The sequence below is a fragment of the Sceloporus undulatus genome, chromosome 1, assembly GCF_019175285.1.
Source record: "Sceloporus undulatus isolate JIND9_A2432 ecotype Alabama chromosome 1, SceUnd_v1.1, whole genome shotgun sequence".
Classification (NCBI taxonomy): Eukaryota; Metazoa; Chordata; class Lepidosauria; order Squamata; family Phrynosomatidae; genus Sceloporus; species Sceloporus undulatus.
Window position 1 is genome coordinate 335123958 of NC_056522.1, and position 63784 is coordinate 335187741.

Here is a 63784-nt window from a genome sequence, read left to right on the forward strand (position 1 = left end):
ATTATGCCCCCAATTCTGTTATCCAAGTCATTGATAAAGATGAATAGCACTGGGCCCAGGACAGAGCCCTGTGGGACCCCACTGGTCACTTCTCTCCAGGATGAAAAGGAGCCATTGTTGAGCACCCTTTGGGTTCGGCCAGTCAACCAATTACAAATTGGTTACAATTACAATCCATGTAACAGTTACTTTGTCTAGCCCACATTTTACAAGCTTGTTTGCAAGAATGTCATGGGGAACCCTGTCAAAGGCCTTATTGAAATCAAGATATACTGTACTATATCCACAGCATTCCCTTCATCTACCATGCTGGTAATTTTATCAAAAAGAGATTACATTTGTCTGGCATGACTTGTTATTCTGAAACCCATGTTGACTTTTTGTGATTATGGAATTGCCTTCTAGATGTTCACAGACTCTCTGTTTAATCATCTGCTCCAGAATCTTTCCTGGTCTAGATGTCAGACTAACTGGACGATAATTGTTGGGATCCTCTTTTTTCCCCTTTTTGAAGATGGGGACAACATTTGCCCTCCTCCTGTCTGCTGGGACTTCTCCTCTCCAGGAGTTATCAAAGATTATTGACAATGGCTCCAATATTACATTTGCCAGTGCTTTTAGTACCCTTGGATGTAGTTTATCTGGTCCTGGAGACTTATATTCATTTAGATTAACCAGATATTCTTGTACTATCTCTTTACTCATTCTGTGTTAAATTTCCCCTATTCTGTCCTCTGCTCCATTTTCCTCAGGTTGAGGACCCTTTGCCTTTTCTGAGAACACTGAGGCAAAGAAGGTGTTAAGTAATTCTGCCTTTTCTCTGTCCTCTGTTAGCATTTTGCCATCTTCTCCACGCAGTGGCCCTACCATTTTCTTCTTCTTCTTTTTGCTGTGGACATATCCAAAAAAGCCATTTTTGTTGTTCTTAACCTCTCTAGCAAGCCTGAGTTCATTCTGCACTTTAGCTTTTCTGACTTTACCCCTACACATGCTAGCTGTTTGATTGAATTCCTTTTTGGTGATTTCCTCCCTTTTTCATTTCTTATACATGTTCCGAGCACATTTCGGTATTTGCTCCTCACCTATTCCCACACCCAGGCATTTTGCTCTGGAAATGGGTTTTGAAATTTCCTGCTTTAAAAATAGTTTGTGAAATATTTTGTGGTTCTATTATGTTAACTACTTTGAAAGGTTGCACCTGAAGAGCAGAAGAGAAATGTTTTAAAAGTAATTTGCTCAGTGATAAAGCCACTTTAGATCTTACTTTGGGAGAAAGGCCAGATATAAATATAATATATAAATAAAATAAATCAAAAACAGGTAACCACCATCCAGCTACAATCAATGTGGCTGGATCCACAGGTGTTTTTCAATCATCAAATGGGCTTCTCCTGATATAGCACATAGAATCATAGAGTTGGAAGAGACCACTAGGGCCCTCCAGTCCAACCCCCTGCCATGCAGGAAATCCAAATCAAAGCATCCCCGACAGATGGCCATCCAGCCTCTTTTTAAAGACATGTTTCTTTTGTGAGAAAACAGAACTGAAATCCAGAGATATACTGCAGGTAGCCTCAGGCATTGTGCAATTTCCTGTTCAACATCTCATACGGAATACTAGCACAAGGCACTGTATCTTGCATAATGTTCTCAAGAGCCTATTAGCACATGGTACTGACATTTCATGCACATCTCAAGATGTATGCTGGTACAAATCCTTGAACAGTGTCTGAAGAGTACAATAGCACAAGGCAATTTGCAATCTACTGCACAAGGTCTCATGAACAAAGATGCATGCTTTGTACAAAGTCTTCCAATAGCTCCTCCACACAGTTTACAGAACAACAACAACACCAGAACTGCCCTCTGGTTTCTACCCAATAAGCTGCTTCTTTAAAACTCAAAATTGAAATGTTAGTATTGAAATCATAGTACAAGGAACAAACTGTGGAGTTTTTTATCTACACATACAAAACAATGCAAATAGATAAATAAACTTGTTTATTTATGGTCAATCATCCACCATTTGAATAAGATTATTATTATTATCATCATCATCATCATCATCATCTTTTATTTATAAAGCGCTGTAAATTTACACAGCCCTGTACATACAGTATTTTTAATTAGACGGTTCCCTGCCCTCAGGCTTACAATCTAAAAAGACACCACACAAAAGGAAAAGGGAGTGGTGGTGGGGAAGGGGATGAGGTCCAGTAGTTCCTCTCTACCTCCAAGGCCTGGACCAAGGCAGGTGGACTGGAGGGAGGGCTTGGCTTCATAATGGATGGTTAATCTTCATCCAGGGAGGCAAGCGACAATTAAGCAAGGCCTGGGAACGCTTCTCTGAACAGGATGGTCTTCAACTCCGTTTTGAAGCTGGTTAAAGAAGGGATGGCTCTTGTTCGCGGGGGAAGAGGGTTCCAGGAGTGAGGGGCAGCGAGTGAAAAGGGGCAAATCCGAGATGGGGCAGAGGAAATCCTGGGCTGGAACAGCAGACTTTGACTACCAGAACAGAGGGCCCGAGTGGGAAGGTGAGGAGAATGAAGGTCCGATAAGTAAGGAGCAGGAGCTTATACTGAATGCGGAAAGGGAGGGGGAGCCAGTGAAGGAATGCCAACACAGGAGAGATACGGTCAGAGCGGTGGGCAGATGTGATAATGCGTGCAGCTGAATGCTGGACAGAGATTAAAGGACGGAGGTGAGAAAGAGGAAGCCCTGCCAGAAGGATGTTACAATAATCAAATCGTGAGATCACTAAGGCATGGACCAGGATAGGAGAAGTAACAATACAAAATAAACCTTAACATTAAGAATTAAATTTTTAACATCCCCAAATGTGACTTAGGCATGTTACAGACCGCCCAAAACGGGCGGTCTCATGCCGCTGCCAGTTGCAGCGCTGAGGAGCCCCAGCATCCAAACCGTGCGGCTCCTCCCCGCCGCAAATAAGAAGTGCCAAAATGGCGCTTCTCTTTGCGGCACAGTGTGGGATGGGCTCCGCCATTTTGTACGGACTAGGTCTGTATTAGGGTTAGGGGCGTCTGGAAGGGACGCCCCTTTCTAACCCTAGTACGGACCCAGTCCGTACTTTATGCCCGTCTGTAACGGGCCATAGAAAGCAGATATTTGTTAGAATCGATGAAATACAGCAATCACATTGTAGCCAGAAGGTAGAGGACCATTTCCAACTCCTTCAAGCCTCTGAACACTGTCGGGTTTTTTTTAATAATAGGAAGGGGTGTTGCCACTCCTGGGGCCTTCAGAACCAGCCATGTTGTGCTTCAAGTGCTCAGATGAGGGTTCAAATCTGGCCCTGATATTCCAAACCAGAATACATCTGCAGTCACTTCTGGTATCTCTGCTGCATTTTTTCTATGGTTTGTAAAGTCTACTGCAGGTGCTGAAGGTGCAATTTGACACCCAAAAGTTTCACGATTGCCAAACCTTAGATTCACTTTGGATTCATGAGGACAACATTTTGTTTCATAAAGACCCTTTGTAAATCTACCATCCAAGATTTCTGAAAGCAGGCAATTAAATTAGCTAGTGATATGATATATTTGTTGTTGTCATGTGCCTTCAAACTGAACTTATCAAGGGATTTTCTTGGCAACATGTGTTAAGAGAGGATTTGCTTTTGCCTTCCTCTGAGGCTGGGAGAGGGTGTGACTAACCCATGGTCACCCAGTGACTTTCCATGGCGGAGCAGGGATTCAAACCCTCGTCCTCAATCATAGTCCAATGCTCAAAACACTATTCCACCATGCTGGATATACCATGATCCAGTACAGTGGTTTGAGCTTTGGACTACAACTCTGGAAATCAGTGTTCGATTCTTGATAAACTATGCAAATCTACTGAGTGACCTTGGATGAGTCACACACTCTCAGCCCCTGAAAACCCTATGATATGTTCACCTTAGGGTTGTCATAAGTCAAAAATGACTTGAAGGCACAAAAGAAACACAGCAACATGATAAAAGCAGATATTATAATACTGAATGGATAAATTATACTGTCACAGTCCTTTTCAATGTATTTCTTATGTTTTTAGACATAAAAAGATATAAAGATGAAGTTGACTGGCGTGCACAAAAATGAATGCTATAAATTTCTTTTTTTCAATTAGTCTCAAAGATTATTATTATTATTAACCTTTATTTATAAAGCGCTGTAAATTTACACAGCGCTGTACATAAATTTTTTAGTTAGACGGTTCCCTGCCCTCAGGCTTACAATCTAAAAAGATGCCACAGGATTCCTTTCCATATTTGACCCTCCATATCCACAGATTCCTTATCCACCAAATCAACCATCCACAGCTTGAAAATATTAAAAAATGTATACATTCCAAAAAGTAAATCTTGATCTTGCCATTTTCTACAAGGGACATAATTTTACTACATCACTTTATTTAATGGGATTTGAGCATCTACAGTTTTTGGTAACCACAGGAAGTCCTGGAACCAAACCCCAGTGGATACCAAGGGGCCACTGTATATTTTTAGCCTGAATCATGAAAACAAGACTGTATCTTTGAATAGTTTATGGATATAGTTTAAGATTTTGTTAATGATAAGGAAACAATGTACTGTACAAGCTGTTGTAGAAGCCCTACATGGCTTAGTTAGTACCTCAATACGTGAAGTATGCAGACTACATCCAGTAATAATAATAATAAAATAATAAAATTTTATTTCTATACCACTATTCCAGCGATCACAGCGGTGTACATCAAAGAGTAGGACAATCAAAACATCAGCATGACAATAATACAAAGTTAACAATTAAGAACAGTAAAAACTAACAACACCCTATACAAGTGGCTGTGTAGAATGGAATACACAAAAACATTGCCAAGGGGAAGAGAATGACCACAAGGCTCACAGGGGGAAAGCCTGGTGGAACAAAAAAGTCTTCAAGTTCTTCTTGAAAGCATCGAGGGAGGTGGAAGTACGGAGCTCATTGGGACAACAATTCCCAGTCAGCATGGACCGTGATCAAAATATGGAATTGTATCCTGAACTATCTGGATGGAACCAAATCAGAGAAGACTGACCTAAAAGAAGACTACTTCCTATATATACTTATTCATGTCTAAAGTTCAGTAGGAGAAGTGCTTTTCCTAGTGCTCCTTAAACCTGAACTCCAAAGCGTAGCCAAAGGACCATTTCAGTAGCACAGCACTGTGGAATGCTCTCCTAGAACAGACTTAGTGCCAGAACAGACTGGCAGGAAGGGACGGCTTAAAGCCACTCCCCGCTGAAGATGCCTTGCAACTGCAGCAAACACACGTCACGGTCCCAAAGGTGCCCTCTGCCGCCAGCCCAAATAGGAGTGGGAAAGATCTGGTCCCATTTGAGCCAGGTTTGGGTCACCTTAAGCAGCCCTGGCATAACTTCCAGGCACTCCGACAGTATGTGGGTTAAAACGCCATGACCCCGACAGCATCTGGAAGCCTCTCCCATGTAATTGGCTGGGTGTCTTCAGGGCATGTGGCATTAAAACACCACACCACCGAAGCCACACAGAAGATGACTTTTGCGGCTGGTCTGTTTCAGCCCATACCTAGTACACATTCAACCAACTAAGACATTTGAACTAATTCTTCCAGACCTTTTAAATATTTCATTAATCATTTAAGATGGTTACTGCCAGTTTGTTTTGTTTGAGCTCATTTATGTAATTGGCTTTCACTGGCCCTAACATTTGTTTTAGTCTTTTGTGTTAGGAGTTTATCATGTTGTTAATTTTTTTTAAATGTCGTATTTTTATGTCTCTTACAGATTATTTTATAAAATGATGTTCAAATGTAACAAATAAAGGTTGTATATGCAATTTTCATGACATCAATTTTGTTTGCACACATGTACATTTTATAGATAGAATTTATGCTGACAGTATGTCAATCAGGTCTGTTTGGTTTTTTTCATGTCATCATAAAATGTTGTACCACAGTACCCTCACCAGAGATTTTGACCTCTGCAAAATAAGTGTTTTTAACTTTTATATTAAAACATGTGGCACAATACACTTATTAACATGAGAATAACTATCAGGTATACAGAAAAGGCAAAATACACAAACTTCTATGAACAATCTAAGAGTCAAACAGTTCAGAAAAAGGGGCGGTAGCAATGGTAATGTTTTATTACAAAACTGCATTCAGCATTCATATTAGGAGTGATTTAAATGGTTTAATTACCTGTTAATTTAAAGATAAGGCCACATAATTTACCCATTAAATGAGTTCCTTAAGCAGGACACACAGATAACAACTACCATCATAAATGTAATTGAAATATATTTGTGAAAATTTGCAGATTATGCCACCAATGACATAAAATAAGGGGAAAGCAAAGACAAGTACCAGCAAAGCTAATTTTAGGAACTGGGGAAAATACATTGACAAATATTCTATCTCCAAATGAACTCAGAATGAAGTAGCACTGAACATTACATTCACTAATAACAAAGGAATTATTTCAGTGAAGTACATTTAGAAAGCATCCTTAATCTGACTATATGGAAATCTGTACTTGGATACCTTTCATGGACAGTTATGGAATCTTATTTAACAATAAGAAAGAAAAGAAAACATTACTGTATTGACACAACATTGTAGGGAATGGCTGTAGCTGAGTGGCAGAAAATATGTTCTACGTACAAAATCTTCTACTATCTCCAGATAGGCCTAGGAAAGACTAGTGTCAGAATCCCTGGGAGAGGCACTGCTTGTCTGTGTAAACAATACTGAACTATATGTACCCAGTGATATGGAGCAGAAAATTTTCAGGCAACCTTCTAATGCTTGGGTTTTTTAGTGGAAAATTTTGTTTTCTATAAAATACTGCTTCATAAAATTTATTAGGAACAATGAATTGATGCTTACATAAAGTCATTATACAGTCATGCAACTAATTCTAAAGACAGTACCAGTGAAAACAGGAGTGCCTCAATGGAAAAAGCTAAACCGTGTTGTAAGTGGATGAGAGGACAACCAAAGCATATCATGCACTGATTATTGGGTATGTTCAAATTAGCATCAGCAGTTTTCACTGTCTTTCCCTCTCATATTAATAAATGAACACAGGTTGATCCAAAAAATTAAAGAGAAATATTCTAATAAAAACAATGTCCACATAAAGGTTTCAAATTATCTGAATATGACAAACTACATGGGGGAGCACATGCAATGAATACTTCAGTATTTATGAGCCATGACAACATACAAGTTTTGCTCAGCAAATGTAAGCCAAATGAATATTCTAATCTCGACCACGCACCATTTTTAGAGCAGTGGAAATTTTTCTATTTCAGAATTTCCTGAAAAACCATATAACTGGATATACCAAAGGTATATCAGAATATATGCTACAGATGCATAACTCCTTACCTCAAGGCAGAGACTCAGACTAGATAATTCACACATACATACACACTTGTTTGGCTCTGTAATATACAGAATTTATTACAATGTGTCTCCAATTCCCCTTCTTGCAAAATACTGTGGCAATTTAAAGATTAATGCATTCATTAAGGTGTAAGATTTAATAGCAATGTGAACTCTAGTCCAAGAAGGCTCATACCATAACAAATGCCTTTAAGGTGCCATAAACCTCTATAAATGTTGTTACAAAAAACTAATACTCTTCTAAACAAGGTTATTAACACATACTTTAAAAAAAATGGACTATGAAAACAGAGTGGGGAGAGCAAAGGAGTTAACACTGAAATATAATCTCGCTGAAAGGACCTATCCTAGTGGCCACTTTCTAGTCTTTACTTAGTGGGTGGTAAAATGTACAAGCAGAAATGCAACTCATTTCCCAGGAGCAGACTCTCCCTGAGACACTCTTGAGGTCAGGACAAGAAAACAAACTGCAGAGATGGCATGTTTTCTCTTGTGTTTGTGAAACATTACACCAAACTATGCAAAACAGGGCCTTCAATGCCATGCCCAAAACATGAACCAAAAATACATGAACCAAATATCCTTCCCAACAGGAATCCATGCTTAGGTTTATCTAAAGTCAATAGTCCCTTAAATGTCCCTTAGTGATCCCCCTGCCCTATGGAAACAATGGTTTCCTGGCACATCTCACACATTATAACACTACCTAACCTCCCAACCTCACACAGGCTCTGTTGGCCAGTTCATCACATCATCTCTTTGGTTCCCACACTACATCCCAATAATCATTCATATGGTTATCTACTAACCTTGACTTTAAGCAACTTTTATTGTTGGTATCTGCCTTCAAGTCGATCTCAACTCATGGCAACCCTGTGCGTGAGATACCTCCAAGACTACCTGTCCTCCACTGTTCTGCTTAGGCCCTGAAAACTCATACCTGTCACCTCCTTAATAGAGTCCATCCATCTCTTTCTTGGGAGGTTTTTAAAGAGGCTGGATGGCCATCTGTTGGGGGTACTTTGATTGTGTATTCCTGTATGGCAAGGGTTTCGACCTGATGGCCCTTGAGGTCTCTTCCAACTCGATGATTCTATGATCTAGCACATGGCCTTCCTCTCCTTCTGCATCCCTCCACCTTTCCTAGCATTACTGTCTTTTCCAACAAGTCGCAGCTTCTCATGATTAGGCAACGTCTTTGTCCCCCAACACCATCCTTGACAATGCCACACTGTCCACAGCCACAAAGTTTTGCATACCTATGGCCATTCCCACACACAGACTGCTATATAGATCTACTCCTGGGCTTCCCATCCCAACCCATACATTTGAGAAATTAGGCTCAAGTCCAGGAAAGCTCATGCTACCAGTTACTTTCTTTTAGTTAGTCTCTGGACCCTCCATGCACCTGAAGTAGGTTGCTCAAATCTAGGAAAGCCAGGGTGACCAGATATTATAACCACAAAGAAGGACAAGGCACCATCAAGTATAGTACACATTCAAGAAAAATGTAGGGCACTGCAAAACAAAAGTTGATATCACTAATGCAAATGTAAACTCATGCTTCCTAGCAATGCTCAAAGTGGAGGACATTTTGAAATCCCTCCAGGACAAAATGCTGAAATGTAGGATATGTCCTGCAAAAGGAGGATTTCTGGTCAGCTTAAGAAAAGCTCATGCTACAAGCTTCTCTCTTTCAGTGAGCTTCTGGATGTTCCACCTCAGCCCATGCATCTGAGGAAGTAGGGTTGAGTCCAGGAAAGCTCATGCCACCAATGTGAAGTTGAAGGCTTTCATGGCCGGCATTCATAGTTTTTGTGGGTTTTTTGGGCTATGTGTCCATGTTCTAGAAGAGTTTATTCCTGGCGATTCACCACCAGCTGTGGCAGGCATCTTCTAGAACATGGCCTCACAGCCCGAAAAACCCACAAAAAAAAACATGCTACCAACTTCTTTCTTCCAGTGAGTCTCTGGACCCTTTACTCCAAATATCCATCTGAGGAAGTAGACTCAAGTCTAGGAAAGCTCAGGCTACCACCTTGTATCTTTTAGTCAGTCTCAAAGGTGCTGTGCAATCCCTTTGCGTAATGAATTTGTTGAAACATTTTTTAAAGTAGGGATGCACACCTTTGGTGAGCATGTGACGCACTTTAATCCCCTTGGGACTCTTTGCATGCTCCTTCCCACAGCGGTAGATTTAAAAGATATAGCCGTGTTAGTCTGCAGAATCAGTGTGTGGAGAGATCTTGTCTACTTCTCAGGCCTGTTACAGACAGGCCAAAATAAAGCTGCTTCAAGTCACTTTGGAGGTATGGTATTTCAATGATGCATAACTCCTACAAGTCCAAAAGCCACACTAAAGCTGCACTCCAGTCCTTAGGACTGGAGCGTGGCTTTGGTGTGGCTTTTGGACTCTTAGAACGCATGCATCATTGAAATACCATACCTCCAAAGTGACTCGAAGCAGCTTTATTTTGGCCTGTCTGTAACAGGCCTCAGCTGCATTTGGATGGAGAGGAAGCAGACATGTAAGTCTAGAAAAGCCCATGCTGCCAACTTCTTTCTTTCAGTGAGTCTCAAAGGTGTTCCAAGACCTCTTTGCACACATTCTCCTCTCTCTAAACTCTGCTTTGCTTTGCCTTCTTGCCTTTCTTGTTTCTATACAATCTATTTCAAAAGATATTGGTAAATCAATACAAGCTTCATAGATTTTTTTTCTCTGGGCTAAACATGCAGCAGCCTTTTAAATGGTGTGCAGCCCCTACTGACTTACCTCCAAAGAATGAATGATCTGGAGAGATCTTGCAGCACCTTTGAGACTAACTGAGAGAAAGAAAGCTGGCAGCATGAGCTTTGTCCAGAGGAGGAGAGCCAAGTGCTTCCCTGGAAGGCTCCTCCACCGCCCTGCTTTCTTAAAACTGTTAAAGGAGGCCATAGAGTTGTGCTGGAGGACCTAGATATTCCTAGGGAGGACATGCCATGTATACTTGACTATAAGTCGACCTCACGTATAAGTCGGGGGGAGTTTGGGGCCAACATTGTGGACCTTTATATGTGGATAAGCAGAGGGTAAAACTTAGGGGCAGGTTCAAGGGATGTAAATGAGGAAGCAAAGGAAACGATGCCAAAGAACATACAAAATTCTAGAGACATAACTCTGTGCTCACTTTAAAGGCTGGATGGAGGAGGGACGCTTCCAGGACAAACGGCTCTCTTGCTTTCGCCAGGGACCTTCCCTTTTGCTAAGGAAGAGCGCCTGCATTGACCCACGGAGGAGAAAGGAGGCGACTCAGGTTTTGGGGGTCAATTTTCTGACCTAAGCTTCTAGACTTACAGATGAGTAAAACCAGTGAATTATCAGATGCCAGAGCCTCAGATGCGGAGAAGCTCCCTCCCTCCCTCCCTCCCTCCCTCCCTCCTCGGAAGGAAGAGAGAGAGAGAGAGGGCCCTTTCCCCTCCACGGGCCTCCCTCCCTTCCCCTCTCACCGATGACGACGCGGAGGTGCTTGAGGCGGGTGAGCGGGTCCTTGCGGGTGTCCAGCACCTTCTGCGTGGATTTCCGCACATCGCCGTGGGGCTTCTTGGAGAACATCCCGCCCGCGGGGCCCCGGGCTGCTCCCGCCTCCTCCTCCTCCTCCGGCGGCGGGCTGCCAAGGAAGGAGGGCTCCCTACATAGCCAGCGGCGCCCTCGCAAGCCACCCCCAGAAGCAGCAGCAGAAGCAGCCGCCGCCTTCGCTCCTTTCCCCACAGCGCTGCTTCTCCTCCTCTTTCTTTCCCTCCCTTCCTCCCGCTCTGGCTCGGCTGTTTCACGACAGCCGTCAAGCGCGGATGCCTCGGTCGCCGTGGCAACCGCCGTCGCTGCGACGTCATCGCTCTGCGACTCGGGAGAAGGAGGGCGGGGCCAGCGGGCTCTTGCTCTCTTTGGTCCCAAACACACTAATCTCCGGCTTTTGGACCCCTGTAACGGCCCTGGCTCAAGGCTAGGGGAGCCTGGCTGGGGAGGACGCAGTTCTGTGAGGCCTTTCGCCTTCTCTGCCAGAGAGAGAGCTCTAGTGCCGCAGGGAACTACAGCTCCCAGGATTCCCCAGCACTGAGCCAGGGCAGTTAAAGCGGTCTCAGACTGGATTATTTCTGCAGTGTGTTTTGGAGCTTTCTGACTGAGGGAGGTTTTTTGCAACCGCACTGCAGAAATAATCCGGTTTGACACCACTTTAACTGCCATGGCTCCATGGGTTCTGGGAATGGTAGTTTGCGGTGGCCCCAGAGCTCTCTGACAGAGAAGGCTGCATCTCTCACAAAACTACAGTTCCCAGAATTCCCTAGCATTCAGCCAAGGCAGTTAAAGCGGTCTCAAACTGCATTATTTCTTGCAGTGTGTTTCGGACCTTAGTCTGGAAAATGAGAATGTGAAGGGATCTTGTTGCATCTTGGAGGCGATGATACCATCAGCCTTGGAAGCCTGGGTTCCTTCTGCAGTGTGGCTGCAGCCTCAGTCCTGGTTGTTGTGGGTGTGTTTCTAAAGCGCAGAGGAAAGTGACACCTGGACCGAGATGAAATGTTGATTAAGCAAAGGGTGGGAATTATAAGGAGTCAGTGTTAACTCCTTGAAAGTAGAACTTCAAAGACATATAGCAATGGGAAATAGTGTGTCTACTAAAGGGATCTTTTAGCACCTTGGATTCTAACTGAAAGAAAGAAGGCGGTAGCCTCAGTTTCGGTAGACTTGAGGCTGCATCCACGCAGAAGCAATGATCCAGTCTGGCACCACTTCAGCTGCTATGGCTCAGTACTATAGTTTGTCATGGCACTGGAGCTCTCTGACAGATGGTTAACTATCTCACAAAACTACAATGCTATGTTCTTTCCGTTAGCCTCGAAGGCGCTACAAAATTCCTTTGCATCCATGAAAGTAAAACACTTTTGTGAAGAGATTAATTGTGTCCTGTCATGGCCCCTTAAAACCTAACAAGTTTTATTTGTCAGACACTTTCCTCCGCAAGACTCTTGTTTTAGTACGATTCATGGAGTACAGCTTGTAGAAATGCATCCTGGGGTTTGAAAAACAAAAAGATATTCCTTATGATGCCTGTAATCAGAAATTGTAGGGATTTTGAAGCAGAACGATTGTCAGGCTAAGGTCATGAACAGGAAACATTTGAGTTATTGAGTCACTATGTCACTGCTGGGGGTCTGTAGGATTGGGGAGAAAGGGCAAATTAGCATTGTGTCTTAAGGATGTGGTTACAATTTAGAGGTAGTTTGTGCAGTTGCTACCACCTCTACATTTCCTTTCTGTACACCCATCCCTACATGCATGCTTTTTTACTTAGATTCTCATTCCATTATATTTATAAAGAAGCTTGCAGGCACGGTGCTTCTGGATGGAGGGCCCTTAACACTATTGATTAGAAGATATTACATATACCTTCCCCCTCCCTCTATATTGGATTTTCCATGGAAACAAAAAAAGAACTAGTAGCGTAAAAACACAGGAGGGCTCAAAATGGACCTCACTGTATTCTGCACAACTGCAACAACATTGTATTTGTCAGACTTACGGACAATTGGCACACAACTAAGAGAAACATAACTGCTTTTATTTCATTTTTATTTTGTTTTCACTGAAATGTAGTGCTTTTTTAGCAGTCGGAGTGTATGCTCTACCCAGAGTGCCTTTTATTTTTCTCTTAGCTTATCTAGCACTGTAATTCAGCTCCTGCAAGAACAAACAAACAAAATAAACCAAGGTGATCTCTTAAGGTGCCATTGCATTTCTTGTAGTTATATATTAACGCATCTGGAATTTCAATTAATAGCTGCCAAAAGCATACATTTCTGTCTACACTTCTCCCCATTTACATGATATGCCCCCTTTCCTATTTTTTTTCACTCTATCTTATGTCAAACAATTTTCTGTCCTCTCAGTCTGTAAATTAGCCCTTCCTGAGCCAGCATGGCATAATGATTTGACTCTGAAGACCAGGGTTCGATTCCCACTCGACCATGGACTTGTCTCACTCTCAACCTCAGAGGAAGGCAATGGCAAAGCTCACCTGAACAAATCTTGTCAAGAAAACCCCATGACACATTCACCTTAGGGTCACCATAAATCGGAAACTACTTGAAGGCACACAACATACACACATACATTAAATTCCACCTATGTATTCTGTAGATCCACAAATACCTACTCACCCACCAGCTGTGCTGCAAGACAACACAAAATAAGGAATTAGGTTGTCTAAGATGCTCTGTGACCAGTTGCTTTTGGACTGTATCCTCTAGCACTCCTAAATTAAATTTGCATTGAATTTAATACTTTTTTAAGGAGGGGAGGGTACCAGGGATTTTATATGTTTTGTATTTTTAACTTTGTTAGCTGCCCCGATTGTTCTCAGAGGGGCGGGATACAAATAAATTTTATTATTATTATTATCATAGCCAATGGTTAAGGATGTTGCGAGTTGCAATCCCAAAACATCTAGAGGACTACACAATTCTTACCCCTGCAATTGCTTTTAGCTTACAAAACTACAGTCCCCAAAACTCCTTAGCACTGAGCCATAGCAGTTAAAGCAGTCTCAAATTGGATTATTTCTGCCATGTGTTTTGGATCATTGGAACTGAAGTAATTTGTGGATTTTATCACATGAGGCTTCCAAAGCAGAATTAAAGAGGGATAGTTGGGCTGTGCCTGTACCTTATCACAGGAGGCCATGGCTGCCCTGTAGCTGCTTTGTCTTCCATCCATTCTTGGAGCACTCACTCCTTTTCATGGATGGGCAAACCCCATCAATACTTCCCAGTCATGCTGCTTTTCCATTATTGAATCACATGTGATAAGTTTCTCTTGCTGCAGTTCTCATATGCAGGCAGTCACACAGTGTGAGTGGGTTTTCTTATGTTCCTCTTCCCCTTTTCCCACTCCTCCTTACTATTCCCAAGCAGGTTGTTTTTCTTTCCTTTTTAAAATTCCTTTTATTTATTTTGCTGAATCGCTGTAACTGCCCAACTGGCATGTTACAGACATGCTGAGAAGGAGGGCTTACGAAGGCCAGCATGCAGAAGGCAGAGCCCGGGACTATAGCAGCAACATGGCACTTTCAAAGAGTTGAGCAAAAGTAACTATTCCCAAATCAGTATGTTTGCATTTCCTACACCAACATGATTGTGGCATCTTAGTAGCCTGGTAAAGTCCTATGAAAAAGGCTCAAGAAAGCATCTGTTTCTCTCTCACATACATACATATTATTTTATTCAAGTTAGATGTGCTGTCAACCCATAACTCTAAAGGTTAAATAAAGCAGTATTTATTCAGGTGGCCAGGTCAAGACTATCCCATATTCTGTGATTTTAGGGACAAAACCTTAGACTGAAGAATGGCCCATTGTGATGTCACCTTGGTAGGACCTTGGTGAAGTCATTGAGTGTGATATAATAAGTAACAGCCATATTTGCACAGTGTATGCCGTTCAAGTTTTAAACAAAACAAAGCAAGTCTGACAAATGAGGAAATGCACTTTTTAAGGTAGCACTTTTACTCTGAGATGCTTTCCACTCGTGCTGAGGACCAACAAAGAGGTTTCAGGCCTTGCAAACTGGGAACACTAGTCACTCAGATTATAAACTTTTTGGGATATAGTTGGATATGCAAATGAAAAAAGGTGTGAATGAATTACTGAGAAGGGATAAAGAACTGCCAAGCAATCCCATGTAGATAAGGGAGGGAGAAATAAAGCTAGATAAAATAAAACAGTAACTTCCCTTGTCCTGCAAGGCTGAAATATAGGAAGCATTTTCCTCTGGAGGGAAAGCTGCTTTGTCAAATGTATTAATATTCCCCTTTCCAATCTTCTCAATTAAGAAGGAAATAAATACATTAACTCCAGGGCTGGCATACTCACACTAGGCCACATTCTGGAGAAGTATCAAGGAATGGGCTGGCTTTGGATTTAGTAGATCCTCACTCAGCCTTCAGAATCAACACTCCTTTTCAAAGAAACAGTGGTAAAACAGCAAAGTTGGAATATAAATATAACCAAATAAGTACATAAATAAAAATGGATGACTTCAATTACCATCTTATTGATTGGATAGATATGTGTTTTGGTCAAAACAGACTGTTCTGTTGTATACCAGAATGTGTTTTGGAAATTGGAGTAGAACTACAGAAACGGTATGTTGCTACAGGATTTTCATCCCTGGGATTTTGCTCCTGGAGTTCTATCATATGTCTCTCTAGTCATGTATTTAACCACACCTGAGGAATTATTCCAGTCCCTTTACCATTTTGTTTGGCCATTCCTGTCTCTTTCCATATCTTTTTCCTGTCATCGTGTCAGAACTGTACACAATATTCTGCATATTGTCATAGGTTTGTCTAAGGGCTGTAGGACATTGGCAGTTTTATGTTGTATTCTTTTTCTAATTATGCCCCCCCCCTGTGGACTTACTTCCTATCCTTCTTTCTTTTTCACAGCATCTCATCACTGGGTCAACAAGCTATCTACCACAGCCCCCAAATCCTTATTTTGTCTGTTGCTGTCAGCTTAGATCACAGCCTGTTTTCCCAGTTTGGAAAATCGTTAAAAACAATTTGTGATCCACTTTTGTTCTAACCACTCTATATAATTGGTACGTCTAAAAATGGTCTTCAAAAGAACAATACAGGTGGCCCTCCACATTTGGGTTTTTGACTTTTGTGGATTTGATTATTCATGGATTTGATTAATATGTTCTCTCAGAAATATCTAGGTACTCCAGCACGACTCTGCCAGAAGCTGGCCATACAGTCACACTCGTGGACATAAAGATTTCTAAAGAAAACACTTCTCTAGACATTTGTATGTCCTCCAGTGCACTTCTATGGTCAACTTCTGCCAGATGTTGGCCACAGAGTTGTGCTGGAGGACATAGAGATTCCTGGAGAGGTGTTCTCTCAGGTTAAAAAAAAAGTATTTTAACATTCATGGGGGTCCTGTGCCATATTCTCAGCAAATGTGGAGGCCCACTGTATATATCTTGATATATTGCAGCCACCCAAAGTTAAGAGAAAAGAAGTAATGAATAAGCATAAAGCAATGCATTTCTTCATTGCTAATGTGAAAAAAGCAATAAAAATGAATTTATCTGTTGCTAAAGTGCAAAAAGACTAAGAACAAAGATGGTAGTTTTCTTTTGCTGAAAGGGAATTTAGAGAGCAGTTATGAACAATGGGCTGCACTTATGCTCCATACTTTGGCCAATCCCAATTTTATTGTACCTTAATTTTTATAAAAAATTATTTTTGGATGGAGGGGGATGTTATACTAGCTGGAGACTTCAATGCTAGATGAGTATTCGACTATTCCATTAAGCATAGTAATCGTATTATTATCCCAGTCATATTTCAAAATGATTTGCATACTATATTGAATAGATTATACTTTCATAATCTCAAACCCTGAAATGATTTGGTTTTTGCCATTCTTTATTCAGGTCATTTATAGAGCCTCAGCTGTGAATATTGAAATGGAACGCTCCTTTCTCTAAAATAACATTACAACATGGAGTTATGATGGAACATTTCTGATTCTGTTTAACGTATGTGTGAAAACCATAGCATAATGGTTTAGGTAAATAAGAAACAAATTCCAAGAAGTAAATATGGTCCTGTTTGAAACCAAGGTGTTGTACACAGATGATAATGTATTTGTATTAATCCTACAGAAACAATGGATAAACTGCAAAATTTAAAATACTGTCTATTTAATAATGAGGATGACCTTTTAAAAAAGGATTTAAAAAAGGTTTGATGGAATTACAATGCATAACTAGAGGTATCAGAGATATGAGTGCTTTTCTCAGATAACATGCTTTATATTACAGTATTGAGGATAACTTTACGCCCTGGAGTTGCCCTGGACTTGATGTATTGATTTCCTCCTCAGTTGAGCAAATTATGTTGAGATGGTATTGTATTATGTTGTGATGGTATTATATTCTTATCAAGATATCCAAAAGGTTTCCAACTGTCTCTAAGCTATGTTGGCATTGTAGGAATAGAAGTGTCACATTTGCTCATATTTGGGGGCAGCAGACAGAAGGTGGATGGTCAGGCCATTGTCCTCTTTTGCTCCCTTCTCCAGATAGATCCACTGTGCCTTCCTGCTGCATTGCCCAAAATGAGGGCAAATGAATAAAGATACATGCCTCTCACTCAATGGGGTGTCTTTCTGGGTTGGCATAGCAAGGGGATTTTGTCCACAGAGGAGAATCCCCACTACTGTTTGTTCTTTTCTCAGAGTAAGAATTAAAATGCTCCTTTGAATATCAATGCAATACCTGCATTTTGCACTGCTGCCAAAGAGAGGACAAGTGAGTGGCAAGAGGAAATATAGGAATCTGTAAAATTGTTTGGCTTTATTTCTTTGCGTAATGCAGTTGGATTAATTGATTTTAACCACACAGAAGAAATCATAGGTGCTCCTTAGAGAAAGGGTCACTTGCTCTCACCCTCCCTCTTTCACTGGATAGTGTGGAGGATTGGGTGCATTAGCCCCAATTGTCACACCACATGGCAGCATGTGAATCACAGTTGAGTACATGCATGGGATTCTTGACCATGTTGCCTCTAGTAAGCCTTCTGTCCAAAAATCATCCAAGCCGTTGTATTCCCATCACCATGTACAAATGTGAGAGCTGGACAGTGAAGTAAGCAGGTAAGAAGAAAATTAATTCATTTGAAATATGGTGGTGGTGAAGAGTGCTGAGGATACTGTGAACAGCTCAAATGACAAACAAATGGATCGTTGAACAGATCAAGCCTGAAATACCCCTAGATGCCAAGGTGATCAAGTTGAAGCTGTCGTACTTTGGCCACATCATGAGAAGACGACCCATTAGAAAAGATGATAATGCTGGGAAAGGTAGGAGGGGGCAGAAATATGCTAGATGGATGGACTCAATCAGGGAGGTCACAGGCTGAACTCACAGGGCCTAAGCAGAGCAATGGAGGATGGAGGGCTTGGAGATGTTTCATCCATAGGGTTGCCATGAGCTGAGGTCATATTGATGGCAGTTAACAACAACAAAGCCATTTGTCATAAGTGTCCACAGAAAGTGAATATAATAGGGAAGCGGCAGGAACTGCTGCCTTCTCCTGCTGGCAAATTCTCCCACGCTCTCTCTGCAGAATATGCAGAGCTCAGAAACGAAATCAATGTGGAGGAAGTTTTCAGAAGGATTCCTGGTAGCGGGGAAATTGGCATCCTTCCCTTCTACTCTCTAAGAGAAGGAGTCTCAGTGCTAAATAGTAGTTCAAGAATTTTTTGTGGGTTTTCGGGGTATGTGGCCATGTTCTAGGACAGTTTTTTTCTTGATGTTTTGCCAGCATCTGTGGCTGGCATCATCAGAGAATGCTGGCATGGAAAAGAGAGAGGTATATATACTGTTGGTTGAGAGAAAGCAATTTACATGTTAATCTGTGCATTGTTCTGTTATTGAATGGCAAGGTTGTAGGGGTGTCTATTTAAACACCTACAGGGTGTTTATTTACTTAATGATCCACTGTCTGCTGGAAAATCCTCCTGTCCCTGGATGTTTTTCATTTGCATTTGCTGGGTTTTGATTTTGGTGTTTTTCAGGACTCGTAGCCAAACTTGGTTTACTTTAAGAGTTTCTTCTTTCCTGTAAAGTTGTCCAGGAGTTTGTGGATTTCAATGGCTTCCCTGCACATTCTGACCTGATAGTTGTTGACATGGTCCAGAATTTCAGTGTTTTCAAACAACATGTTCTGCCCAGGATGGTTTATGTGTTCTGCTACTGATGATTCTTTTGGCTGACCCAGTCTGCAATGTCTCTCATGTTCCTTGATTCGTGTTTGAACACTGCGTTTGGTGGTCCCTATGTAGATTTCTTGAGAGTTGGGCTAGGAGACTCAGGGTTTGAAACCCTGCTCCATCATGGAAACTCACTGGGCAGCCTTGGATAAATCACACTCCCTCAGCCTTAGAGGAAAGCAGAGGCAATCCATCTCTGAAAACCCCACGGTAGGTTCACCTTAGGATGGCCATATGCATGATATGAAGGCACACAACAAAAGCCACCACAGGGTAGAAATGGTTTGAGCGTTGGAAATGCCATAACAACCCAGTGGGTGAGACCTTGGTTAAATCACTCTCTGTCAGCCTCAGAGGATGGCCATGGCAACTCCCCCTCTGAAGAAACTTGCCAAGAAAACACTGGGATAGATTTGCCTTTTTGTTGTTGTTAACTGTCTTCGAGTCGATCCCGACCCATGGTGACCCTGCTGATGAGACATCTCCAAGACCCTCTGTCCTCCTCTGCTGTGCTCAACTCCACCAAACTCATACTCCTGATCTCTTTAATGGAGTTCATCCATCTTGCATGTGGCCTTCTTCTCTTTCTACTTCCCTCTACCTTTCCTAGCATTACTGTTTTTTCCAATGATTCATGCCTTCTGATGATGTGCCCAAAGTACGACAACCTGAGTTTTGTCATCTTGGCTTCTAGGGAGATTTCTGGCTTGATCTGCTCCAGAACCCATTTCTTTGTTTTCTTGGCTGTCCACAGTATCCTCAGCACTCTTCTCCAGCACCACATCTCAAACAAATGGATTTTCCTCCTATCTTCTTTCTTGACTGTCCAGCTCTCACATCCATACATGGTAATAGGGAATACAATGGCTTGTATGATTCTAACTTTTGTGCTCAGTTGTATATCCTCCATTTTAGAATCTTTTCTAGTTCTTTCATAGTTGTTCTTCCCATTCTTAATCTTCTGATTTCTGGCTGAGGTCTCCATTTCTATCAATGTTTGATCCCAAGTATGGAAATCCTTTTACTGTTTCTATTTCTTCATTGTCTAGGTTGAACTTGTGAAGGTCCTCAGCGGTCATTGTTTTTGTTTTCTTTCTGTTCAACAACAGGCCTTTCCTCCTTGGTCTTCCTTAGTAGCTGTTCCAGGTGTTAAAGGTTTTCTGGTAGTACTATGGTTGCATCTGTGTTTCTCAGATAGTTGATATTCCTTCCTCCTATTTTCACTCCTCCTTCTTCTGTGTCCAAGCCTGCTTTCCTTACAATATGTTCGGCACCAGAATTTAGAAACCACCTGAAGGCACACAACAACAACAACAACATAAAGGCCCAGTCATTCCAGGCTGCTGTTAAATGAATGCAAGCTTATCTTTTGTGCCATTCTTTTTGGTTGTTCTGGGTGTTTTATATAATAATAATAATAATAATAATAATGATGTAATATAATTTATTTATAGAAGGATCGAGGGGGGAAACAACCAATAAAATATCACAATGGCATTAAACATAATTCTCCAGCCCCCACTTAAAACAAAGCAAAACATCATAATGAACGTAGTGTTTGAATTAGCTCTTTTTATCGTTTTAACATTATACTTTGTGAACCACTGAACTTCAGTGAGGAAAGGAGAGGCGGCTCCTCCTTCACTGTTCTTCCAGCCCTGAAAAGCTTCTCCAATTCCTCCCGACTAAACACAGCCACTTTTAAACAAGCCCCTCATTCAAGGGAGCCTTTCAGCGCATGCGTCGCCTTCCCTCCCTTTATCCCAATGCTCCCCAAACTGTCCCCTTTAAGAGCTGTTGGACTTCAGCTCCCACAATCCCACACCATTGGCCAACATGGCTGAGGCTTCTGGGAGCTGAAGTCCAAAATCCCTTAAAGGGGACAGTTGAGGGACCGCTGCTTCATCCTCTCCCTTTCCCCCGCCTCACACTCTAGACTACAGCTCCCAGGATGCTCCGCGGCGCGAAGAAGCCCCGCCCCGCGCGTCGTTCGGGGTTCGCGTCCCTCCCCCCGGGGCGCCGCCGACCAATGAGCGAGCGCCGTGGCCGTGGCGGCGGGTTAGGTTGCGGCGGGGGTTTCGTGGAGGGGCTGGGCTGCGGCGCGATGCCGGTCCACTCGCGGGAGAAGAAGGAGAGCAACCACGACGAGATGGAGGTGGACTACGGGGAGAACGAGGGCAGCAGCTCCGAGGAGGAGGAGTCCGAGAGCTCCTCCGTCTCCGAGGAGGGAGACAGCTCCGGTGAGAGGCGGGAAAAGGGTCCACGCGAGACCGTGGGTGCGTGGGGGGATTGAGCAGCACCAGCCGCCTCCCTGCTGCCTGCCTTCTTCTCCCGAGACGCCTGGAGCCCCGCTTTCCCCTTCTCCCTCGTCACGAGTGGGTCATGTCACGCGTGGGGGGCTTTCCTCCTCAAGCCCTGTCCTGGGAGTCCTAACACTGAGGGGGCTTTTCTTCTCCTCAGAGCTGGAAGGCTTCCTTTCCTTTCTGGGGAAGCCCTTTCCACCCAATTCACACAAACACACACTCCACGCGTGGGTTTCTCAGGGTGCTCTGTCTGTAAGCAAAGCCCTGGTGGAAGATGTGGGGTTTGTTCGTGTTTTGTTTTGAAATTGGGAAAGAGTTAGTGCTCTTTCCTCCTCCTCACCGTCCAAACTTTCCTTCAAGGCTGCAATCATAAAATCATAGAGTTGGAAGAGACCGCAAGGGCCATCCAGTCCAACCCCTTTATTCTGCCATGCAGGAACTCTCAGTCAAAGCTTCCCCGACAGATGGCCATCCAGCCTCTGCTTAAAGACCTCCAAGGAGGGGATTCCACTACACTCCGAGGGAGTTTGTTCCACTGTCGAACAGCCCTTACTGTCAGGAAGGTCTTCCTAATGTTGAGGTGGAATCTCCTTTCCTGGAGCTTGCATCCATTGCTCCGGGTCCTGTTCTCTGGAGCATCAGAAAACAAGCTTGCTCCCTCTTCAACATGACATCCCTTCAAGTATTTAAGCAGGGCTATCATATCACCTCTTAAACTTCTCTTCTCCAGGCTAAACATCCCCTGCTCCCTAAGTCGTTCCTCATAGGACATGGTTTCCAGACCTTTCACCATTTTAGTCTCCCTCCTTTGGACACGCTCCAGTTTCTCAATGTCCTTTTTGAATTGTGGTGCCCAGAACTGGACACAATATTCCAGGTGGGGCCTGACCAGAGCAGAATACAGTGGCACTATTACTTCCATTGATCTAGACACTATACTTCAGTTGATGCAGCCTAAAATCGCATTGGCCTTTTTAGCTGCCGCATCGCACTATTGACTCATGTTCAACCTGGGGTCCATTTGGATTCCTAGATCCCTTTCACCTGTACTGTAGTCTCCTTAAGCCAAGTGTCCGCCATCCTATATCTGTGCCATACACTGGACTTGTGCCTTGCACTCTACCTCTGCACCAAGTTTGGAAACCTATCACTGTATAATGTAAAATCAAAGGCTTTCATGGCCGGCATCCATGACTACTTTAATGGCGGGTGTTGTGTGGCATCATGTGGAATCGTTTCGTGTAATTACGTGATTTCCCCCCAAAGAGCCATCCCTGACATCTTTTGCTGTCGATGTTACAGTGCTAATAGTTTTTTGTGGGTTTTTCAGGCTATGTGACCTTGTTCTAGAAGATCTTATTCCTGACATTTCGCCGGCATCTGTGGCTGGCATCTTTGGAGAACGCTGGCATGGAAGAGAGTTGGATATGTATATGTACTGTGTGACTCTAGATTGGAAGGAGTGATTTCTATGTTAATCTGTGTCTTGTTCTGTTTTTTAATGGCATGGCCTCAGGGTGGGAGGATATGCAAGGAGGAGTTGTGTCTGCTTAATTAGTGGTCCATTATCTGCTAGGAAAAGCCCTGATCCAAATAAAAATTCAAATAAAAACCACCCAGGATTTGGCTGCCAGTGCTGAAAAACACCAAAATCAAGACCCAACAAATGCAAATGAAAACCACCCAGAGTGAGGGGGTTTCTCAGCAGACAATGATCACTAATTAAAGAGACAATAATCCTCCTTGCATATCCTCCCACCCTCAGGCCTGGCCATTGAACAACAGAACAATATACAGATTAACATGTAAACTACTCCTCCCAACCTAGAGTCACACAGCATATATATACCCCACTCACTTCCATGCCAGCATTCTCTGAAGATGCCAGCCACAGATGCCAGCGAAATGTCAGGAATAAACTCTTGACTCTCGACACAGTATTTGAACACAAATCAAAGAACATGAGAGACACTGCAGACTGAGTTAGTCAGAAAAATCAGCAGTAGCAGAACACGTTACAAGCCATTCTGGGAGTAAAATACTATTTGAAAACACTGAAATTCTGGACCATGCCAACAACTATCAGGTCAGAATGCACAGGGAAGCCGTTCAAATCCAGAAACACCTAGACAACTTTAGCAGGAAAGTAAAGTAAACCAAGGCACTCGATAGATGGGCTCTATGGGGCACTGTTGTCACATTCGAGGGGCGGCGCTTTCAGACGCCCCTCGCACGTGATGAGGGCGTCAAAATGGCGGCGCCCTGTACATATGGACGCCGCCATTTTGATGTGATGGACGCCTAGTGTCCGCATGTCTCGGTGCCTTTATGATGCCACAAGTGTGCCATTGGTGCCTTGCGGCGTCACAACGGCACCACAAAAAGAACCTGCTTTTTGCGGGTCCTTTTTGCTGCGTGAGGGAGCTGCGTGGTTTGTCTGCTGAGGCTCCCTCGCGCAGCAAACTAGGGCGGCGGCAGACCACCCTTTTGGGTGGTCTGTATCCTGCCCTAGTTTGCCTACCAGTCCTGAAAAACACCAAAAGCAAGACCCAGCAAGTGCAAATGAAAACACCCAGGGTCAGGGGGCATTTAACCACTGTGCCACCAAAGCCCCACACTCAAACGATTACACCAATATCAAAATCACTCCACTGGCTGCCAGTTATTACTTTTAAAGGCCTAAATGGTTTGTTTCCAGGTTATCTACAGGATCATCTCCTCCCATAATATCCACCTTATACACTCAGGTCCTCTGGCGGACGTTTGCTCTTGTCAGCCAGGACAAGGTTGTCAAATGTCAGCCAGAGTACTTTTTCTTCAGCCACCCCTAGACTGTGGAATAACCTGTCAGAAGAGTTTTGACAGCTCAATGCTCTGAATTTAAACCAGCATTAAGGCCAGTCCCTTCTGGCAGGCTTTTTAAATATAATAAATATTAAATGTGGTTTGCTTTAATATGTATACATCTTATTTGTCTATTTAAATTCATGTGTGTTTTAACTGATGTTTGTTGTTCATTGTTGTCCCCCACCTTGATCCGTAGGGAGAGGCGGATAAGAAATACAGTGAGTCCTCGGTATCCATGGTTCAAGCTTCCACAGATGACAAGCCCACATTAGAATAGAATATACTTTATTACTGTCAAAGACCAGCATGAAAGAAAGAAAGAAAGAAACAAACAAAAATAACAACATTGAAACAGTAAGGTTAAAAATAATGTATTAATAATAATATGTTAGTATTAAATTAAAAAGCAATACAGTAAAACCATACATTCTTAGGGTTGGTTACAGGAGGATAAAATCTGCCCACTGAGAAGATAAAACAGATTAAGTCAACAATAAAATGAATTAAAATAAGAATAAGGAACAACTTCTGTTGATAGGATTAAGGTAACTCAGGCATAATATGCTCTGCTAACTTAGAATTAATTTTGCTTTTTCTGCAAGTAATTGCAGATGCACAAAATTGTGCCACTTTACAAGTTACAGTGCGCCCACATCATACACGGAAGCACCATATGCGGCTTTCAGCATATGCTAAAAGCTGCTAGGGAGTCCGCGGAAGCACATGGGGCGACATGTCTCATTAAGAATAATGGGGTGTGTGCCTGTGGTGCGTGCGCGCCGCTGCACCACCATGCCACTGCGCCATGCACGAGCCCCATTATTTTCAATGAGGATCGAGCATATGCATTTTTTTTACTTGGGGGGGGGGAGCTGGAACGGATCCCCCCGCATAAAAAAAGACGCACTGTATTTGTGAGTTACAGTCGGACAAAAGATATTTTAACTAAAAAGTTTCAGATCGCCCCTGTTTTTTAAGAAAGATTGGGGTGATCAGGTCTTTATGGGCTTCACTGTAAAAAGGACAATGAAATAGTGCATAATTGACCATTTCAATTGTCCCCAATGGTGGCGGGTGCACATAGTTGCGCTGCTATTAAGACAGCCCTCATTGTCCTGTGGTAGTGTGTGCATGCAGCCATGCCACCATTAAATTCCATTGGCCCCAATGGCAGCTTGGCCAATGCACGTGCCGCCACAGGACAATGATGGCTGTCCCTAATGGTGGCTGTATGCACATGCTGCCATTGGGGGCAACGCGGGCTTGAGCATCTGCAGATTTTGGTATCCACAGAGGAGTCCAGAATGGATCCACCACTGATACCAAGGGCCAACTGTAAATATTATTATTATTGTTCAGCCTGTTGGGGGTGCCTCACATCCATTGACACATGGATGTGTGGGTACAATTCAGAGACACAGCTCTGTTAGTCAGGAATAGCAGTGTGCAAATAGGTCTTTAAGATTAAAAGCTCAAAGGTCATGATCACTTTGCATAGAAGGATATGTGGGCAGGCAGGATAGCAGAGGTTTAAAGGGACTTGTTCCTTGTGGATTAATCTGCATGGCTGTTCTAGGGTGGGTGGGTGGGTGGAGGGGACACAACTAATGTCTGGGTAGAGGGAAGTTATAGTACTAGTCTGTTCTGCTTTGGTCAGGCCTCACCTGGAATACTGTGTCCAGTTCTGGGCACCTCAATTCAATAAGGATGTGGACAAGCTGGAGCATGTCCACAGGAGGGTGTCCAAAATGGTGAAAGATCTGGTAAGATCTCTATGAGAAGTGACTTAGGGAGTTGGACTTGTTTAGCCTGGAAAAGTGAGTTAAGGCACAACATCTTGTTGTTGTTGTTGTTGTTGTTGTTGTTAACTGCCTCCAAGTCGACCCCAATTGATGGTGATCCTGTGGATTAGGCATTTCCAATATCCCCCATCATCCATTACTCTGCTTAGATCCTGCAAATTCAGCTTTGCTGATTGGGAGCCAGTGTTTCTCCAGATTCTGTTCTAACAGTAGCCTCTTCTCCTAAGTACAGGTGTGTCATCAGGACTATCAAATGTAGTGGCATTCCCATGTCCTTGAGAGTGACATGATAGCCATATTTAAATATTTGAAGGAATGTCATGTTGGGGATGGAACAAGCTTGTTTTCTGCTGCTTCAGAGAACAGAACAAGGAGCAATGGATGCAAGCTACAGGAAAAGAGATTCCATCTTTAGGAAGAATGTCCTGATGGTAAGAGTTGTTTCACAGTGAAATACGTTCCCTCAGAGTGTGGGTGAGTCTCCTTTTTTGGAGGTTTTTAAATAGAGGTTGGATGGCCATCTGTTGGGAGTGCTTTGATTGTGTGAATTCCAGGGGGCTGAACTGGATAGTGCTTGTATTATCTTCCAGCTCTAGGAGTCTATGATTCCTCTTGAACTTGTTAGATTATTTTTCAGATCCTTTCATAGAGTGGTGGGATATAAATAAATAAATAAATAAAATAATAATTTTATTTTCTCACACTTGCATCGACAGTAAATGGTCGTCACATCTATTCGCATCTGTTCACACTCCCTCTGCCAAAAATGTACAATCGTCAGAATCCCTGCAAAGAAAATCATAGAATCATAGAGTTGGAAGAGACCGCAAGGGCCATCCAGTCCAACCCCCTGCCATGCAGGAAATCCAGATCAAAGCATCCCCGACCGATGGTCATCCAGCCTCCGTTTGAAGACCTCCAAGGAGGGAGACTCCACCACACTCCAAGGAAGTGTGTTCCACTGTCGAACAGCCCTTACTGTCAGGAAGTTCCTCCTAATGTTGAGGTGGAATCTCTTTTCCTGCAGCTTGGATCCATTGTTCCTGGTCCTATTCTCTGGAGCAGCAGAAAACAAGCTTGCTCCCTCCTCAATATGACATCCCTTCAAATATTTAAACACGGCTATCATATCGCCTCTTAACCTTCTTTTCTCCAGGCTAAACATCCCCAGCTCCCTAAGACGTTCCTCATTGGGCTTGGTTTCTAGACCCTTCACCATTTTAGTCACCCTCCTTTGGACACGCTCCAGTTTCTCAATGTACTTTTTGAATTGTGGCGCCCAGAACTGGACACAATATTCCAGGTGGGGCCTGACCAGAGCAGAATATAGTGGCACTTTTACTTCCCTTGATCTAGACACTATACTTCTATTGATGCAGCCTAAAATCGCATTGGCCTTGTTAGCTGCCGCATGGCACTGTTGACTCAAGTTCAACTTGTGGTCTACTTGGACTCCTAGATCCCTTTCACATGTTGTCTCCTTAAGCCAGGTGTCCTCCATCCTATATCTGTGCATTTCATTTTTTCGCCCTAAGTGCAGTACTTTACATTTCTCCCTGTTGAAGTTCATTTTGTTAGCTGTGGCCCAGCTTTCTAGTCCATTCAGGTCATTTTGAATTTTGATCCTGTCCTCTGGAGTATTAGCTATTCCTCCTAATTTGGTGTCATCTGCAAATTTGATAAGTATTCCCCCAATTTTTTTCCTCCAAGTCATTGATAAAGATGTTGAACAGTACTGGGCCCAGGACAGAGCCCTGTGGGACTCCACTGATCACTTCTCTCCAGGATGAAATGGTGCCGTTGTTGAGCACCCTTTGGGTTTGGCCGGTCAACCAATTACAAATCCTTGTAACAGTTGCCTTGTCTAGCCCACATTTTACAAGCTTGTTTGTAAGAATGTCATGGGGAACCCTGTCAAAGGCCTTACTGAAATCAAGATATACTATATCCACAGCATTCCCTGTGAATGGCCACACATGCAATAATGCACATTTCTGCAGATTTCCATGTATATTCTGGTAAAAATGGGGTAATTTTCTGCACTTGCTATGTGAAAAATCTGAACTCCTGCATATTACCTGTCACCAGATTGCATTCTACTCAACTGAAAGGAGGAGTCTTTTAATTGTGACAAAACCCATAGTTCCTTGCAGGACTTTAGCCAAACCCATTATTGTGAAGTCGAAGGTTTTAATGGCTGGCATCCCTACTTTTTTTGTGGGGTTTTTGAGCCATGAGGCTGTGGCTGGCATCTTGCTGGCTAAACTTCAGGAATAAACTCTTCTAGAATACAACCTCATAGCCTGAAAAACCCACAACAAACCCATTGTTATTTGCAGTATTTTTCTTCCCTTTCTCTCCCAGCCCCCAATATGTGTTAGCATTTGCTCAGTATGCATATATGCCACACACATGCATATCTCCTTTTGAAAATAACAACAGACCACATTACTGCACTACCTTTTATAGTGCTGTTATTCCACGTTTACTGCTCTGGCTGCCTGCTGTTGTATTCTGAGGCTTGTAATTCAGTGAGGCCTAAGAGCTCTCTAGCTGAGAATTCTAAGTGCCTCTCCCTCAACTACAAATCCCAGAATGCAACAGGAGGCAGCCAAAGCAGTTAAAGTGGAATGGCAGCACTATAAGAGTGGAACGCAGTAAGCTAGAAAATTTCTCTGTCTGCATCCTGTGATCTCCTTTCACTTACTCCCAAGTAAATAAGCAACATGTCTCAGTCATTCAGAACAAAATGTTTGCTTCACAACAGAAGCTGCATTTTTGCAATGAAGTAGTTATCTAGGGTAACAGCTTAAAATCTGCATTTGTTCCTCTATTCTGGCCAGGGGATGAGGCCATAGTATCATAATATGGCTGACAGCCACCACCACCCCTTCTTTCATTAACTTGTTTACTAACTGTTAAAAAAGTCACCCAGTCTGTGCATTCCATATATCACCTTGGTGTTCTAGATGATAAATAGTGTTGTGAACCATAAGTATGACGCCTTGGTATCCTGAACCAGATGCTGGAGTGAAATGATGACAAAGAGTCTGCTTACCAAAAATACAATGGATTTACTAGAAACATTAACAAACTGGCTGGTCCAATAGGGGGCCATGGGGAGACAGGGGATACAGGGTCTGTGTAACGGGGGTGGGGGAGTGGGGGTGGCATGATCATGCTATGCCTGTGTGTCTTTAGGTGCATGGATATGCAGGTCAGTCAGTCAAGTCGTGCGACTGAGCAGCTATGTGTGGGGTATCCAGTGGGCTGGCAGCTAGGTAGCATGGGGGCTGATTGGCACATGCCAGTAGAGCATCCATGCAATCCCGTGTACAGTATGTATTTGGAATAGAATTGAAAAAATAATAATGGTGCATTGTGGAGCAGTGAATGCTCCATTTGGCAGGTCATTCCTCACAGCAGGAGGGAGGATGTTGTGTAGACTGTGTATCAGCTGTCAGCCATTGTGGGAGCCAGTAGTGTGGTCAGTGGGTTCTCCTCACCTTTGGGAAACTCCAGGAGTAAGCCAGCTTTCCCTTTTCATCTGCTTCTGACCTCTGTCCATATTGACCAGTCCTAACTCCCTCTTATCCCTATGTCCAGAGCATGACTTGGGTTAAATCCCAGAGCATGACTTGGGTACAGTACTTCCTTTTTATTATTCTTACTAACCTTCTTGTCCCTTCTTCAACTTCAAGGATGAATATTGTGTTACTTGCTAGGACTGATGGGAGCTGCAGCTTTACAATATCTAAACAGCAGTACTCTTTACCTCCTCCAGCTCTACTATCTACCTACTGTTTTGAAATATACACACATTGGAATTGTGCATCACTTCATTTTTATTTTTAATTCACTGTGGTAATATTAATTAGAGAATAAGGTAACATGTTAAAGTATAGTTGCTTATATTTTGGATCTGGATAGCAGTTGGGATTAGGGAGTGATGGGATGACCCTCCCATTTGTTCTTGGTTGGCTTGCTTTTTTTGTAACTTGCCTTTGCAGCAGAATTTGATATTTGATGTGTGAGAGAGAGGCTAATGGAAATAAGCTATTAACCATTCATAGAATCATAGAGTTGGAAGAGATCACAAGGGCCATCCAGTCCAAATTGCAAATTATTTGTAACCGAAGAGGAACTACTGGTTTAAGATGATGTCAGAGTGTGATGCAAATTAATCAAATTTATTTTATTTGTTAAGATTTGGGTGAAAAATAAATTGTTTTGTCCTCTCTGAAATTTAAATAAACCCTAATAATTATTTGCATATTTAGTAAAGTAGTTTCCTGCCCAGTAGTCATTAGTTATTTTAAACAATTATGTTAAATGTTGACATTTTTACTTGTTAAATGACAGCTTTATTAGCCGGATAAGTAATGATTAATGTTTCATGTTGTTTTAAAATATTATTTTTCAGCATATATGGGCAGGTGCTAGCCACTTTTGGGCTCTTAGCAATTTTAGCAATGCTAACATCATATAGCATTAGCATTAATCCACAAATCTCTAAGCTCTGACCTAGATATATTACCATATTTAAAGTATATCTAGATTTGTTGTTCATAGGCCTGGGCACCAATTCTTTTAAGAGCATAACAACTTTCCTGAGGATCCTCGACCTCTTTAGACCAGTTGGTACATGTGGAATTCTGCGAGTCTGTCACAAAATGGCTGCCAAGGTTGTCATGATGAGTCACAAATAAATGAATATTTATTGACATATATACCACTAGTCAAATGCAATGTGCATCTCTCTCTCTCTCTCTCTCTCTCTCTAATCATGCTATTTTGATGTGCAGTGCAGAGTATTTGTAACAACCCACCCTCTGTTCAAAGTCTCCTAAGCCAGTCTAGAGAGCATGCCTTTGCTAGGACTGTGCTTCTCTTGTCCAGGAACTCTAGAAAGCGTTTCTGTTGATGGTATTTCCAGCCCAGTGCTGCAAACAGGTCACACACACTAAGTAAACATTTACATATCAGAATTATGCTGCTTTAAAGTGTTGAACACTAAAATATTTAATTGAATTATCTTATAGTTTGTGTCTTGTTTCTAAGCAGGCTTTTTTACACAGCACATGGGGTTGTGTCCTAGGACAGTGAACCTTTTAGGGACTGAGTGCCCAAACACAAAGTGTTACCTGGAGCTGGGGGTGGAACCTCCAGGGGGGGTGGGACTTCCATGCTCTGGGGTCAGGACGTCTGCCTTCCAGGGGCAGAACTTCTGGGGTGGGACTTCCCCGGAGACAGCTAAAGGCCTGGGAAGGTGGGGGGGGGGGAGAGGAGGAAGAGGCCCTGCCTTCCCGTCTCTCCGTGTGCCCTCCAAAATAGCTTTGCGTGCCAGAGATGGCACGTGTGCCATAGGTTCAGCACCACGGTACTAGGATCCTGGTCCTAGGTTTTATAAAATAAATTATTTAGTAGCAAATTGTTATACAGAACTTTCAGTGTTCATACAACCATTTAGTATGCGTTCTTTTTCAGAAAAAACATTAATATTAAAAGAGAGATTTAAAATTGTCTTGATATGAATTTATTTACCAAGGCCAATACCATATCTAATATTAACAACATGACTCCTTTTAGACTATACTTTAAAATATTAAAATATTTTGTTGTGAGATGAAGTGCAAAACTTGAGCAAATGCAAGTTGAGCTCCTTTCCAAGATGAATTATATAAAAGAAGTCAAGCTTTGATTTTGATTTCATGTGCTAGATCTGTTTTTCAACAGTTTAAGAAGGCTGTCAGAGATTACTTCTTGCAGCCTCATCATTCAGAACGTTAGCTGTCTTAATTTGATCAGTGTGGCCATAAATTCTGCAAAATAGGTTTAAAGAGAGAAACCAGTTCTTCTGATGTATTCTTACAAAGCCTGATTCTCTTCTCAGAAATGGATGATGAAGACTGCGAAAGAAGAAGAATGGAGTGTTTAGATGAGATGTCCAATCTTGAAAAACAATTTACAGATCTTAAAGACCAGTAAGTAAGATAGTGACTTAGCATTTTCTTTGCATTCCATTCTGTTTGTAATTCTGGCTTATTATTGCATTGTATATGAAATGGGTGGGCAACTGTCAGGGCTATGGGGCAATATGAAACCCTAAAGGGGCCTTGGAGTGCCAACCCCCCCCCCCCCCCCCGCATTCTTTCCAATGTTTTTTGCTCAAAGATACTCCCAGAACCCTTAGCAGGTGTTGGACGCAGTTTCACCTTGTTCGGGGCCATTTTAGGGCTGGGAAAAGTCTTTTATCCAACAGGATGTGTGTCTAAAATAGCACGGCGGGAGGTCAGAAAGGTGAAGAAAGTGCCCCATAAACTTTCTAGAAGATGTTGGGTGTATTTGGGGGCATTTTGTCCCCAAAACATTGGTCCATGGGGGCCAGTTCAACATATAGCCCATAGTTTTCCCCATTTGTTCTGTAAAACAAGAGTGTGTATGGCAGGTTGGAATCTACCAGCAGATCTCTGGATCTGCAAATGTAAAATTGGAAATGTTTCTGACTTCCTGCTGTTTAAGAATATCTACAACATGAAGGCTCCTCCCCAAATATAAGTCATATATTCTGGTTTATGGAACATTGAAAACTTGGAGAAAAACCATAAAATTGATCATATGGTAAAGAACTGCAAGGTTTGTTCTGGAGCAATACAAACAAATTCTTGGGCTAAACATGTTCCCAGAAGCACCCTGCTTCTTAATTCTCAGAGTATAACTGCTTCTCCTTTTGCTGTTGTTTCACGCGTATCTCTGCTTGATGCACCTTAAAATTTCAATTTAAAAAAATTAATTGGAAGCTAATTAAAACTGACTCATACAATTGAACTGTACAGTTTGTGCCTGTTTACTCAGCCATAAGTTCTGCTGCGCTCAGTGAGACTTTCTGCAAAGTTGTTATGTATAGGATTGCAGCCTTAATATTGTCTGCACTGACTGCCAATCAATATCTTTCAAGGGTTTCACACAGGAGTTTTTCTTGGTCCTGCTTGGCAATACTGCATGTCAAGTCTGGGAGGTTTTGCATGCAAAGCACCTTTGAACTGTAGCACTTTGCAAACTACAGTTGTGTTCAACCAGTGGGTTGATCCAGATTAGGGGTATGCAACCAAGCAGGCAGAAGGGAGTTTTCATGCTCATTGCCCTCATGACACCTCCCTCAGCTAAAATGGTCTACAGATAATTGTGTTCCCTGTTTAATAGACTGAAGTATAGTTCCAGGGAATCTCTGGAAATCAGGTGGACAACCATCTATGAGCAGAGCCCTTTCAGCAGAAGACCATTCCTGTTTTCAGCTCTATGTTTGAATAGTTTGGTACATATGTTTATACCCATGCTGTAGGGCTGTGAGAATGTCTACAGACATTCTCAATTGCTACCTTACACAAGCCATGTAGTATAACTGTGGGAGTTTTCAAGTCTCACCAATTGTGGGATTTTCCACTTGGGCAAACCTACCAGTGGCACCAGTTGTGAGGGTTCCTCTCAGGCAATCACACCACTGTGGTCAAATGTGGCTTGTCTACCCTTTAACCCATCAAATATGATGACTTCCATAGTGTTCAGTACAATTATCAAGAGTGAGGACTTTCCTTATCTCTACTTCTGCCACCAGTGGCAATGACTTCCTCCTGTCCCCCTTGTGTGAGACCATCTAAATTCCCTCAAGATACCTATGAAGGTTATACCACCCCTCTATATTGAATGCTGCCACTACAGACATGTTGTCTGAATCCATGATCTCTGATAGATAGTGTTTCTGGAAACCAAATGTGTATAAAACAAAAACAACTTTTTATTTACAGAAGTTAAACATAACACAGCAGATTATACTTTCCTCCCCCCCAACAGCTTCTTACCTTATGGTTTAATATATAACCAATAAACCAAACAACATTTTCCAACACCAGTCTATGACATTACAATGATCACATGAAAATATCTCAGATAATTCTGTTGTAGGCTTAAATTCACAATCTGCCTTATGCTTGCAAAAGGATTCTGCTCTTAGAAGGTGCATATAATCTAATTTCCAGGTGTTGCCCAGGTGTTGCAAAGTGGCAAATGATACCTTCCTAACTTTCCAAGTCCAGGTGTAAATATCCATAAGCAGGCAAGTTAGATTGAGTCTTAAGGCAGAAAATCTCACAAATGCATCTTCCTACCTGAAAGAACAAAAATAAATAAATAAATGCAAAACAAACAAACAACCCCCCCCCCAAAAAAAAAACCCAAGAAAATAAATGAATGAAACTTCCATTCCCACTGATGACACTTGATGATGTCTGCTGCCTGAGACCAACTGCTAAGACTCAAGTAACTGGCTGGCATCTTATCAGTTTGTAAATTCTTACATATGCAGTTGAACTTCCCTAGCTGAGTCCATATTCAGCTGAAGGTAGAATTATCCATATGGTGCCATTGCACATCATTGTGCATTGTTGCACACGGAGTATTGATTGCATGTTGGTACATCGTTGCATCTTTAACAAGATGGTCTAGCAGGATCAAAGAGAGCCAACAAACATCATATTGTGGTTTGAGGGTTGAACTAGGGCTCCAAGAGACCAAGGCACAAATCCCCACTCAGCCATAAAAATCCACTAGGTGTCTTGGGCAAGTCACACTCTCTCAGTCTCAGAGGTGGGCAATGGCAAACTCCTTCTGAACAAACCTTGCTGAGGTTTACCTTAGGGTCACCATAAGACTGAAATGACTTGAAGGCACATGATATACAGCATAACCAAGGTACAGCTCCATGAATATAAAGTTGCACTTTGACTCTTTGATGCAGTAGTTCAGCCATAGGCTTCGATTTAGACTTTGTTTGTTTGTGGCAGGAGCATCTTCTCAATAGAATTCTGCTCAAAGGATGCTCTTGCTAGTTGGAAGCTATTTATATAGCATTCCTGAGCTATTTATGCTCTCTTAGAGTTGGGTTTTGTTTTGTTTTGTTTTGAGAGGGTCAAGTCACTACAGTAAAAAGGATGACTCACCTCCACATCTCATTCTACCAGGACAATCCCTCTGCTGGATCAAATGCCATTCTCAGGGAGAAGGAGCTTTTCCAGCTATCCTTGTTTTAAATCTGGATCCAACCAAAATGATGTGTAAATGGGCATAGCTTATTGTACAGCACAGTCTGTTTTTAACTATGGTTAATTTCTACTGTCTCGACAGGCTTAATGATTTGCTGAGTTATGGCCAGTGGCAACTGGGGAAAGGGGTTCTTAGAAATGTTAATATACACTGTTCTCTGCGTGTTTTTAATATAATGCACTCCATCTTCATCTTCATTATGTTAAGACTTTACAAGGAGAGATTAAGCCAAGTGGATGCAAAACTGCAGGAGGTCATTGCGGGAAAGGCACCAGAGTACTTGGAACCACTGGCAGCTCTGCAAGAAAACATGCAAATCCGAACAAAAGTGGCAGGTAAGTGCATGAAGTGGTTGTTGTTGACTCAATTAGGTGCATCCTGCAGGGCCTGGGTAGAAGTGAAATGCTAACAAAAACATTTAAATCTGTTCATTTTAAACTCTCAAATGCTTCTTTTCATAACTTCTAGTAAGCTTTTTGGTAGGGTAGAGATGGAGGTCTATACCAGGATGCAGGCTTGTTCTGTGTCCTAGAGACGTAAGGACACATGTTGTATATGTTTTCAGTTGTTCTTATGGCTTCACTGCCCAAAGAGCCAGTTCCGATGGGCTCTACCTTGCATAATAAACTAATTTGTTAAACTCAGAATGAATGTTAGTTTACCATTCTTCACCTCCCACCAACCTCTCCTTGTTTGTTGGCTTTGACATCTGGCTTCTGCTGTCTTAGGCCAGGATTCTGTTGATTACGTCAGCACCATCTTGAAGGGTGCATAGTGGTGGGTAGGATGGCAATTAAAACCACCTCAGTCACAAAGGGAAGGTGCCTTGCTGGCAGCTGACAGGACAGTTTCTTTTCCTGATAGAAATAGCTTTTTCTGCTGTCCTCTCCCTTGCCTTGCCTTATGGTGCTACACTGATGGGCTGCTGCATATACTGTCTCTCCTGCACCACCACCATCGCCACAGGTGTAGTTACACTAGCTAATACAGTTACGATCTTAGGCGGGTTACAGACGGGCAAAAAGGGATGTACTCATGACGTCATGAAGGTAGAGCCTTCAGACGGGCTTTCCCTGAATGCCGTCATGAACACGCCCCCCGCACGCCCCAAGCGGGAAGAAGCGGCATCAAAAAGGTGCTGCTTTTTTCCGCTTCTTTTCGATTTGATACGTACCTGCGCATCTCCGTCTGTAAGCTGCTGCACCGATACGTCAGAATTGCTACGCCGCAAATATAAGTTGCCGGTTTAAAAGCTCCGTGTCAGCTACGTTGCATAATGGGTCGGGGTCCAGGACATGCGTGGTTTGCAGTCAAGCTTTAATTGCAACGTCCGCTGCCATGGAGCTGTGGAAGCTGAGGCACAGCTGCGGCGCATTTTAAGCCTCGTAACCCTAACCCTAGAGCCACTTGTGCGCATGCGTTGCTAGAACTGCGGGAAGTTGTAACTTTTGCCGGCGGATGTTTTGGTTGTAGAAAGTGAAAAGGGAAAGTTTGGGATTTAAAGTGACCCCCTACACACATTCCTGCGCCATTTTCACCTGGGAACGGGCAGTTTGGCTGCTCCTGGCACAGCTGTGTGGCGGCTCCCCTTTGCCACCAGGCAGGATGGCACAGCCATCCACCAGCACCCCGAAAAAAGGCAGGGGGACGTCTTGGTCTCATACTGAGACGGCTGACATTATAGCTATATGGTCCCAGAAACTGGAGTAACTGCAGAAACTGGAGCAGTCCTACCTGAATGCTGACACATATCGAGAAGGGGAAGAAGCCATGAGAGCTGCTGCACCGGTACACCAGAATTGCTACGCCGCTACTTTAAGTTGCCCATTTAAAAGCTCCGTCGCATAGTGAGTTGGGGTCTTGGAACATGCGCAGTTTGCAGTCAGGCTTTAATTGCAACGTCCGCTGCCATGCAGCTGTGGAAGCTGAGGCACAGCTGCGGTGCATTTTAAGCCTCGTAACCCTAACCCTAACCCTAGAGCAACATGTACGCATGCGCTGCTTGGAAAGTTTGGACTTTAAAGTGCACCCCTACACACATTCCTCTGCCATTTTCACCTAACAATAAAAAACGCTAAAACTGTAAATATTGACATATGTACAAAGGAGGTGAGGGGAGATGGCAGGGGGACAGCGGTGGCAGCGGAGACAGCTGTGGCTGCGCATTGCAGATTCAGCAGGAGCGCGGGGACCAAAGGAGAGGAGGCATCTATGATGCTGCTGACACTGGCAAAGTGCAAGCGGACAAGGATGCCAACACCAGCTGATCACCAGCTGGCAGGAGACCACCATTGTTTTAAAGGGGCTTGGGCACTTTAAATGTGCCCATAGCTTTCTGCCGCCGCTGCTTAGCGCTGCAGCTGCGAAGCTGCGCACCTCTCATGCGGCAAAAAAAAAAAAAAGAGACCCCGGAGCTTGAATGTGCCCAAGACCTTTTGATGCCCTCTAAACTTGCCCCCAAAGGCAAAGGGCAACTAGAGGGGGCCTGGGCCTGGGATCAAGGGGCAGGGAGCACTGACAAGGCACTAGGTCCCATGATGTCCCATAAAGACATCATTTCGCCTCCCAGGGCATGTCTTCCCTCCCAGCCCTATCTACTCTATTCTACCCTTCATGTTCCCTCCTCCCACCATGCCTGGCTCACTGGTCCCCAAAGCAGCAATCTCCAAACTCTGTCCTTCCAGGCGTTTGGACTTCATCTCCCAGAATCCCCAGCCACCTTGCCCTGTGGTCTGGGATTCTGGGAGATGAAGTCCAAACGCCTGGGAGGACAGAGTTTGGACATTGCTACCTCACACCACTCCTGCCTAGCTTTAGACTGCACAGTTGCGCCTCATTTACACTCACAGCCACACCACCGCAGTTGCGCATAATTAACCACACAAATTTTTTTTAAAAATAAAGTTTTTTATTAACAATAACAATAAAAATCTTATTTACAAGTATTTACAAAGGGAAGGGGTGGTGGTGAAGGGGGGATGGCAGAGGGGGCAGGAGAGGGAAGCTGCTTCAGGGAGGAGGAGGAGGCGGTGGGGCGGGAAGCCGGCGGAGGAGTTCCTGCAGGGTCTCTTCCATGGAGGAGACTCTCTCCGCCAGCTTGTCCACTTTCTCCTCCAGCGCAGCGAACCTCCTCTCCGTCCGGTTCTCTGTGGGGGGGAAAAGAAAGAGGATGGTTAGGATCAGCCTGTGCAGCCCATCACCCACTCCCACAGGCAGGGTTTCTGGGTGCCCCCACTCCCTTCCCTGGGTTCACCTCTACACTTACCTTGCTGCCGGGCTTGGAGGACACGATCCAGGGCACTGGCATCGAGGGCCAAGTGCCCTGGCTGTCCTGGCAGGCGGCGGCTCGGCCCAGGCTCCTCTTCCTCAGCGGCAGCAACAGCAGCGAGGACTTCAAGCCCTGCAAAAGAGGAAGGAAAGGCCCAAGTTACCATGCTGGCATGGCAGACGAGGGCACAAGTGTCGTGGGGGCTGCAGGCAGGCAACCCCCACCCCTCACCCTGGGGACCTACCTGCCGCCAGAGGAGCCTGCTCTGGCTGCGGAGGGGCCACAGCAGCTGGTCCTGGCTGTGGGCCACCCTCGGGGACATCCTCGTCCCCCGAGGATGGTGGAGAGGGCGACCTGGCAGGGTGCCCTCCCTCCCTCCGCCTCCGCCTCGGCCGCACGCCTGCAGAAGGGAAGAGGAGGGATGGCATTGGCACCATGCAGGAAGGAGAGGAGGGCAAGGGAAGGGTCAAGGAGGGTAGGACAGGGCATGGCAGGAGCTCTGGCTTACCTGGAGGACGGCGATCTTCCGGTCTGGGCCGATCTCCCCTGATCCACAGGTCCTTCAGCCGCGAGAAGAATGGTGGCTGCCTGTCAACCGGGGGCGCCTCTCCGAAATCCTCAAGGGTTTCGAAGAACGCTGCCTTCAGAGTTTTAAATTTAACTCTACATTGGTGCAGCGTTCTTTGAAACCCTTGGTTTCGGAGGGCACGAGATGCCTCGAGAAAATGCCCCCGGTTGGGCTTGTTGGTGCTAGCCATCACCCTCCTCGCGGCTGCCTGTGGCATCAGGGAGTCCAGGAGGATCCCGACCTCTTCGTCCGTCCAGTAGGCGATTCGGACCGGGACCCTCCTGCGTGGCTCTGCCATGTTGATCGCCGTCCTGGGGTCTTGCATAGTTGCGCACGGGTATATATGGGCACCTGCGGCTCTGGGCCGTTAGGCCAAGGTGGTCCTAGTCCAATGAAAGCTTTCAGAGGAGCAGTTTGAATCTTTCCCCCAATAGATGTCCTCTGGGTGCCCCATTGATACATTCAAATGGGCCATTAGGAAAGCTTGAATTTGAGGGGGATTGATACATTGTCAAAGGGGCAATTGGCAGTTGGAGCTGATGTATCTTTTTGCCCCAGGAAAACAGGCGCCAGGAGACCTTTTGTGTGTGTGTGTGTTTGTGTGTGTCCCCCTCAGGCACGTGGCAAAACATGCCCACAGCACAGATCAGGAATGATAGGCAGACTCAAACTGTGGATAATGGGATACATTTATTCATGTGCTTGTGGTATTACAGTACAATGCACTCTGACATCACAGATGATGGCACAGGAGCCATCCTTCAGATTCTCCTTGTCAGAAAAAAATCTGCCAGAGCATTCCTCACAGTCTCCCCTGCTGCCTTCTTCTCTGTCTCTTCAAGGGGGTCATGAGCCACTTCCAAATGGGGTAGGCACAGTCAACCAGTATCAGGGGCCTGATCTGCTGGCCTGTGATGTTGATGCTGGGGTTCCCTGGCACATAGATGCCAGCCTCCATGGCCTCGTAGATGAGAGAAAGTTTAAAGGGGCTTGGGCACTTTAAATGCGCAGACAGGCTTTCTGCCGCTGCTTAGCGCTGTAGCTGCGCAGCTGCGCATCCAGTAGCCGGCAAAAGAAAAAAAAAGCCGCAGTTTGGGCCGCCCGTGCGGAAGCTGCTTCTCTTTTTGCAGCGTCCTCCGAGGCGGCGGTTTGGAAGCTACGGGTCCGAAACGGACCCAGGTGAGGCGTCTTCACTGCCCCACGTGTGGAAGCTCCAACACCTGAAGCACGCCCCCGGGGCGGGCCGTCTGGAGGCTCCGCATTCAGCTGAATACACCTCCAAGACGTCCTCCCCTGCCCGTCTGTAACCCGCCTTAGTTTCCAGTTGTGTCCAAAGGTACTGTGTCCAAAGCACTGTGGCTTTGTATGTGCATTCACTGAATACAATCTTAAATAAGCATTCAACCAAAGTTTAAAATCATTGTGGAGCCCCAGTCTTGGGGAAAAGGCAGGGTATAAATCAAGTGATGGTTGTTGAACATGAATATACAGTTTCCTGGTTCACGTGGAATGGGCAACTGTGGATTAAGAAGGGCAGGGTTGAAGTATTGATGGGAGAAGCACAAAGGCCCAGTCCTCTCGTTTCCAGCAGCATAACCTATGGCATTTTAAACTTGCCTAGCTTTGTCAACTCTTATGTGACATTAATTATCCACAGTCTTAAGGGAGAGGGGGATTCTTTCTTTGTCCCTACATGCTGTTTCATACTTGCCTTCTGTCCAAGTACTAATCAGTCCTGACCCTGCTTAGCTTCCAAAATCAGATGGTATTGGATCAGGGTAAGTGTGGTAGACTCATACCAGAGTGAAGTAATAGCTTCATAACTGGATTTATAAGAGCTTAGTAGAGTCACATAAAATAAATACATATTTTATGAAGCCACATTTATGTTTCTTATCAGCCATAGACATATAAAGCAGACTTTCTCTGTAGTTCTCACTGAAGCTAGCTTTTTTAAAATAACATTCCTTGCTAGAAACACAGTTTTTGATTTGTAGTCTCCTCAGATTGTGTATCAAATGTCTATTGTGCTGTGGATACACATTTTAAAAAGCAGTTCTGGAGCTGAGGGAGAACCTTCAAATGGTAAACTGTTTATAAACATTGCTAAATGTTGTGGTTTCAGCCACAGCTGAAGATATAGAGCAGGGGTAGGCAACCTGCGGCCCGCAGGCCGGATGCGGCCCGGCGAGGCCTTGGGACCGGCCCCAGACCAGTACTGCCGCCGATTGCCGCCGGGGCCTATGGCCTCTCACGCGCAAGGGCAAGGGGGGCAATTGTCTATAGACGCCTCGGAAACATGCATGTATATTAACATTTTTAAAAAAAAATCAGCAATTTTTTTGTGTTTCCTCCACTTTTTTAAAAAAAAGTGTCCACCATTTGAAAATGCTGTCCTACATTTGTCCCGGTTTATTTATTTAATTAATTTTTTTTTTAAAAAAATATTTAATTATTTATTTTTTGGCTTCGGCCCCCCAGTTGTCTGAGGGACAGCAACCCGGCCCCTGGCTCAAAAAGGTTGCCTACCCCTGATATAGAGATATCTTCAGTATCTTGCACATGTGCACCTAGGATTTTTACTGATTTCCTAGCTAGTATCTTCTCATGCTGCATTGGAGGTTTTCTCTGAAGCATGCTTGAGTTTGGGTTTTTAGAAGGGGCATGTGTAGCTTGTGAGATAACTTGAGGGGCTCTTTTGAAAGAGTTAGCTTTGGGGACCAGCAGTGCATAGTGATATCATTGAACAAATCTCTACAGCTCATACATTATTAAATGGTTTATTATCCCAAATATTAATACAAAATACACATAAATGCTTTATTATGCCAAATCTAAGGATTCCAAAAATAAGGATTCTCTGGACAGTCAAAAAGACCAACAAATGGGTCCTGGAGCAGATCAAGCAAGAAATCTCCTTAGAAGCCAAGATGACAAAACTCAAGTTGTCGTACTTTGGACACATCATCAGAAGACATGAATCATTGGAAAAAAACAGTAATTCTAGGAAAGGTAGAGGGAAGTAGAAAGAGAGAAAGGCTGCATGCAAGATGAATAGACTCTATTAAAGAGATCATGAGTTTGCATGAGTTGAGCAGAGGAGGACAGAGGGTCTCGGAGATGTCTCATCAGCAGGGTCGCCATGGGTCGAGATCGACTCGAGGGTAGTTAACAACAACAATGCCAAATATAAATATAAAGAAACATCCCTGAAGATGAGTCTTCTTCTAGGGAAGATAGTTTTTTGCTAGCACTAGGCTTAATCTGTTTCCCCTTAGCATCCAGCCAGCTGTGAAATACCGTTTTGCTATAGCACTACTGAAAACTGTGTTGATATTAATTTAAATAAGTGTGGTGTAGTGATTTGAGCATTGGACTATGATTCTGGTTCAATTCCTTGCTCAGCCATTGAAACCCACTGGGTGCTTTTGGGTGAATCACACACGAGAAGATCCTGTTATAGGTTTGCCTTATACAGAAATGACTTGAAGGAACACAGCAACAACAATGCTGTCACATCAGTAATAACTGCAAGCATTCTTTGTGGGTAAGATTCATTAAGGAGTATAACTGGGGTGGGCAACTGTGGCCTTTTAGGTATTGTTGGGCTGCAACTTCCATAATCCTTATGCTGGGCCTAGAGCTGATAGGAATTGCAGTTTAGAGCATTTGGAGGACCACAATTTCCCACCTTTGCTCTATAGATTTCTGCACATTGCTTGAGTAAATACAGGATGCTTTAAAACCTGTGGAGATTTTTCTGTAGGGTTAGAATTTTACTTGTCCAGGCATTAGACATATTAATATAGGAATGAGACTTCTTTCTACATCAGATGTTTGCCTTTTGAATCTGTTCAGAGTTTAATATGCTGTAGCTTATGGAATGAGAAATGCAATGCCAAGTTCACTGAGGTCTGTGGTCCTATTTTTGTCTCTTAAAAAATTTAAACAAAAAATTATTTGTTTGTAGGTATCTACAGAGAGCTCTGTTTAGAGTCTGTGAAAAACAAATATGAATGTGAAATTCAAGCCTCCCGCCAACACTGTGAGGTACTGTTTTTATCCTGATCTGGTTTCATTTGTCTGTAATTGTTGGGGCTAATGTATGAGGAAATATATGAAATCAAACTGGGGAGCTGACAAATATTTTTGAACATAGATGTGGTTATGATCCATAAAAACTGTAGAGCAGTGCTTTCACTATTGGTGTGCCTTGAAAGGTATGCTGGAAACCTGTTTAATCAGCTTAATGGGATCTTTGTTTACAATTGAAAACTAAGCATCGTATTTTTGTACTGAGTTTTACACTGGGAAGGCAGATGAACTAAATAGCTCCAGCTAATTTTTGTATGAGAGCCAACATTGGTTTGAGAGTTGGACTATAACTCTGGAGATGAGGGTTCGATTCCCCACTTGGCTATTGAAACCTATTGGGTAACTTTGGGCAAGTCACACACTCTCAGCCCCCAAAATACTATCATAGGTTAGCCTTAGGGTTGCTGCAAGTAAGAAATGACATGAAGGCACAAAAAGCCAAAACAACTTTTTTACGTTTAGAGTGGTGGTAGGACAGGTGACTGATGTGTTTCAGTTCTGTAATCCCTCCTGAATCATATTTTTGCTGTATCCTTTGTATAGACTTTCAGTTTCAAGATGTAATTCTTTGATCTTGAAATACTTGACTTACTAGGTGTACACTAAGCTACTCGGAGGAGCCAGGAAGAACTGAATACAAAAGTTTCACAAAGCCCTGAAAATCAAAAAGTATTGATTCAAAACAAGGTTTTGTTGCTATGTGCCTTCGAGTCATTTCCGAATTAAGGCAACCCTATCATGGTATTTTCTTGGCAAGATTTGTTCAGAGGAGGTTTACTATTACCTTCTCCTGAGGCTGAGACCATGTGACTTGCTCAATGTCACCCAGTGGGTTTCATGACTGACCTGGGAACCGAACCTTGGTCTCTAACACAGTTATATAATTCCCAACTCCCATGGTGCATACTGATAGTTATTGTAATACAGTCAGCTCTCCTTTTCCCCAAGCTTGCCATCTGCAGATTGGAGCATCTGTAGATGGCCCCACCTCATTCCCCCCAGTGGTGGTGCATGCTTTTAGATGCATTTTAACTGAATACGTGTGTTTTAACTGTTCAATTATTCAATTCATTAACATGTTTTTATAATGTTTAAGTGAGTTGTATTGCTATGAATTTTAAATTGTTAAAACTGACTTTATTATAAGCCAGCCAGAAATCTTAGGATAGAGGGTGGGATGTAAATATTTTAATTAATAAATAATAGCCCACAATAGTAGCTCACCCTAATAAAATAGCACTGTTCCTTGCCAGGCATTAAGAGAAAAGAAGCCAAGAAGGAACCTATTTGCATGCTTGGGAAAACTCAGAAAACTGCAAGGGTACAATTCCCCCCCCCCCCCCAAGTTAAAAATCCCAAGGACTGAGTGTGATGTATGTCATTCAGAAAGTAAAACCAGGTATTCTGGGAGTAAAATCTTCATCATTAAATATACTTATCCTATCTAAAAATCTGTGAGCATCATACATTAAAATCAATTTAAACAATTTGAGAGGGCTGGGTATTTTGGTTACATTCATTTCGTATACGTCTCTTATTTACTCACCATGAGGGTTCTTTTTCTCATGTATCAGTCTACAACATGTGCTTTGCAGATTCAAAACAATTTGTAGAAATACTCCTCTCTTTGCCTTGTAACGCATCCCTCTTGCAGTGTTACATACCCACTTGAATCTTCTGCAAAAAGATGTGCCCCCTGTTTGTATATTTTGCATCTGCTTCATGTAACGGAAGTGATGACCTTTCTTCATAGTATCAGATGCCAGCATTTCCACATTGCTGCTTGTGCTCTGACCTATAATGAAAGAATCTATCTTGTACATAAGGCCTTTGTTTAGGAAGCTGCTTGCACAGATCTTGAGTGTCCAATCCAGAAGAAGATGTAGTGCATGCTTTCAGCTGGCTTATGTTTGACTACATTGTTAACTTTGCCTTTCAGAGTGAAAAGCTCTTGTTGTATGACACTGTTCAGAGTGAGCTGGAAGAGAAAATCAGACGGCTTGAAGAAGACCGACATAGCATTGACATTACCTCAGGTAACTAAGTGCTTGCGGAGGGTGAATGCATAGAAGAATGTCCAGATCAATAAATTGCCAGATGCAACCCTGTCATCTCAGGATGCAGAACAATCCCCCTCCCCACACACTTTCAGCTTTGTCCTTGGAATACAGTACTGTATCTCCCTGAGGCAGATGGTCAGCTGTCTCATTTTTGTTGACAATTAGATCTTGGGTTTGTCACTCCTATCTTTTAGTAACTCTACTGAAATGTACAAATCTCATTTGAAACTGGCAAAGCATACAGTTCTGCTAACATGCTTATGCTGAGATCAAAGGCGTAGAGAGTGTGTTGAGAGGAGGACAGCTTAGAAGCTGTGGAAGGTGCTGGGGTGAGGCTTGCACCATTTGGCAGATATTTCACAGGTACTGGATATGTAACATTGGAAAAATTATTTACACTGTCATAAGCCCCAGGTGTACCAACTTTGCAGGCAAAAAATCAAATCTCAGTTCACCTTGTTTTATGACTATGGGAAGGAGCTGCTTATTTTTTTAATAGGGTAGCAGTTCATTCCTTAAGCACTGCTGGTAACAGCCAGAGCCCTTCTCCATCTACCATTAGAAGGGCCTTTTTTTTTTAAAGTAGTAAAAAGCTGCCGCCTTCCAGGTGTGTTTGTTAAAACCCACCACCACTTTGAAGAGTCATAATGAGAATAGATTTAAACTCATCTCTGTTTTCTATTGGTTGATGCTATAAATAACTTGAACTAATTATAGGCAGCAAAGAATGAATTACATTAGTTCATGGAATCATAAAACTATGGAATTGGAAGGGACTCCGGAGGGCATTTAGTCCAACCTGTTCATGTGAGAATTTCACACTTGAATAATTCCTGAGAAATAATAATAATAAATATAATAAATTTTATTTATATTTCCCACCTCCCTTTGGATCGAGGTGGGATTAAAACAAATAATTCAACAATACAAAATGCAAATACAATGTTATCTAAAAATACAAACAATAAAATGGTCAGCAATACTGCTACCAATCATTAAAATATCTAATCGTCGTCTGTTCCCATACTATTGAGTCGGAAGTGGGGGTGTTCTTTAGGATCAATTATAGCAGATCAAATGGATAGGCCTGCCGGAAGAGATCTGTCTTAAGTGCCTTCTTAAAGGCTTCCAGTATAGTAATAAGGTGGATCTCTTCCGGCCAGTTGTTCCATAGTTCAGGGCTGCGGCTGTGAGAGCTTTATGGGAAGTCGTAACTAATCTGGTTTTCGTGTATTCCAGTAGTTTCTTCCCTGATATTCTAAGATAGCCAGTGATATATTCAAGTTTTTCTCTTCCAAGTCTCAAGTTTCTCCCCTCAGGTCTTAAGTGGAGCCTCAAGTATGGCAGTCAACTTTCACAGAAAAAAGGTAGTGGTGGTGTATGTAGTTTCAATAACTAGAAAATAGAGATGCACACAAAGCTAGGTTAAAAAATATCAAAGGCAATTTCTCATGATTTCATTTTATAAAAATGATTTCTGTTCAAGAATCTGTCCCCATTACACGTTAGAGGAGACTTCTAAAGTTTTTCCTAGGAGCAGCAGTCAACACTTGTCCCTATAGCATAGGGTGCATTTCTTAGAGGGGAACAGCAAATGCATTAGGCAGTAGCCTTGAGATGGAAAGATCCTTCTAAAACTTTTCAAAAGCTTTGGAAGGCTCCCCCAATATACAGTTGGCAGCACATATGGCTTTGTTAGATAGTCAGAGAGAAATACTGAATTAAGATTTATCTCTGGTAAAACAACTAGCATGGATTGGAACATATCACATTATTCGATGATCTCTCACTGATAACCTGCATTCTTGCATAGAATATGAATCATTGATAGTCCAGAATTCCAGTTAGAAACAGCTGGTGGGCTGTGAAACATGGTGGTGGTGATGATAGTGATAATGATGGAAAATGGTTAAATCTTCTGACATTAGGATGAGCAAAGGAAATACAATATGGATATTAACCTTTTGCCAGTTTCTGGGGAAATTTGCTGTGCCAACATAGAAAATAAGACCATATAATAAAAGCAAAATTTGAGTTAAATTAAACTGATTTCAAGTTCTGCCAACTGTAGTTCTAGACAAACACTTCAGTAAGGTGCCATTTGAAATCAGCCTGTGTATCCATGGCCAGTGTTAGATGCTATATTGTCTACTACTTTTATAGCAACCCAAGACAAGTGATTTTTGAAACCTTTCGAAGTGGGAATTCTATTTTAGAAGTGATTCAGTTTCTTTTGAGAAAATACCAACAGCAGTGTAAGAGACAAAGTGACAATTTTTGCTGTGGCTGCAAAGATATTAGAAAGAGTTAGATAAAAGTTGCCATAAATTGTCTTCAAGATTTATCAAAAGATACTTTCAACGCTATATGTCATACTTTTGCAATGGGACATGGAGGAGGAATTAATAAAGGATTACTAAGTGGGTCCAAAATATTGGAGATGTAATTGAACTGGAAAAATGGGGAAAAGTTTGGAAAAAAATTAAAATAAAATATACCTCAATTAAAGTATTCAAGAAAACTTATACAGAATGCACTATTAGTGGTACCTCACTCCAGAAAAATTAATCTAAAATGTATAAGAAATTATACGGTAAATGTTGGAAGTGTAAGATAGAAACAAGTACTTTCTATCATACTTGATGAATGCGCTTCAAAGCAAAAAAATGGCTTCAAATCATCAAATGATAAGAGAAAATATTTTTAAAATAAAGTTTCAAATGAATCCCAAATTGCACTTTTTAAGAATAACAGAACAGAAAATTTTAAAACAAAATGGAAAAATAATATTTTACATGTCACCACTAGGACCTTATGTGCCCACGTATGGTAAAATAGAGAAATTCCAACAGTTCAGTGGTTAATCAAATTGATAGATATGGCCAAAATGGATAAAATAATATGCCTGCTGAAATTGGGAAAGTACAAATAAATATATACAAGATTGGGAACAAATAATTAAATATCTGAGTGATGAGTGAGGGGAGCTGACAGTTAGTGGCTTTAAAGACTGTTGTTTGTTATACCATTTTGCTGGATTTGTATATTTGCATACTTTGTATATTTTTAATATATTTGTCATAGCCTTTGACTGATGGTGAGTTAAAGTGAAGCAAGTCAGAGATACTGTTTAAACACTCAACTGCAAAACTTCACCAGTTATTTCTTCTCCACCCTGCTTTTGATTGATGCTATTAATGGACATCCATTTGAAATCTAAATAACACCAGCTGGTCAATGTGGTAGCAGTGCTAAAATATATTTTAAATGTGTAGATCTCTTTTTCCTGATGATGCTAAGCTTGTAGACCTTTGTACTATTAAAAAAAAAATTAAACAGCAGCATTTTTTTTTGTTTCCTTAGAGTTATGGAATGATGAACTTCAGTCTAGGAAAAAAAGGAAAGATCCATTTAGTCCAGATAAGAAGAAACCTGTTGTTGTTTCAGATATCCTTTTATGTTTACTGAATGGGTATAGTTAATTTACTTAATTATAGTATGACTAATTATTGACAGTTCATAAAACTTCAGTTAAGCAACACAAAACAATGGTCTGGAGGCTGACAAAAAATCATGAGGAGTATACACTTGCCACATGGGTGTGTCTTTTGTCATAACCTAACAATTACACTTGGGAATAAGCTAAACAAGAAGAGTGAACATTAGAACAATGGCAGTGAATAGTGAAATGTCCTTTAAGGTTCTGTTTCATTCTGCATTCTTGCTTGCTTTAAAAATGCTGAAATTGACCTTCAATTTTTTTTAATTTTTTATTTATTTATTTATTTATTTGGTATATCTCAATTATTTGTATTGCTCTTTAGCCTGAGTTAGGTTTGTTAAGAAAACATAGATTTCTTGTACATTTCAGTCCTGTGAGAGAATTGGGATGGCAGTCTTTTCAGAGTGAAAGACTGTTCTGGTAGTTGTGGAATCCATCAAGAAGCTATGCAGGTGTGCAGAGCTGGTGGTGGGCAATGTAGCTGGGTACAGCTACTTGCACACATTTGCAGAGAATGCAATTTGTGTGGGTAAGATGGACAGCTAGACAGCAGGGAAAAGTGTGCTGTGTACCACGCTACTGCACCATCCATGCAGGTGCCAGATATCTATCTGTGCTATGCATATATAGTCTGTCCAATAGAACATGAAGATTGCTGCCTTAAACTTGGGCAAGTTCAGCAAATAAAAGACTACTTACAAAATGCATGCTATGATCTGATTTGTTTTACCTATATTTGTATTTTCATTTTATGGAAATATTTGACAGTTTCTGTGAAATGTATAAAGTGCTATAATAAATGGTATAAATTGGTGGCATTGCTGATACTTGCAGATGTGTGTGACTTGTGATTGGGACCTAAACACTGTTTTAATTTTATGTATGTGTTATAACCAAGCATGCTCCTAAGTGTTCTGCTAGAATGTATATTTTGATCTCATTTGAAGATGTGCAAGTCCCTTAACATATTAACGGCCCTATATAGTGTATATGCTACAGGATCTTGATATACTTGAAGACTGGACAACAATAAGAAAGGTATGCTTAAATGTCTCTATCTGTATTTGTTTTTTAAAGGGAAGGGTTGATGTCCATGTGTTTAGCAGAGATCTGAAAGGAGAAGGGAGGGAAAGCACTATTTTGTATTTCATTTTAAGTGCAAAATGTCTTGGGACAGCCCTAGAAAGAATGGCCATGTGGCTTTCTTTTGTGTAGAGTGTAAAGTACAGAGTTGGAAAAGTTCCATTTTTAGACTATGGCTTTCAGAATTTCCCAGCCAGTTTGCAGGATTTCAGGAGCTCTAGTCCAAAAAACAAAACTTTTCCAAGATCTGAAATTTGTAAAGGGGCTAAACCTAATAATAAGATGAAAGGTGTAGCTTTTGTGTGATTATATTATGTTTATATGATCGATTATTTCTAATAAGATTCACAAACTTTGTTTAGTACAGACTTTACCCTTATGGTTTAGCTGGTAAGTAAGAGTAGTTCACAAAAATGGTCACTGTCACCAAATCATTTTACTGGCTAGTTCTGAAACTGTATGCTTTATGTCATCATGTGTGAGATTTGATTTTTGGTCATCTTAGCTGTTGCTAACTTTTTACTGGGGAAGCTTTGAAAGCTGTAGAAAAGTGCAGCTGGCAGAATAGTGTAGGAATTTGCCCATTTTCCTAAAAAAGTAAGCAGTAGGACAGAAAGACTGAAATGGTGATTTTGTTTGAAACATTATATGGGTTACTTGATAATAAAGGTTAGCCTATCCTAAAGTTGAGGAGCACATTGAGTTCTCTTCGCCAGCCCATATACAATATGAAATAAGCAGGCCCTGCATTAAGAAGAAAGGACACATTTGTTAAGGTACTCAGCATGTAGTTCAGAAAGTAGCTGCGTGCTGCCAGGCCCCATAGCAATGGAGGAAGCCAAGTTCATCGAGGGACATATAGAGGAGTCTGAAAACATAATGCAGTATTTCTTCTTAGATACCTGACAATGCTATATTTTGTTGTCTCAAAGTAGGCAAGAGTTCTTAATGACTGGTTACAAAATTACTTCCGTACAAAGAAAGAAACTTGTATCTTTTTAAACTGTAGACATGGATATTGTTCCCTATTTGTTTACCTACTTACCTTTGGTTTGGAGTGGTTTTGTAAGAGACTGTTGTATGCACTTCCATTTATCTTCTTGTAAGAGGTGTCATGAACTTGGTCTTTAAAGCAAAGCTTCTTTAGAAGTTGACTTACTTAAAAGGATAAAGGTTTTTTTTCTTGAAACTTTTTTTTTAATTTCAGGCAATGGCTACATTGGGGCCACACAGAGTGAAAACAGAACGTAAGAACATTGTGCTTAATACTTGCTTTATCTTGATCTATTATGTATCACAATCCAATTATTCTAATGCTCTGATGCTAAGAGATGAATATGACAAGTTCTTAATCACTTATGTTACAATGGTTGGGTAGACACTTGGGTTTTGCCCTGTGTGTCTCAGAAAGAATTTTTGTCAGTTATGAGAGCCTGAAAAGGGAAGTTGTGTACACTTACAGACATGTTGGTGATGACACACAGTTATTTAAGATGTATAACAAAACCAGTGAAATAACAATGATGTTCAAGCATTAATGAGTGCTGTTTAAACCACCACCTAGCTACCTCATATCTGGTGTGAATTAATGTATTTATTTAATATTTCCAGAAAAAAATCTACCTATATGTTGGCTTTTTAAACGAACAAGAAAAGAGATAGATAGAAATGTAGATCTTAAATTTAATATTGTGGTTCATCAACATTGTCTACACTGATTCTTTTTAGCCCCTGTCAAGTTGGAAAAGCACCTACATAATACAAGATCAGAAGAAGGACGGCTCTACTACAATGGGGAATGGTATGGCCGTGGACAAACAATATGTATTGACAGGAAAGATGAGTGCCCTACAAGGTAAAGGTAGTGCACACAACTTTTCTTATAAATATTTTAAAAATGCAAACTCGATTTTGTTTTATTTAAGTGATGGGGTATCCTCATAGCTATTATTTAACTCAGTCTTGCCCAACCTAATACCCTCCAGATGTGTTATATGCCATAGGGTAACATAGCTGGTTGTGAAACTTATTGGAGTTATATGTCAACTCACCTGGAGGGCATCGGTTTAGGGAAGACTGATGTAACATGTTTGCGAGGGCTGTCTATTTGGGCAAGGGTTCAAAGTTCTGCAGTTTCCAATTCTTTCTGTATCTTCTGTGTCTATCTCCCAGGCTATCTCCCCCATCTTGGGGAAGAAATAAGAGTCCCGTGCTGCTGTCTTGACTGAGATCAGGAACATGTTATCAGAACAGTACTTAAAAGAAGAAAATAGCTTGGGTGGTTGCGGTGGGTTATGTATTGCTATATCTATGCGGAATCTTCTCTTTCTTGCTGCTACACACCATCTTCTTGGGTTTCCTACTTTCAGTCGCTTAAAAGTCTAAGTCTCAAGGAAACCTAATGGTAGTTAGTTTGTTGTTGCCAGTCACCTAGTCAACGTTAACTCCTGTAGATGCAGTTTTTGTAAGTTAGTAATTGACTTCATAATTGAATATTTAGCAAGAGTGTCAGAAGTGCTGTTGCAGTGTAACATAGTGGGTTGAAGCTACAGCTCTGTCATTCAAGTTGTGTAGTAAGGCTGCATCCAGCCATTTCACCTCTGAAAGTGTGAACAAAGTCTTCACTGTTGGGTGCCTTAAATCATTTCTGACTTAGGTTTGCCTTATTGTCACCAAACCAAGGGATTTTCTTGACAAGATTTGTTCAGAAGAGTAATTTCATCAGCTATTTTCTTCTTTGAGGCCTTCCTCTGAGGCTGTGACTTGCCCAAGTTAACCAGAGGCTTTCCATGGCCAAGTGGAAATTCAAACCCCAATCTCTAGAGTCGTAGTCCAACACTTATACACTACACCTTCACTACACTCCATCTTCTAATCCAGGGATAGGCAGCCTTTTTGAGCCGGGGGCCGGGTTGCTGTCCCTCAGACAACTGGGGGGCTGAAGCCAAAAAATAAATAATTAAATATTTTTTTAAAAAATTAAATATATAAATAAACCAGGACAAATGTAGGACAAAATTTTCAAATGGAAGACACTTTTTAAAAAAAAAATGGAGGACACGCAAAAAAATTTGCTGATTTTTAAAAAAATGTTAATATATATGCATGTTTTTGAGGCTTCTATAGACAATTGCCCCCCAAAGGCCCCGGCGGCAATCAGCGGCAGGACCGGGCTGGGGCCGGTCCCAAGGCCTCGCCGGACCGCATCCGGCCCGCGGGCCGCAGGTTGCCTACCCCTGTTCTAATCCATTAAATCTGTCTGTCGTACTATGTAAGAGAACATGTAACCCAAAGATGTCAACTGTTAGTGCTAAATGCAGTGTACCCTAGCAGTCTGAGGCAAGACCTAGGCAAGCCTCCCTCCCCTATGGATTCAGTCCCACCACAAAGCCACAGTCAGAATTTAAACCTCTTCCTCATTCTCTTTCCCATCTTCACATCACAGAGCCACTGTTAAAATTTAAACCCTTGCCTCACTCAATTTCTCACCTTCTCACAAGGAAGCCTGTCAGAATTTAAACTCTTGCCTCACTCCATTTCCCACTTTCTCACAAAGAAGCCTTTGCCAGAATTCAGACTCCTGCTTTCTCACTAGGAAGCCTCTGCCAGAATTTAAACATCTTCTTTCCTACTTTCTCACATAGAAGCCTCTTCCAGAATTTCAACTCCTGTTTTCCTAATTTCTCAGACAGAAGCCTCTGTTAGAATGAACAGTCCTGCTTTCCTACTTTCTCACAAAGAAGCTTCTCTCAGAATTTACACTCCAGTTTTCCTACTTCCTCACAAGAAAGCCTCTGCCAGCTGCTTTCCTATTTTCCTCACATGGAAGCCTCTCCCAGAATTGAAACTCCTGCTTTCCTACTTTCTCACAAGGATGGCTCTGCCAGAATATAAACTCCTGCCTGACTTTGTTTCCTAGCTTCACACAAGGAAGATAATTTGCTTGAAGTGGTACCTCATTTATTTAAAACTATTTAAAGACCACTTTCTCCAGAGACCTCAGCATCTTGACAGATCACATACAGTTAAAAGAAATACTCTCAGAGCTAATGTTAACAAATCCTCTTGAAAGCCAATTAAATAAAACAAATACTACACTCCTTGCAGAACCTCACCAGGGCCAAGTATGTCCTTGCAACTGCAAGGCAGCATATTTTGTCATAGGGCGAATGTAGGTATGTCCAAGACACTGCTGCCATTGCCCAAGTTTCATCTGCAATCCCACTGCACAGTTGTGCTCTGTGGGTGGAATAAGATAGAAAAAAAGATGCATGGTAACTATCCTTTCTGAACACTGTTGTCCTTGTGTAAACTGCCTTTTCCCATGGCCTGCTGAACAGCTGGTGCAGAAGCAACCTTGACATTAAGAGGTAGAGTGGCATGTAGGGAAACTGCAGTGAAGGGTCTGCTTCTAGCTGTAGCTCTTCTTTTTGATACAGTAATGGAACCAGAAGCAGAGCCAGCTGAACTGACCATAATTAATGCACAGCCAGGTAAAAAGAAGCAGCAGTGGCTTTGAGTATGTGATTTCTAGCTTCCATGTACTGGGTTCCAGTTGTCAGTTACAGGAATGTGATGGGCATATATATGGAACTGGGGAGGGGCCAAGGGGAAGATTGAAATGGGTGAAATTATCCAGACATCTCAAGTTTTCCCGTAGGTGCCACTTTACAAGAATTATGGTAAACACAGAGTCAATTATGCTGGGTATGTAAAGCCTGTCTGATTAATATACAGTCCGTCCTCGCCTTACGCAGGGGATCCGCTCCGGATCCCGCCGCATAAGGCAAATTCTGCCTATGCTCGAGCCCCATTGGAAACAATAGGGCTTGTGCGCGGCGGCGCGGGGCGCAACGGGCGTGTGCGCCCATTCAATTGAATGGGACGCGCCGCCCCTTCTGCCCCGCGTGCGCCCCGTGGCTTGAGCGCGTATGCTCAAGCCCGCGTATGGCGCGCCCGCGTATGGTGCGGGCGCGTTGTAGTTGCACATTTTTGGTCGGATTGTTGTTAACATGCAATATAATAGACCAAAGCTGCCTCTGAGAATCCCGCAGTGGGTAAATCACTTCCAGACACTCACTCTTCTGACAAAATGTGCTTGTCTTGTCTTCCCTTCTCTTTCTTTCCCTTCCCTTCTTTTTTTCTTAACAAAAATGAGCGGTTAAAGGAAGTGACTATTTTATAAACAAATGCAGTAATGTTTAGTGTTCCTCTAGTATCAGTGTTATAGTATTCTATTAACTGTCCTTAATTTAATGAGGCACTTGTTGTAATGCTTGTGTGTTCTATTACCAATAATTACAGTAATGTTTATAAATGGCAATGCAGTTTAGGGTGATACTGTAGTTTTATATGGACACTAATGTGCTCCTGATTTCTTTCCCCCTTCCTTTCTTTTCAGTGCCATAATTACAACAATTAACCATGATGAAGTGTGGTTTAAGAGGCCTGATGGAAGCAAATCCAAACTGTATATTTCTCAGCTACAAAAAGGAAAATATTCAATCAAACATAATCACAACTGACCATTAAACCAACCAGACAGTGTTATCCTGCTTGAAGTGCCATGAGATGAAAGATGTATTTACTCTGTGGTCTCATCTATTTTTGTGGCAGTATCTGTGTATTTGTAGTAGTGTAAGTAATTTTCATACAGATGTCATAGAATAAGTGACACATAATCAGGTTGAACATGACGTCTTGTCCCTAATTTGGATCCACCGCCTAAGATAGAAAATAGTCTACTGGAGAGTCTGGGAATATCTGACTAAGAGTCTGCAGTCATAAAAAAACTGTATGCATGGGAGAGAAGTGTACATAAAGCAGCAGGAATCGTCAGTTTCTTCTGCAGCTGTTCTTACAGCTAAATGGACATAGCAGTTTTAAAATTGCTTGGTAATACATGAACAGCACAGTGAGGATGCTGTCAAAAACATTGTCTGGCTGTGTGTCTAGTTCTCCATCATATGGGCACACAGGCTTCGAAGAATGTAATCTAAAACCATTAATGTAAAATGGAAACAAAGTGGTATTACTTTTTTTAAAAAATAAGATTGTGTAGTAATTGTGAAGTTCATCATTATGTTTAACAGTTCCTCTTACATTTTGTCCTGGAAACAGGTTATTTGTGCAAATGTTCCTTTGATGTATTCTAATTGTGAGATATTCTTAAATGGACAGCAACAAAAGTTGATCCCCCCAGTAGCTGCTCTAGCTAGCACTGTTAAAAATTTCTGTTAATAAAAAAAATAACTGTTTTGTTATTAACATAGATGTTAATAACACAACACAGTTAATAGTGGGCATCAAATTGCTAGGAATAAAATGGTGCAAAAAAGATGACACTGTTTCTCTTAGTATTAATCACCATCCCAATCCTGGTAAGAATACCTGTCCTGTAAATCATGGAACAGTAACCAAAAGTATTACTGCATACCCATTGGTAACAAAATTGATCAATAGTCAAATGAAGTGTAATTGTACATTGGATACAGAATTATAATGTTTGCTGCTTCAGACCCTTAGAATGTTTGCATCTGAAAGCGTAGCATCAGGTGTAAAATCTTTAGGTTTTACTGTTCATGTCTAAAGCATATAAAGGGGTTGGGGTCAGGCAAAGGGCAGAAGACATTACTTGGTGGTTATGTGCACTTTAATATCCATTAGGATGGGCCTTTGAAGAAAGCCTGCATCCATGGAAAAGACTGCCAAAAGTGTTTTATGTGCTTGTTAGGTTGGTGCTAAATCTGGAATTTTATGCAGCTATACGCTGCTTTGAAATCCTTAATTGCAATCCCAATATGTAAAAACAAACCACTGTCAGTAACCCCAACCTCATTTCCAGCAAACAGTGTAATTGCAGTTGAGCACTGATGGGCAACTTTATTAAGAAATGGCCTTTTTAGACTGGAGACTGGTTCTGCTTGAAGAGCAACCTGTGGAAAAGCCCTGAACAAATATAGTGGAAACACATCTTGTTAAACTGCTTAGATGGCAAGCAAATATTTTTCTGATTCATCCCTTCAATTTTAGCTCACCTTATCTTGGATGGGAGGAGTACTAAAAGAAAGTTCAGCGGCCTCGGTTTTGACAATTTGGTCTTGCTTCAGATTCTTACCTTGAAAAGGAGAACAGGTTGCTGTGCAGAGAAGGCCTAATGTGTAATGGCATGTTTCTTTTGCTCGGGAAATGAAGGATTAGCAGGGTATTTCCCCACATAGATCAATTGATTGGAAACACAGTGGTCCTGTAGCTGTCCACCACATGTTATATTAATATGCATTACATCCCAGTTGGGGTGCACATTGAGGGTGAATTGTAGAGTTCCCCTCGCTGCTGAAATTATGTATTTTATACTCATGTTATCCCTCATCATTGTGGCTGGGATTGTTGACATATCTGTGTGTCAGTGAACTGGTGCCTCTTGCTTGCCAATTTAATTGGTTCTTATTCCTCGGGCTCAAATGAACAGCTTACATGTTTAGGTGAAAATGTATGTGCTGATATGGAAAAAACTGACTTGCCAAAAACCTGTAGAATGCTAGGCTTCTAAAATGAATCTGGAGCAGTATTCTTGTTACTCTGCATGTCACGTATGTTAGCCAAATGTATATAAAGGTTAAAAATATGACAGGTTGGTTTTGACAAAACCTATGGTATGTATACAGTTTGATAAAGCTTTTTTTGTAATGAAATATTTGTATTTTTTAACCCAGTGTATAAATAAATGAACCTGTCATGTAACTTTCCTGTAAAATTTGAGATTTCAAACAGTTGTATATATTGTGTGTTTTTCTAATATAGCCTTGCAATCGTGTTGTCTAGTACAACAAATGTATGTAAGCAACTAGAGCTTTTACCAAGAAAATGTTTGTTCCTACAAGATCTTGAAGTTTACACAAGATTCTGTGAACCAAACTATATAATGGAAGCTCATCTCGTTAAACTGTTTAGATGGGAAGCAAATGTTTTGTTTTACCTCCAATTGCAGAAGTATGTTGAAGTCTGAAAACTAAACAGAATGAAATTTGATTTACAGCACACCTTTGAATAATTGAGTAAAAGTTGAATAATGTATGGGCATATGTAGACAGCTACAAACAGGAATATTATCCTTTGTCATTTTTCAAGCAGTTATGGTTCTAAAAGGATGTCAGCATTAATTTGGGAGCAGAACTCTCTTGAAGCTCAGTATCTTTTGTTCAAATCCTGCGAGATAAGAACAGGATTTCTACAGGCTGGACCATTGAAACACAAATAATTCAGCTTCTTGGCTTGAGGATCTTTAGTGCACTACAGCATCTTCTGTAAAGTCATAAGGCTCAGTTTAGGTGGTATTGAGTCTTTAGCAATTTTGTATTGTGTTGAGTGGAGAGGGGAAAGATGGCAAGATGTTAGCTTGTCACAGTCTTCTGGGTATCCCTACAGCTGTCTTGTGATAGCACTTAAATTTGAGAATAATTGCTCTAAAATCTAGCTACCAAAAAACAATGTGTGCTTCTGACATTCCATGAGGTCAGAATTGACAGTTTATAAAGCTGTTAAGTGTCTGAAGTAGGTAGTAGCTTTTAGGTTCCACATAATTCCAGCATCAGAAATGTCTTGTGACTCAAAATATGGTGCATCTAGTATTTTGATGTTAAAAGTGGCAAAGAGGTGTTGATGGGCAGGGTATGATTGTTTCAGTTTTTGCAGTGTATCAACATTTAACAAGGAACTGTGCATTAAATGGTTGCCTCAGGTTCCTGCTACTGTGGTATCTGGCCATTGCTGGAAAACAGTTGGAAATCATTGGAAAGTGACAAGAGTATTGTTCATGGTATTGGTAAAATGCCTTTGCAAAGTTATGTTCAGTACATAGTTAAATGATGGAATTCACTACCACACGATGTGATAGAGCCCTGGTGCCATAGTGGTTAACTGTCTGTACTGCAGCAACTCACTCACAAACCAATAAGGTTGCGAGTTCAATATCAGCTAGGGCTCAGGCTCAACTCAGGCTTGAATCCTTCTGAAATCACTAAAATGAGTACCCAGCTTGTTGGGGGCAATTAGCTTACAGTTGTAAACCACTTAGAGACTGCTTACTGCAGTATGATGCTGTATATAAATGAAGCTGCTATTACTATTGCAATAGAGCAGTATTATGCAAATTCATGGAGCATCGGATTCAGTGGCTAGTAATAATTTCAGATATATCAACAATGCTCTGAATAGAATGTACTGGAAAGCATCAGTAGAATCTGATAGTCCTCAAGACAATCTTGTGGACTTTCCAGAAGTGTGTAGTTGACTACTGTGGACCTTTAACCTGATCCAGCAAGGCTTTTCTTATGTTCTCTTCCATGGACTGTTTAGTGGTCAAAAGTATAATCCTCAAGTACAGAGGCTATATTTGTCTGCCCATAAACTGGGTTTATGTATGCCATTTTGGTGGTTGCACAATGTGGCAATCAATCCCCTAAGGTTAATTTGAACAGACTCAACAGGCAAATTGTGCTATTTTGCACTAACGAGTTTATGAATAGATTCCCAGGGCAGACCCATATAGAAAACTTGGCTTGAGTTTTCTAAATGAGTGCAAGTGGCATGTCTTGTGCTATAAACTGATGAATGCATTTTGATTTGATAATTGTGAAGGCTTTTTATGTCATTATGCAGCTCTTTTTAGACTGTAGAAGTTTTAAGAGTAACGGAATATATATATATATATATATATATATATATACACACACACACACACACATACACACACACACACCATAATAGACTGCTAATGGAGAAACAAGTCAGTTTTGCCATATGAGCCCAAGGCTGCAAGCTTGTGTGGACTTTCTTTAGAGTAAACTCTATTGCCAATTATAGTACTAACTTCTAAGTAAATTGTATAGGGCAGTGATTGTGAACCTTTTAGAGACTGAGTGCCCAAACTATAATCCAAAACCCACTTATTTATCACAAAGTGCCACGTCCCTCTTGCATTCTAGTGACAAACTCTAGTGAATTCTGTTGGGACAATGGTGCATGTGCCCACAGAGAGGGCTCTGAGTGCCACCTCTGGCACGCGTGCCATAGGTTCGCCACCACTGGTGTAGGGTTTCAGAAGAAAACATTGTGTAGAAGATGCTATAGTCCAAAAAGCTTAGTTCTAGCATTTTTGTTTGGAGTTTGCAAATGAAATTAAGAGAAAATCTGTTCATGTCTGATCATAATCTAATTTAGTATACCATATTAATACACTGTGGGTTTCCTTGAATCTAACAGAAGAAACCACATTGTAAATCAATGTATTTACAACCATAAAGATTACAAATAGATGAGTATAGGAGAGTTGTTTCTTTTAGGTGGTTTTGTCTTGTGATATGTCCAAATTATGACAGTCTTAGTTTAGTCATCTTGGTTTCTAGGGAGAATTCAGGCTTGATTTGCTCTAAAGGTTGCTCTGGAGGACCTAGATATTCCTAGAGAAAACGTATTAATAAAATCAGTGAATGATCAAATCCACAAAAGTCAAAGCCACAAATGTGGAGGGATGAGTGGATGTGGCTGTTACCTTTTTGTTTCTTACAAAACAAAACTGATTTTACAGGTATATCTCAGTTAAGGAAGCAGATGTGTGCCAAGGTATTATGTTTGTAACAGAAAAGCTGATGAAGTCTTCAAATATGTGCATCTCTATTTTGTACAAACATCTGTATATAAAAATCAGAATCTGGAAACTGTAGACTAAGGACAGGATAATGTGCCAATTTATTCTAAGATCACTGATTCAGATTCTAAATTTCTCAGAACTGAAAGAAGACTACAAGACATGCATTATGGAGTGCTAACATCTGGCTACCTATACAGGATTGTTATGCTGTATGTTGCACCAGATAAGAAAGTTTCCAATAGGATTAATGCTCTTGTTTGCAGTGCAGAAAAAAGTGAGTGATGCTGATGCGTGTACTACAGCCACTCACTCACAAACTGCATGGTTCAATCCCAGCCAGGGGCTCAGGGTCAACTCAGCCTGGCATCCTTCTGAGGTCGCAAAAATGAGTACCCAGCTTCTTGGGGGCAATTAGCTTACACATTGTAAACCGCTTAAGGAGTGCTTAAGTGCACTAATAAGTGGTATAGAAATGTACTTGCTATTAGATAAAATATTTTTCTAGTACTGTATAGGGAAAGACAAAGTGCAGCCTGAATTGCTTTATGGTCTCCCCAATACCATTTCTGATATTGCCCAAGCCTCTAGCAGGGCTCCATTTTTTTTTAAAAAAAAAATGTTTTTGGAATTTTTAACACTTTAATTGTCCCCACCCATTCTAGGTTGGAAGGGTGCAATTTCACCATGTTTCTTATAGCCCAGGCTCTTTAACGGACAAGAAATTTAAAACAAGAAATTTAACAGTACATTGACTTCTGGTTTACTTTCTGTTTTTAAAAAATCACCTCTAAAACAGCTAGAGGGACATGGCAGAATTGTCATCCATGCACTCTAGAGGGAGTGAGTGGCATTTTGGGTTTTATTTTAAAAGTTAAAAAAAATTAAATGGTGTGGGGCAAGGAAGGATTGTGGGGCAATCTGGCCCACAAACCCTCAGCAGTTGCATTCTCACTTGATTTAGCTGCAGCAGTTGTCTTAACTCCTGGGGTCATTTTTCACCTTCCTGATAGGATGTAGTGTAGCACCAAAACTGTAGGTGGTGTAATGTGACTTGTTTTCTGTTTGGCTGTTCACTTGGGGGTCGAGAAATGTGGGGAGAGCAAAGTTTTGAGACCCTTTTCACAATTTTGGGACAAAAAAAAATCCCCCCTCCAAATAAAACAATATATATATAGAGGTCTGGGATTCATCTGGGGTCTCTTGGAGGTACCAAGAGTCACAGAAACATAGGCCATGAGTTTGACTTTTCCCATCCTTGGTTTAAATACACCTTAGCAGAAACCAATTCTACTGAACTCTAATGTTGACAGTTGAAATCAGTCCTAAGGACTGGACTGCAGCTTTGGCGCAGCTTCTAGCCTCTTAGGATGCTTGCATGATTTAAACAGCATACTTCCAAAGTGACCCAAAGCAGCTTTATTTTGCCCTAAATTTGCTTGATATACAGAAAGTGCACATTGCTTTTAAAGTATGGAAAACAAGGTACACGATTGCCAATTTTGATTGTGTTTTGCTTTCTTTGGGCATATGTTATGTTATGTTTTGGAGTGTGGTAGAACCCTGCTCTTTTGGCTGAAGAGCGGGGTATAAATATATTATTATTATTATTATTATTATTATTATTATTATTTATTTATTTATTTATTTATTTGTCATGTTCAAACAAGATCACCAGAATACTAACATGCAAGAGTATGGTTGCATTCTAGTGAAAGCCTGAAGATGGCAGCAGATTCCTGCCAGAATATCTGAACAGCAGAGTTGGATGCTCACATCCCTCATATCTGCTGAATATTAGTTGGCTTCTTGTAGTTGCAAACAATTTATAACTGGATTTAATCCTACGGCATACTAATTAAGGGATATTCAGGAGAGAGAAAAAATGCAGAGTTCCACAAAAGGATTAGTTTTGCTTCTCTTTTCTGAAAGAAAATTACAATGTGAAGCTAAAGAACAGAAAATGATGATACTTATAGTTACCATAGCTACAAGTATGTAATTAAAAAGAAACATATGGCAAGAGTTGCTCTGATGAACTACAGTTAGACAAGGGCAGAACAACCTTCTTCTACATTAGAAGTAGATCCGTTGAATCAACTGATGAATATGTCAACTCTTAGGTAAATCCCATTGCTCCAACAGATCTACCCTTGTTGGGACAAACAACTGATTTTAGATCCTTACCTCAAATTCTCTACAGCAGCATTGTGAGGTTCAGCTGTCTACTACAATTAATTTATTAAAAGAAAAAAAAACTTCCTGTAGTATTTTGGTCTGCAAATAATATACTTGCTGTTCTTTCTTCTTCGATTTTTTTAAACCATAAGAGCAATTAAATGTCTTGTTGGTACAGAATACTCAGGAAATATAATAATGTTAAATTATTGTTTATTGTGAGCCAAAAACAGCTCCAAAATTATCTCAAGTAGTGAAGGGGCAGGGAAAAAATCCCTAGAGTGTAACTAATTTAATAATAATAATAATTTGCATTACATTAATTGCCTTGATGTTTCTCCTTCTGGGAAGCATTCTGTTCTCATTCAAGTCTTTGCCGTGAATTTTATAAGTGATATTTCTGCATATATTTGAGTATTGGTCACAGACTGAGGCCTTCTTGGTGGCTGCTTCCAGTCTTTGGAACTTCCTCCCTAGGAAGGCCAGCATGGCTCTCTCTTTGTTCTCTTTCTGTTGACAATTGAAAATCTTTTGAGCCATCAGACCTTTAGAAAGTGAATGGGATGGGGTTTTAATTATGTGTTATGCTGTTATAGTGTTTGTATAGACTTTTAATGAATTTTAATGTTTTAATGTTTTAACTTTGAAAATTGTTTAATTACATTTTAAATAAGTGGGATACAAATCATCATCCTCAGCAACAACAATATATCTAGAGCTGTGTTTTGATAGCATCTCCTGTTTCTATTTGTACAGAGATGCACCTTTTGGGGAAGGCTCACTGGTGAGGATTGTAAGTATGACTTGCATTCAAAGGTGTCCTTCTAGTAACAGCAAACTTCTCCTACTCATCTAAGGGTTGTTTTCAACTTAGCCAAAGAGTGAAAAAACTGACTGTAGATCTGTAAGATTTCTTTCAATTATTCAAATGCTTGTGAAAAAATTTCACAAATTTCACAAATTTACAAACTTTTCATACTCTTCTATGAGACCATATGTAGTGCAATGTTCAACAGCTAAATTGTATTTCCTAGTACAGTAGTTATTGTACTGTATGCCAGTAGAGGGCACATTGAGATTTCCCCTTCTTTAAGTG

At 41.7% G+C, this 63784-nt stretch overlaps 2 protein-coding genes across 6 annotated transcripts in view; one reads left to right on the forward strand and one right to left on the reverse strand.

Moving 5' to 3' along the window:
- Positions 1 to 11201, reverse strand: part of RALGAPA1 (Ral GTPase activating protein catalytic subunit alpha 1) — a 238317-nt gene extending 227116 nt beyond the window's left edge. For all 3 annotated transcript variants that reach the window (XM_042445432.1, XM_042445431.1, XM_042445430.1), the window contains exon 1: positions 10903 to 11201. In XM_042445432.1, coding sequence (XP_042301366.1) covers positions 10903 to 11008 — 106 coding nt within the window. In that variant the 5' untranslated portion in view covers positions 11009 to 11201. The remainder of the gene's footprint in view (positions 1 to 10902) is intronic.
- Positions 11202 to 21277: 10076 nt separating this feature from the next.
- On the forward strand, positions 21278 to 57605 carry BRMS1L (BRMS1 like transcriptional repressor). Of its 3 annotated transcripts, XM_042446321.1 has the most exons (11): positions 21351 to 21475; positions 24582 to 24739; positions 32081 to 32171; positions 35494 to 35621; positions 43093 to 43172; positions 45157 to 45253; positions 48641 to 48724; positions 49753 to 49817; positions 51070 to 51109; positions 51591 to 51717; positions 55264 to 57605. In XM_042446321.1, exons 3-11 carry the CDS (start codon positions 32083 to 32085, stop codon positions 55385 to 55387), a joined length of 834 nt encoding a protein of 277 aa, XP_042302255.1. In that variant the 5' UTR covers positions 21351 to 21475; positions 24582 to 24739; positions 32081 to 32082; the 3' UTR covers positions 55388 to 57605. The 3 variants fall into 3 exon arrangements, with proteins under 3 accessions (XP_042302252.1, XP_042302254.1, XP_042302255.1); XM_042446318.1 differs by lacking the exon at positions 24582 to 24739 and having other exon boundaries at positions 21278 to 21475; XM_042446320.1 differs by lacking the exon at positions 24582 to 24739 and having other exon boundaries at positions 21278 to 21475; positions 51591 to 51723; positions 55264 to 55398.
- Positions 57606 to 63784: the final 6179 nt, after the last annotated feature.

Coding starts and splice junctions, on each gene's coding strand:
- BRMS1L (XM_042446318.1), top strand. CDS start 21,340: ATGCCGGTCCACTCGCGGGAGAAGAAGGAGAGCAACCACGACGAGATG. Junction 21,476..32,080: donor CGAGGAGGGAGACAGCTCCG/GTGAGAGGCGGG, acceptor TTCTCTTCTCAG/AAATGGATGATGAAGACTGC. Junction 32,172..35,493: donor TTTACAGATCTTAAAGACCA/GTAAGTAAGATA, acceptor CATTATGTTAAG/ACTTTACAAGGAGAGATTAA.